This window comes from Pristis pectinata, chromosome 11 (genome assembly GCF_009764475.1).
Source record: "Pristis pectinata isolate sPriPec2 chromosome 11, sPriPec2.1.pri, whole genome shotgun sequence".
NCBI classification, from domain to species: Eukaryota; Metazoa; Chordata; class Chondrichthyes; order Rhinopristiformes; family Pristidae; genus Pristis; species Pristis pectinata.
Window position 1 is genome coordinate 11781717 of NC_067415.1, and position 72089 is coordinate 11853805.

At 42.6% G+C, this 72089-nt stretch overlaps 1 protein-coding gene across 1 annotated transcript; it reads left to right on the plus strand.

Moving 5' to 3' along the window:
- The first annotated feature begins 2577 nt into the window (after positions 1-2577).
- Positions 2578-41746, plus strand: LOC127575645 (cytokine receptor common subunit gamma-like). Its single transcript, XM_052025521.1, has 10 exons — positions 2578-2726; positions 8172-8289; positions 10477-10640; positions 12833-12968; positions 15099-15280; positions 20504-20649; positions 24840-24999; positions 27838-27940; positions 38933-39017; positions 41433-41746. Exons 1-10 carry the CDS (start codon positions 2582-2584, stop codon positions 41709-41711), a joined length of 1518 nt encoding a protein of 505 aa, XP_051881481.1. The 5' UTR covers positions 2578-2581; the 3' UTR covers positions 41712-41746.
- Positions 41747-72089: the final 30343 nt, after the last annotated feature.

The following is a 72089-nucleotide window of genomic DNA, read 5'->3' on the forward strand; positions in this document are numbered from 1 at the left end:
ACATCAACATCTGCCATAGAGTTATTGATTTACCTTGCACGGAAACAGGCCCTTTGGCTCAACTAGTTCATGCTGACCAAGGTGTCTTCCTGAGTTAATCCCATTTGCCTGCATTTGGCCCGTATCTCTCTGAACCTTTCCTATCCATGTGCATTCAACAATCTGCTGGAGGAATTCAACAGGTCAAGCAGCATCTGTGGGAGGAAAGGAATTGTCAACATTTTGGGCTGAAGCCCTGCATCAGGTCCTGATTCAGGATTTCAACCCGAGACATCAACAATTCCCTTCCCCCCACAGATGCTACTCGACCCGCTGAGTCCCTCCAGCAGATCATTTGTTGCTCCAGATTCCATCAGCCACAGTTTCTTGTGTTTCCTATCCGTGTATCTGCCTTTTAAAAGTTGTGATTGTTCTTTTAAACGTTCAAATACCCATTTTTAAAAAAATAATTGCCTTTCTATCCCTCTGGAAAAGACCATAGTGATGGTTACTCTTCATCAGCATGACTACATCTATTGATTTGTAAGTCTGTTCACTTAAAACCCTTATTCCTCAATTCTTGTCTTCCTTGGCTTCTCCGTCAACATGCACTGCCTCACACTGAATTTGGAAATTCATTTGCCAAATAGACTGAAACTTTGCATGTTTATTAAAGTCTTCTTGTATTTACACATAGTCCTTGTTTGTATTGAGGACCGCATACTGGCACAGCAGTTGATGCTGTTGCCTCACAGCTCCAGATGCTTGTGTTCGATCATGACCTCAGGTGCTGCCTTAGTGGAGTTTATACATCCTCCCTGTGATGGCATGGATAGGTAGGACATACAGGCATGCTGAGACCAGACCTGCTGACGTGACACCACTGTCAGTAGAATTTAATAATTCAGACAACTTGCTTTGCTGTTTGTATCAGAACTGACCAGCTCTGCTGTGAGGTTATCCATCTGTAGTACTATCTCAGTTTTTTCACTCTCCATGAACACACAATCACCAGCTGATCTGCCAAGCATTTTTGCTGTTCCCCTTTGGTTTCAGATCTCAATAACACCATTTCACTGCTTTAACGTGGCCATTCATTTCCAGTGATTGGATATCAGGTTGTTCACTAGGGGAGGGCTAAACACTAAACAAGAATGCTTATTGTGAAAAGCTGATATTTGCTTGGCTTAATAAAGCTGGATTGAATACCACTAAGGAATTCAAAAGGAACTCTTTATCCAAATAGTGGTGAGAATGTGCAGCTCACTGTAGCAGGGAGTGTGTCATAAAGAAGCATAGAGTAGTACAGCACAGAAATACTTGTACTCAAATCCTCTTACAATAACAGGGAACAGAGGGTTTGCCTTTATCACTGCTTGCTGTACCTGCTTGTTAACTTGCAATGATTCGTGTACAATGACACACAGGTCATTTTTAACATCAACATCTTTCAATTACCCGCCTTTAAAAATATATTTTGCTTTTCTCTTCCTCTAGGAACAACAACAGTGATTGTTTACTTTGGCCCACAACGTCCATACTGATCATAGTACTTATCTGTACAAGTCTCATTTACCCACATTTCATCTTTGTATCTAGTGTAGATCCACTGTCTTGGATAGTGTAGATGTAGATAGTGTAGATGGTCAATCATATGAGGAAGATGGGAACAACGGGCTATGTAAAGAGATTTTGATGAGAAGAACAGAAGGAATTTTGAGAGAAGCATAATTCCTAGCATGGATTACATGAATAGTGTGTTTTAATGCTGAATATCCCAAGTATTCCAATGCAAATCCTTTCCATTGTTGATTTTCAGAATGTGAGTTTAGATGGCAATGCTACTAGTCAATGAATATCTCTTAAGCATCCTTGAAAAGACAGTCAAGAGCCACTCTCTTGAAGTGTTGCAGTCTTTGTGGTGAAGGTATTCCAAGATTGTTGTTGAGTTTTGGAGTTTTAAGGATCTGGAGAGTCAGCTTTGATGAATCAGAATGGTGTGACCTGGACAGGGACTTGCAGGTCATGCTGTTCCCTTGTGTACAGGAAATATTTTCTTAAGGCAAAGAAAAAGAGCAAATGATTCATGTTTTATTGCACTGCTTGATTGTGTCTTTTCATGAAAGATTTTACTTTTGAGAATATGGAACTACATTGTAGTTGCAACTTGAACTTTTACTGAACAAGTGCAATTTCTCTTCAACTTCCCCTTCCCCATTACACATGAAACACTATTTCCTCTATTCTGTTTAATGCTAAAGTAATCCCAACCTTATCACTATTATTTTACTAATTTTAATCCAAATATAAAGTGTTAGATTTGTTAGATCATAGTTCAAACTGCAATTTATGATGGGGTTCTAATAAATGTATGTTCATGAAAAGCTTATAAATGAGTCAAACTAGTTGCATGTTCTCAAATGTGTTATGGGCTTTCTACGACAGAAACCACAGCCAAAGCATTAAAACAGGTGCCCAGATGATTAAGGTGACTAGTTCTTACAACAGGAAGTGAGTTCAGGAAACATGACTTGCACCAGTTTATAAATTAAAGGCACACTGACATTCAATGAATTCGGTTCCAAGCCACAAAAAAAAATCAATGAGTCAAACAAATAATTACAGAAGGAGTGTGTCGTGCTCGGCTCGTAAATCATTTCAATTTCCAGAAATGGACTTAATACTTGCTATCGGTGTGGCCATGGTTGTCAGTCTGCAGGAGGTTGACGGTCATTCTGCAAGGGAAGGTGAGTACAGAAAGAATTTTAAGACAAGGATCAAGGTAAAACAATTGGTTACAGCCCAACTGGTATTCAGAGTTGGGGTTCTTACGTGATATTGGTTTGACATAATTTGATGTCCGTTGATGAGAAAATCCTTTGCGAAAGATTAACAAGCTAGTAGTCCTGATGATCGGTTAATTAAATATTCTTTAGGGAGAATATTTGGATATTAGTAGTTGGACCTTCTGTTTAACATCACATCTAATAGTGCAGCACTCTCTCAATACTTCACTGAAGAAATCCATTCTGACTCAATTGGCAGCAATCGTATCTCTACAGCAGATGTTTTGGGGTTCAAGTCCCGTCTGTAGCATGAAAGCATGAAAAGATAAACTAGAATTTCGAGTACTGACCAAGCTCTGCAGTGTTGGAGGTGCTGTCTTTTGGATGAGATGTTATAAAAATTCTTGTGCCAATTTTTTGAAGTTATCCCTGGTGGCATGGCCTCTGTTTATCAATCAAACTTATTATAGCAGGCTGTTTGGTCATTTTCACACCGCTGCTTGTGGAAGCTTGCTGTGCATGAATTCACTAAGACGTAACGATGACTATATTAAGGTACTTTGAGACAACATGAGATGCATTGGTAAGCTCATCTTTTCCTTACTCTGTAACATAAGCTGATGATGTAATATTGGGTGCAAATTCAATCAAGAATTGTATTATGTGGTCAATTGTTCTTGATATACATATTGTTGAATGGGATGATTCTGGTTTGGCTATCTGGGAGTAGGTACTCAGGAAAATGCCCTCTCTAAGTTCTATTGTTTAACAAATCGTTTTGTTACTGTAACTTACTAACTGCCCTGCATTATCTTATAGGGTGATACTGGCACACTGAATGATTCAATGTGTTTTGATTTTTTTCTTTCTGGTTTCAGGATGTTTAAGATGAGATCAACATTTTTATAATTGGTCTACAGAGAAAAGGGAATAATGAATCACTTTCTAGTTAAGCTGATAACTATCTGCAGAAATTATTAATATGTTGTCAGAATTTTCCTTTGTTAACTCATAGCTGTCTCATTTTGCATTAGGTAAGTTTTGTTAATTGGGTGGTGTGTTTCAGATGTCATGAGATTATATCATTGAAGCACTTTTGAAATGTAGCTACTGACATCGGAAATACTTGCAAATTATAAGCTCTTACAACCAGCTCTAAATAAATGGATGGTTCTCATACATTTTTAAGGAGTGGGAAAAGAAAGGGAAAGGAAGGAAAGAGAAGGGAGGGATTCTAATTAGAGTAGTTGTGGGCCAGGAATTCCCACAAGTTAGTGTGGATGTTACACTTTTTCAAGGGAATTTTAAGAATGTCCTTGCAGTGTTAACAGCAACAGGGCTCAGAGTACGGTGCTTGATCAGAGAGTCTTGTGCCAGCCATACAGAATATCAGTCAACCCATCAGAGGCAGTTGTGGTGATCAGAGCCTCATTGCTGGAGATGGTGACCTGGGATTGGTTTACCTAACCTGCACGACAGATTTGGAAGAATTTGTGGAAACAACATCGGTGAAATCTCTCCAGTACATTGAAATGCCTACTTCAGGGCTCTCCATGACTAAGCCCTGCAGGACAGTGACAACACCTGCATGTCAGACCATAAACTTAGTGTTGGGTCTGATGTCTTAATTTTCAAACACTCTCTTCCTCAGTCATCCCAGGGCTACACCAAGGCTCTGAAGGTGAAGGTGAATTTTGTGACCAATATCTGGCTGGCAGGTGGCTCCTGAGATATGGAAAGTGATTCATAGTTTGTAGGGTCTTGCCACAAATCTTGTTGGGGCTATTGTTGGACAATAGAATGGTAGAGGATCTTTGTCTTCTGGATTGTTTAGCATTCTTGCACTCTTTACTTAAAGAGTCATCAGTGGCTTAGACTCAGCCTTCACGTGTGCAAAAATGCAAGCATTTTCTATGTGCTGTAGCTTGAAGAATAAAGTTGGAGTTATTCTGTTTCTGGAGCAGAAACACTGAAGGTTAAACAGTTTACTGCCGGTCGGTAGATTAACACCATCCCATTAGGAAGCTTGTTGGGGATGAGTTGCAGTATTGCAGTTTGGAGGATAGAGAAGAGAGTTTATGCAATGATGTAGCCTTGCTTGATCTCAGTCTGCAGAGGTGGACCCATCGATTAGGATCACAGCTGGTAGGTCATCAGATGTGGAACGGTAATCAATTTCTGAGGACAACTAAATTCAAGAAGGATTCTCCATAATCCTCAGTTAATGGAATTAAAAGCTATCTTGCTTCCAGAATGGCCAGGTACAGTGTTGTGCTGTTCCCTAGTTTCTGTTTCCTCCTGGAATTCTCTTGCCATGACAGAGCTTGGAATGGGATATTAGCCTGGGAGTCATTGACCATGGGGATAATTACAGCCTGCCCATTCATTCTGGGGATGTTGGCCTGGGAGATGTTGCTCTACATTGGCATTGTGTACAGTGGCATAGTGATCAAGTTACTGGACTATTGGTTGAGAGACACGAGTTCAAATGTCAGCATGGCAACTGATAAATTAAAACTCATTTTGTTAAATAACTCTGGAACATGGCATAATGGTGATCACAAATGAATTATAAATTGCTAAAAATACCCAAAGGTTCACCACAGAAAAGGATATCTACCATCCTTATCTAGTCTGGTTTTTACGTGATTCCAGACCATCACAAAGGTACTATTTGGTATACATAAGCATCAACTTAATTAACACTCACTGTTCCATAGTTTTTACCCTGTGCCTGTCTACGTATGAAGTTGTTTCATTCTGTGATGTCATCTGATTATAAGGGGAGAGTTGATAACAAAATTGCAAAATCTCTTAAAGGAACCTCTCTCAACAAAAATAACCATGTAGACCCATAGAAATGAAATTCACTTTGCTCTCTGAAATGGCCCAGGAGTCCAATTTGTCAAGAAGGAAGCAATGGTTGTTGAGGCCATGCAGTGATACCCACATTCTATGAATGAATAAATTAAAACTAAATGTTTTGTTGTGGAAGAGAGGGCTGGCAACACCATATTTACACAGTGTTCAGAGACAGAAAATTAAGGTAGAGGTACAGGTACTGAATGGATGTGATTGTAGGGGTTCCACAACAGGAATAAATGTACATAGCAAACAGTAATGGTCCCAGTACTGATCCCTGCAGTACATCACTGGTCACAGGTTTTCAATCACAAAAACAACCCTCCAACATCTCCCTCTGCCTCCTGTTACCCAGTCAATTTTGGATCCAATATGCTGAACTTGCCTTGAATCCCATGGGCTCTTACTTTTGGACCATTTAGGATCTTGTCAAGGGCTTCACTGAAGTCAATGCAGACTCATCAACTCCATTACCCTCACCTGCACACTTAGATACTCACTGAAACATTCTATCAAAGCAGTCAGACAGAAGTTTCCTGTAACAGAGCCAAGCTTGATAATCCCTGCCTCTACAATTCCCCCCTCAGAATGCTTTCCATACCATACCTATTGGACTCAGCAGGCCAATTATCCCTGCCACCCTCTTGAGTGCAGCTACCACATTTTCTGTGGGATGTTATTGATGTGTGAACATGTCTGGCGGTAAGCATTGGTGCACTTCTGATTTAGAGACATTGCTTTAGTGCCTGAAAATAAACCACTTGTGCTGCACCCCTCAGAGTTTTCTGAGTTCATCTGTAAGAGAAGGGTCAGAAACTTATTTCCGCAGCCATAAGATGATGTATTTAGACATAATACAATTCCCTTCTTAAGTATGTTCTTGGAGAATATAATCATATAAATTCAAGAAAATTATCCAGCTTCCTCTCATGAGGAGAGATTCTCAATTTAAAAAAAGTCAATTAGCAATGAGCGGAGTCCACATTAAAGATATTATACATGGTCTCTGCAATGAAGAAGTTGGAAGGGGCAGATTTTCATGTTGTATTCTATGCCCCTGAAGATAAGAAGGAACCTGCAGATTTTCCCCATCCTTTGTATAAAGAAGTACTAAGGAGTATTTTTCTTGCACTATTTATTTACTTTTGTCATTTATAGTAATTCTATGTCTTTGCACTGTACTGCTGCTGTAAGGCAAATTTCACATCATCTAAGTCAGAGATAATAAATCTGATTCAGATTCGGATTCTGATTCTGAAGTCTCTGATATCTCACTAGGATATAATCGCAACCAGATGCACCCCCTTTCATTCTCTCTGAGACTGCCACATCCAAGAGTGAGCTGCATGCAAGACAAGCTTTCAGGAATGTTTATTTAATCTGCTCCCAGTTATCACGATATAAAAGCTTTGAAAGTATGTGCATTGTATTTACAGAGAGTGTCTTTAGTTCTTGGGAAGTGTGTGAGAAGATCTGACTGATGACTTTATCAAACCACACTCCTTGTAGTCCCAGATAGACTTAATATGTGTCTTCAGGAGTCAGGTCAAATGTAACTTCACAGTGTGCCTACAGCTTAACCCTTTACATCAAGATTGTGGCATTGACCCACCAAATGCAACTTAAATTTGGTACCTAGTGGAAATACAACATAGGAAGTCTTGAGTTTAGAGAAACTAAGGACTGCAGATGCTGGAATCTAGATCAAGGCCTGAAGAAGGGTCCTGACTCGAAATGTTGACTGTCTGCTTTTCTCCATGGTTGCTGCCTGGCCTGCTGATTTCCTCCAGCATCTTGTTGTTTTTTTCAAGTCTTAAGTTTATATGGTGCCATTCACGTTCCTTTCAGGGATCTAAAGAAGTTCAAGCACTCTGAAGCCAATGAGGTACTCTTGATTGTAGTCAATATTGAAACATGGCAGCCAATTTTCTGCAGTAAGCTCCCACAAACAGCAATGTGTTAGTGACTGGATAACCTATTTATTTTGGTGATGTTCATTGAGGGATAAATGTTGGGTAGAATGCCAGCAATCTCTCCCTTACACTTCTTCAAAATAACATCATGTTATCCTGTAAGTAATGATAAACCTGTTGCAAATTTCTCAGAAATAAATATCATGGTACATGTGGGAGTGCCTACAACCTTCACTGCTTTTGTAACACTATCAAGTGATACCTTCCGATACCCAGCTTAACTGCAAATCTACCAAACTTTGTATGAAACTCAGGTTGTGTGAAATATCTGTAACAGGTGGTTTCACACTTCTTGATGTAGTGTGGGCCACAGTCAAATTACTTCCTTAAATCGTGAGTCATGTTGTTGATAACTTAAAGGCACTCAAACAGCGTCATTTGAGTTCATCGAATACCTGGTCAGTATACTGAGTTGCAAAACTTTGTTTTAGAAAAATCTTTTTAAAAATTGCTGTTCTTTAAAGAATTGTAAGAATGGTGCTGTTACTTTATGAGTTTTATTTCTGTTGAATTACGTTTACATCACTTACATGTAAGGTTTAACACTCCCTTGTGTCTTTAATATTGGCAGGGAAAAGTGAGGCTTCCAGTCAAATAGAATGTATCTATCACAACATGGAGCACGTAAACTGTAAATGGAAGCCAAATGAAGAGGCAGCTCATGGTGTTAATGACCAGTTTTTTTATTGGTATGTTGTCATCTTGAATTTGTGCACAAAATTCTTATATTGTCAGAGATACAGCACAAAAAAAGGTCCTTCAGCCCACCAATTTCATGCTGATTCACCACCCATCTTTACACTAATCCTTTCCTAACCCATTTTATTCTCCCCACATACTCATCAACTCCCCTCTCCCTAGATTCTAACATGCATCCACACATTAGGGGTAACTTACTGTGGTTAATTAACCCGTCACCCAGCACATTTTTGGGAGGTGGGATGAAGCAGGAGCACCTGGAAGAAACCCATGCGGTTAAAGGGAGAACTCCGCACAGACAACAGCAGAGGTGAGGATTTGAACCTGATCACTGGAGCTGTGAGGTTACTGCTCTACGAGCTGTACCACTGTCCTCATTGTTTGCTTTTCTTAACCTCCCTGAAATCTCATGTTGGGTATATAGGCAACTCTTCTCTAAAGTTCAATCTCTTTTTGATATGGAAGTTGTCTTTATTGGCAATGATTCTATTATGGTCTTTTTTTTTCTTTAACTTTTATTCACCTCTACTTACAAGGTGCTCAAGTGAAACATTTCCATTTTCAGGTGGCTCAAGGTGAAGGACAGAAGATTAAAGAAGACCGAGAAAAAGTTCTAGGCAGAGTGATCTGTAAATCACTCCCATTAAGATGCTGGCAACAGAGTCAATCAGAGCTTTCAAAAAGGATGTAAAACACTATGGTGCTGGAGGAACTCAGCAGGCCAGGCAGCATCCACGGAGAAAAGCAGGAGGTCAATGTTTCAAGTCAGGACCCTTCTTCAGGACAATTCTTCAAGATGTCAACGTTTCGGGTCAGGTCCGTTCTTAAGAAGGGTCCTGACCCGAAACGTTGACTGCCTGCTTTTCTCCACGGATGCTGCTTGGCCTGTTGAGTTCCTCCAGCATCATTGTGTTTTTCATCTTGATTCCAGCATCTGCGGTCCTTTGTTTCTCTTTCAAAAAGGAATCGGATAGGCACTATTACCAGCATATTGGGAAAGAGTAGGGAGAATGGGACTGATAGGAAACAGCATAGACTTTAGAGAAGCCAGCATAGAACTTTAGAGAAGGATTCAGATGGGCTGAATGACCTCCTTTTGTCGTGTATTTCTTTTACGACTCCATGAACTCAGACCTAGCCCATCCACTCCTTTTTCTTCTCTCCAGCCATTCAAATTGAGAGTCATCGTATTCTTTACTGAAGAACCTGGGGTTTGTTGTCCTGCAAGCAATGAAGGTTAAAGGAACACTTCGTAAAAGTGTTGAAAGTTATGACAGGGTTTGATGGAGCAGAGAGGGAGAAATTAGAGGAGTGACTCAGGAGCCTCCTGACATTTGCCATTTGAACCCTCAGTGGAAGTGGTCACACTGCTGACTTCGGACAGAATTGCCATGCCCTTTCTAAACATAGCAAATTATGGAGCAGGAACAGGACTGAAATCTTGACAGGAAATCCAGAAACAGTTGGATCCACAAGTTTTCTTGTTGACAACGTGCCTGCAAATTGCATTACATGAACACTGCAAAAACTTCAAACCATATTGCACAGGAGGATGCCATTGAGAAGTTTGTAAACACTCTGAAATTAGTTCCCCTGCCCTTTCCTAAATGGCCTACAAATTATCCGTCTTAAAGTGCTGGCTTAATCGAGAAACAAGTATCAATGGACTCTGCTGCCACCATCCTTTTAGATATTCACAATATAACAACTCATTGGATTAAAAAAAAAATCACCTTATCTTTCCAATGACAATTTTACCAACTATTTTAATCCTGCGTGTTTTATTTATGTCCCTCCTTCCAATGGGAAAAGTCTTTCCCTTTCTACTTGCCTCATAATCTTGAACACTTGTGTCAAATCTCTCCTTACCTATCCCAGAACAAGCCTGGGTTCGCCAACCAAGTAGCTTGAAACTTCTCCCATCTGCCACAGGACCATTGACGTTAACTCTGTTTCTCTCTCTACAGATGCTGCCTGACCTCCAAGTGTTTCCAATATTCTCTGTTTTGATTTTATGTTTGAAACTCTTTCCCGACACCTTTCCAGTCAAACTCCTTAGCACCTTGATAGAACAATGCTGAACATTTCTGATTCTTTCCACTGCATGAATGCAATAAAAAAATATGTACAAAGTAGTAGGCTAATACAATTCTCTGCATAAATAAATGTTCTCACAGGTTTACGAAGGAAATGCATGTGAGTTGGTGCAGCCCAATTGAAGGGAAGCAAAGATGTGAATTGATAAAAAGAAAGAACATATCTAACTGGTTGTGCTTATACATAGACACTTCAGACAATCAGACAGTGATGCCAATGAACTGCCTCCAACTGCAGGAACATGGTATGAAGAACACACCTATATTGTTTGTTGGATGACTTTGATATTAATGGCTCACGAATATCCAGTTTTTGCTCTTTGCACATCATAAGTGTTATTGATGTTTGGGAAGAACCAATAGATTGATCCCAAATTTAGCTACCAAATTAAGCTTAAAAGAAAGAGGAAATGCCCCCTTTAGTGAACCCTAACACTGAAGGTGATTTGATGCAGCTTATAAAATGATTAAAGGACTAACGCTTTTGTGCAAACTGCTCCTTTTGAACAACAAGGTCAGGCAGGGCCAGGGTCAAACTCTTATGTCACATTAGGCAGGGTGTCAGGGAGTAATTCTTTTCCAAGGGAACTATGGAACAGGTTGACAGCTCCAGCTGATTTATTTTTGGCTCTTGGTCGCCTGCTGGCCTGCTACTGGTTGAGGCAGAGGATGCCTGGTAGGAATGATCAATGTGGCAACAGTAGTTAGGGTTGGAGCTGTCTCCTGGAGTAGCTTGGGTCACTCCAAGGTAGGAAAAGAGAATGTCCGGGGTGGGACTTCTCCCAGACGCTTTCATATGATTAGGGTGTGTGTTGCAATCCAATTGTGTGGGACAGGATCAATGTGTCTTTTCCTGACCATCATGCTATTTCACTGGTGTTTCAGAGGTTAGGTTACTACCCTGGACAGGTGAGGCTTCAGTCATACACCTTGGTACTCAACAGATAAGAAAAGTGTTTGATAATTAGCAGGGCACTCAGGGATAATTGTTATATTATTCCCAAAGAGCCTGTGGCCAAAATGAAGAGGCTATGAAGAGAGGAGCTATTCAGAGACCCAGAGAATAAACAAGGCATTGATGCTTCCATTAACATGCTAAGAGATGTTCACGTTAATTAGTTGCCCATTGTTAGATGATGGCAAACAACTTCTGACAATTTTTCAAGTATATAGTGGTGTCTTTTGCTCCGCTTCAGAGATTCGCACCCATTGAAGTCACTGGACACAAATGTCAAACGTGATGCACAACACACAACTACTTATGCATTTGTTAAAGGGGAAAATAACATAATCCAAACTTAGCCTTATCATTTGCATTCTTGGAAAATTGGTTTATTATTGTCACATGTACCAAGGTACAGTGTAAAACTTTGTTTTGCAAGCCATCCATACAGATCAATTCATCACATAGGTAGTACAAGACTACAGTGCCAAGATTGAAAAGGACAGCAGAAGACAAAGTAGAGTCAAAGAGTCATTCAACACAGAAACAGTATCTTTGGTCTGCCACATTCATGCTGACATTTTTCCCCATCAATACTAAAAATTGATTGAGAGAGTTTTGATGACATGGCTTAAAGCTCAGTTTTAGTAGATTGTGGGCCGATGAGCTGACACAAAGGTCTTTGGAAAGAAGGAGTTATAAAAGGAACCAATGCAATGCACTGAGGAGGAAAAGCATTGAGAACTCAATTCAGGAAAAAGTCCTGCATGCCACTGAGACTATACTGGTTGTTTTGAAGCGAATGGGAAAGATAGTCAGAAGTAAATTTTTGAGTTACTTTGAAGAAGTAATGCTTTCAGAAGCTTCAAAACCGGGCCTTAAATTTATGAAAGGAAATGGGAAACAAGGTAAGATTGAATTGACAGCAGCGAAAGACAATAGAAACAGGTCATTAAGCCCAAATGGTCCATGCTGTTATTAAAACAAATCTAAATGCTGGAGAAACTCAATGGGTCAGGCAGCATCTGTGGAAGGAAATGGACAGTCAATGTTTCATTGGATGAACAGTCTTGATCTGAAATGTCGACTGTCCATTTCCCTTCACAGCTGCTGCCTGACCTGTTGAGTTCCTCCAGCACTTTGCTTTTTACTCCAGATTTCTGCCTCTGCAGTCCCTTGTATCTCCACACTGGTATTTATGCTCTAAAGAAACTTTACCCATCTATCTTCTTCTAACCCCATTAGCCAATCCCATTCCTTTATTTTCTTATTTCCTTACTTAGCTTCCTTTTAAAGATATTGATTTTATTCTGCTTAACCTTTCAGTCACTCCTGGAGTAGAGAGGTCATGCCTTTATCCTCTAATAGATTTATTGATTGTCCACCAAAGGCAGTTAAAGCACTTTTGGAATTCCTGCTTTATGTTGTATATTTCATTGTATGTCTGTGATACCTGCCTAATGCAATGTTCTTTTATCTCACACTGCTCTACAGGACCGCATAGACTGGTGCTTAATAAAACAGGTCCTTCTGATTTGGACTGCCTATATTCTGATGATAACTACCTAAACTGTTCATGGGAGCAAGACAAAGACAAAAGACAAAATATAAATTATTACGTTTATTATATGTAAGTCTTCTTTGGAGTCCATGTGCAAAAGGTCAGCAAAAGAGTAGGTAGTGTGAATAGTGTGAGACGTTTATGACAACAATAAGGAATGGGGCTATGAAAAGATGATAGAGAAGTGAGGAGCTGGTTGGCTCATTTCAGTGGTGTTGTACTGCGATAATTCAGCCTGGGCTAGGAGCACAAAATATGTGTTTTGTGTGTGGGAGTCAGCAGAAAGAAATACAAGAAAAAAAATACAATGTTACCAGCTGCTACAATAATCATGCATTAAGCATCGCTATTCCAAGGGTAAATTCCTATGAATAACAATGAAATAGGCATGGAATGAATTAAATTTGGCAGTGTTTGTATTCACGGTCAAATACGGCCAGACTTAATTGGTTCTATGCCTGTTATTGTTATTCAAAGAAATTCATTATTATTCAAAGATCATGTGATCATGGACCGAAAATGCCTGAGGTTAATATTTCTATAGACTACTGGCTGGGCATAGGAGTGGCCATTTATTAAAGAATTCCATGAGTCCCTCTGATTGCCTGTCCCTTGCATTTACATTGAAACTTGGAGCATTTGCTTATAGAATAGGGAGGGTCATTTTGTATGAGGTTGCAATCCCAATCTGGAACCCCAATAGACAGGAGCACATGTTACATAAAATGACTCGAATGTATTACAGCTTCACTTCTGAGCCTTAATCCCATTTAATGACCTTCCACACCAGGAATGGGATCTTGCAGATTCACTCTTCATCCTTTTTAGAAAGCATTTGATGAAGAATATGAGACAGAGGTTAATGAGATAACAGCGCATAGTGTGCTGTGCTTACTTACTTTATTATATAGGCTGTGGCTCAGTGGAATCACTCTTGCCTCTGAGGTACATTGTTAAAGGCACAAGTCTAGACAACTTAACTCATAATCTTAACACGTAACTATATAGGAAACATGGCACCATCAGAAGAACCAAAACCTCAGCAATTCCCATGGGTATGTGGAATGATCTCATTGATGTATTTCAGAGAAGAGTAGGGAAGTCCCTTCTATTGCGTTAGCATATATTTACCATTCAGCTAGTTATCAGTATCCGATTCATTAATATTTGTTGGATCTTGCTGTGAATTTATTGGCCTGGGACTATCTTATCTACAACTATTTCAGGAACATTCCATTAGCTGTTTTGAAACGTCCAGAGGTAGCTAAATATGTCATTCAAATGTTAAAGCTTTCTTTCCAATTTAATAATTAATTTGAAAACTCCAAAATATTGGTTGAGAAATTACCATCCCCAGCATGCAGTCTAATATGGTCTCAGTAATTGCCTGCATGTTATTGAGACATAAGAGACTGCAGAACTGGAATCTGGAGCAAACAACAATCTGCTGGAGGAACTAAGCGGGTCAGGCAGCATCTGCGGAGGGAAATGGACAGTCAACATTTCAGGTTGAGACCCTTCATCTGGACGGAAAGAGTTGAGGGAAGATAGGCAGTATAAAGAGGTGAGGGGAAGGGGCAGAGCAAGAGCTGCCAAGCGATAGGTGGATCCAGGCGAGGAGGGGTGATGGGCAGATAGAGGAGGGGAGAGCGGGAATAGCGACAGAGGCTGGGAGGTGATGGGTGGAGGCGATAAAGGGCTGCAGATGATGGAATCTGATAGGAGAGGAAGGTGGAGCGTGGAACCAAATAAGGGAGTTGGGGTGGGCAGATGGGAACAGTTGGGGGAGGGGACCAGTGGGAGGAGTGCATGGGTGGTGGGCAGGTGGATTGAGGAGGGAAAATAAACAGGTTGATTGGGGGTGGGAGGGGGTGTGGCGTGATGTGTGTGTAGGAGGAAGTAGGTAGATCACATTGAATTCTCCAATTTCAGATAACCTGCTCCCCTACCTCCCCTCTACTCTTTCAGTCCAGATGAAGGGTCTCGACCTGAAATGTCGACTGTTCACACCTTTCCACAAATGCTGCCTGACCCACTGAGTTCCGACAGCAGTTTGCTTTTTGCCTGCATTTTACAAATCAGGTTAAAAAGGTAAAGCCAACTGTTGTGAGGTGTGATTGGAAGGGCAATGGTGGCCCCTGGGAATGCATAACTTTACATCCAGCTTACATGAAAGATGCAATTCTCACCTTCCTCCAGGTTCTCAAGAAGGGTGTCCGTGAAGCAATGCCAACAATATTTACGGGATGGAAGTCGCAATGTTGGCTGCCACTTGACTGTCAAATCAGCCACTGCCGATTATAAGTGGCTCTATGTCTATGTTATGGATAACAACCACGTAACAAGAGTAAGACCTCAGAAATTTCTGCTTGGAGATCACGGTATGCTAATGTGTATCAGGATTTTTTATCGAAGTCGGTTTATTGTCATGTCCATAAGTACAAGTATGCACAGCTGCAATGAAAAACTCACTTGCAGCAGCATCACAGGCACATAGCGTCAAATAAGCAGCTTTCACAAGAAAAACAAAAATTAAACATAAATTATACACAATTTTTACAAGAAAGATCACAATTAGAACAAAAAAAAGTCCATTTCAGTGCAAAGTGATCAAAGTGGTCGTACTGTTGCAAAACTGTAGTGATTGGGATTTTGCCAGTTTGTTCAAGAACCAATTGGTTGAATGGAAGTAGCTATTCTTGAACCTGGTGGTCTGGGACTTCAGGCTTCTGTATGTCTGCTCTTCCTATTACATTACCTCCATTGTGGACAGTACAACTTTATACTTGCCATGTTTTTCTCTCCTGGTTAATTTACTCAGGAGATTGCATTGCTGTGAAGAGGGATGGAGGGATTAGGTAATCTAGTCACAATACTACAGCCTTCCTGATTGTGGTACGGTCCCGAGGAACATAACTGAATAGAGCATATTTCCAACATCATTCATAAATTTCATTCCTGACCCCGAACTTGGTTTGCACCAATCTTCATTTCTTTGCATTTGACAAAATCTAGATACAGGCAACTGCATAAAATATCATGATTATTGGGTTGTACTAAAAGTACTTTGGTGTCAACATGTTCTATTCTGAAACATGGGCAAAGTGAATGTGGTTTTGTCAAGGGGAAATCATGTTTGATCAATTTATTGGAGTTATTTGAAGAAGTAATTTATGCAGTTAATAAAAGGGAACCAGTGAATGTACCATGTTTAGATATCCAGAAGGATTTTGATAAGGAATTTTCTGTTTTTATTTCAGATTTCCTGAATGAGCAGTTTTTTTTTATTTTTAATTGTGTTTGATAAAGTGCTGCCTCAAAGGTTATTGCAGAAAGTAAAAACTCATGATACGTGGGGTAATACATCAGCAAGGATAAAAGATTGAGTGGCTAACAGGAAACTGATAAGAGGCATAATTGGGTCTTTTACTGGAGCAATGCAAATACATGGTGTGACAGGAGCTGGCACCTCAACATGTTACAATATATATAACTGATTTGGATGAACAAAGTGAAGGAATAGTTGCTAAATTTGCTGAAGACACAACAAAAGGCAGGAGAGTAAGTTGTGAAGAGGCTACAAGGACACAGAGGGATATGGATAGGTTAAGTGAGTGGGCAAAGATCTGGCAAATTGAGTACAACATGGGAAAATGTAAAATGGTAGGAAAACTAAATTAGATGCATATTATCTAAATGGTGAGAAATCAGAGTTTTGAGATGCAGAAGTGATATGGATGTTCAAGTGCAAAAGGTTAGTATGCAGGTACAGCGAATAATTAGGAAATCTAACAGGATATTTTTGTTTATTGTAAGGGGAGCTGAATTTAACAGAAAAGTAGGGAGATACACCTGGGGTAATGTATTTGCCCTCCAGTTTGAGAAAGGATGTTTATGTGTTGGAAGCAGTTCACAGAAGTCTTACTAGACTTATGCTGTATTGATCTTATGAGGAACTGTTAAAAAGGCTAGTTTGTATATGCAGGAGTCTCAGAAAGTGACAAGTGATGATTGAAATATACATGATTCTGAGGGGTCTTGACAGGGTGTAGAAGTTCCTTCTAGTTCCCAGAGAATCTCAAGCTAGGGATCTTACTTTAAAAATAAGGAGTTTTCCTTTTAAACAGAGAAGAGGCAAAATGTGTTCTCTCAGATGATTGTGTGCCTTGGAAACTTGCTTCCTCAAAAGATGGTGGAAATTGAGGCAGATAGATTCTTGATAAATAAGGGAATGAAAAATTACCATGGGTAGACTAGAATTTGGAGTTGAGAAGATAATTAAATCGGCAATTATTAATTGACAGTGCAGGCTTGAGGGGTCAAGTGTCCATATTTTGCAACCAATTCATATTCTGCCAAATTCGATGAATTTTGCAGGTAGAGTGGAGTACATTTTCTTTAACATGGAAGGGAAGGCGAGATCACAACTTTCTATTAATTGTCTCCAGATATTATTGTCAGCCATTTCTCTTCCCACTACAACACAGCTAAGATGGGTGGGAGTCAAACAGCAGTGATACAACTGAACTAATCATCCAATGTCCTAGAATATTGATCTGGTGATGTGGGTTCAGATCCCACCATGGCGTTAGTGGGAAGCTAAATTCTTTTAATTTGATAAATCTGGAATTACGATCATGCACCAGTTGTAAAGGGCTCACTAATATGCTTAGGGTTGTATGTGTGTCTCCAGACTTATAATAATGTGGTAGTCTCTCAATTGCTCTCTGAAATGGCTATTTGAGCATAGAGTCATGCAGCATGGAAACAGGCCCTTTGGCTCTCTGAAATGGCAATTTGAGCATAGAGTCATGCAGCATGGAAACAGGCCCTTTGGCTCTGCTGGTCCATGCTGACCAAGATTCCCATCTAAGCTAGTCCCATTTGCCTGCGTTGGCCCATATCCCTCTAAACCTTTCTTATCCATGTAACTGTCCATGTACCCTTTAAATGTTGTCAATGTACCTGCCTCAACCACTTCCTCAGGCAGCTCATTTCATATACTGACCACCCTCTGGGTGAAAAAGTTGCCCCTCAGGTTCCTATTAAATCTCTCCACTCTGACCTTAAACCTGCTAGTTCTTGATTTCCCAACAGTGGGAAAAAAGACATTTGTGTCTTCAGATGGGGTGTGCATTTACCCTATTTATGCCATGCCCCTTATAATTTTATATACCTCTACAGGATCATCCCTCATTCTCCTACACTCCAATGAAAAAAAATCCCAACTTGCTCTCCATAACTCAGTCCTTTGAGACCTGGCAACATCCTCATAAATCTCCTCTGCACTCATTCCAGCTTAATGGCATCTTTCCTATAACAGGGCGACCGAAACTGAACACAATATTCCAAATGTGGCCTCACCAACACCTTATACAACTGCAACATAACATCCCAACTTCTTTACTCACTGCCCTGACTGACAAAGGTCAGCGTGCCAGAAGCCTTCTTCACCACCCTTGTGATGTCACTTCCAGGAAATCATGTATTTGTACTGCTAGGTCCCTCTGTTCTACAACAATCCTCAGGGACCTACCAATCACTGTGAAAGTCCTACATTCATTTGTCTTCCCAAAATGCAACATCTCACACTCATGACCCATGAAAAAAAATTCAGGGGGTTAGTGAAGAAAGAAAATCAAAGCCGTGACCTTTGGCTTCATTAGGCCACTATTTCACAGCCTGATCTCCTTTTCCTAACACCCAGTTAATTACATTTTGGTTCTTCATTTGTAAATTAGGTTCAGTCAGTCCCTTCCTTCCAATGTAACATTAGCTCAATTACCTTTCTTAATCTGATGACATTAAATTGTTAATCAGTAAATGGGAATGTGATTAGCCTTTTGTGAACTTCCATTCTTATAAAGAACGGTTGGGTGACAAATGTTTGATTGTTGCGTTCCTTGTTCTGTGTAGCCTGACACCATCCAGGACAAAGCATTCTGTGCTCATTCACAGCCCAATCACCACTTCAATCATCCATTCCTTCCACCACCAATGCAATAGAGCTGCAGTGTGTCCCATCTACTTCTCACACAACTCCTCCCAAACTCATACTATGGTGTTAGATTATTATTACACAGTAGTGTAGCAGTTAGCGTAATGCTATTACAGCGCCAGAGACCCGGGTTCAATTCCGGCCACTGTCTGTGAGGAGTTTGTACGTTTTCCCTGTGTCTACATGGGTTTCCTCTGGGTGTTCCGGTTTCCTCCCACATTCCAAAGACGTATGGGTTAGGAAGTCGTGGGCATGATATGTTGGTGCCGGAAATGTGGCGACACTTGCGGGCTGCTCCCCCCCAGGCCACTCTACACAAAAGATGCATTTCACTGTGTGTTTTGACGTACATGTGTCTAATAAAGATATCTTATCGAGAAACAGCGAAAAGGTTTTGGTTTGCATGCCATCCAGACAGATCATGCTATACATAATTACATTGAGGTAGCAGAAAGAAAATAGAGTGCAGAATATAATGTTACAGCCATGGAGAAAGTGCCATATGAGTAGACAAATAAAGTGCAAAGGCCATGATGAGGTAGAGTGGGAGATCAAGAGTTCACTTTTTACCGTTTGAGAGGTCCATTCAAGAGTCTGATAACAGTGGGATAGAAGCTGTCCTTGAGTCTGGTGGTTTGTGCTCTCAGGCTATTGTACCTTTTGCCTAAAGGGAGAGGGGAGAAGAGAGAATGACTGGGGTGGCAGGGATCCTTGATCATGTTGGCTGCTTTTCTGAGGCAGCGGGAAATGTAGACAGTGTCAATGGAGGGGAGGTTGGTTTGTGCAATGGACTGGGATGCGTTCACAACTCTTCAATTTCTTGTGGACTTGGGCAGAGCAGTTGCCATAGCAAGCTAAGATGCTTTCTATGGTGCATCTATGAAAATCTGCAGACACAATAGGCAAACACAAGGAGTACCACCAACTCCCAATTCCCTTCCTAGTCTCACGGCTTTGCAAAGGTACATCACTGCACCTCAATCATTTATTGGGTCAAAGTCCTTCAATGCCATTTCACCCACATGGACTGCAGCAGTTCACTGCCACATTCTTGGGAGCAATGAGCTACTGTGGCATTAAATGCTATCCTTCTTAATGTTGTGCCAGAATGAATGAAATGTTCAACAGCCTGCTGGCTAAGTAAGGCAGAAAACTAAATACAAGCCATCCCTAGGTTATGAATGCACAACCTATGGCCCCCTCTACATAAGAATGAGCTCCCATTATATTATTAAATTCAAAAGTCTAACGGACGTACTCATGTTCGTTCCTATGAATGGCAAAACTAGTTTCCTCTCTCTCTCCACTTTTAGTACTTGTTCTTTCTTATCAGTCTTATGTGTTTTTAATGCCATTCATTACAATATCATAGAGGTATGGCTACCATATCGAGTGATTTTAGTGTATTTTCTGACATGGACAAAATTGATTTAATGACATTGATAAAAACAGAACCTGCTCATTCCCCAGGAATGGTTTGTATGGATGATAAGTCTATGACAAGTCAGCTCCCTGTCCTTCACAGGGGGCACTCTATCTTCTACAATAGAAGCCAGGGCTACATTTTGCGAATATTCTAATTTTGTACTGTGTCTTATTATCTCAGTGAAAATGAATCCACCACAAATCCTGACAGCCAAACTGACTGGGAAGGAAGAGATTTTGTTGGAATGGGACAAACTGAAGAATAGAAATTCATATTTTCTTCAGTATGAGATGAAATACAAAAGCAACTTGGACTCAGACTGGCAGGTATGTATATCGTGAGTTCTGGTGCTGGAGCCTGTCACAACCTTACTTTCAGCGTTATGTGGCTTATGTCCCTTGTATCCATTCATCCCTTATATCCTTTCCTCAGTTTCTATGTCTCTACAAATCTCTCCCCCATTGAGCTCTCTCTTTCACCCAGTCTGTGCTATTGTCTCCACATGTGGTTTCATGTCATCTTTGTCTGATAACACAACCTAGGAGGACCGTGGGATATTTTATTAACCATGTTACAGTCACTATATAAATGCAACCTGATAAATGGACAGAAAATAGACAGCTGGAGGAACTCATTGGGTTAAGTAGCATCTGTGGAAAACAATGGCAAATGTTGACATGTCAGAATCACAGTTATTGAAATAAACTTTAGGAGTGAGAATGATGGGGGAAATAAAGTGGTACAAAAGCTTTTGAATAAGTGCAGGTAGATTTATAAAAAGTGAACGTTGTAAGATACTTTCAAATCTATTACATTTTAATTCAAACTGAACAAGGTTTATTCTAAATGAAGGGAATTTAATATGATTCATAAAATCCATCACTGAACAGGGAAGAGGGCTTAATTTCCCCTGGTTAATGTATTTGCATAAAACTCCTTTGTATACTATTTTAAGATTTAAAATAAAATGAATCCCTATCCCAATGTGTTTAAGAAATGGCTGGCCCTTAACACCCTTACTAATTCTGCCTCAGCTCTGCCTGTAATTCTTCCTATAGGCACTAGATGATTGCATAAAGAATACAAAAGACCACGAGGATAAAGTCCAAAAGATTCAATTAGTTTGGAAAGAGTAAAAAAAAGTCTGTTGAAATTCAGCCCTTGAGAAGGGCTAAGTTCACCACAGACAAAAAGAGTTGAATGCCCTCTTACTGTACTAAAACCTTTGGGTTTCAAAATCTACCAAATCTCTTCGCCTGCTGTGTTCGTCTCAAGGCACAACAGGGTTAATTTTGTTTTTAAGTGATGGCATATAAGACGGGTAATTTCGATGCAGTCTATCTCTTCTGATTTCCATTTCCAAATGGCAGTGAAATTTGGAAGAGATATTTAATTGGTGGCGAACTAATGTTGCTCATTTGAAAGTACCACCAACCCTGCAGGGAGCAGAAACAAAGGTTGCTGCCTGGGCTTAGTGACTACACATTATACAATAGAATATTTTCTGATTCATTCTGTGAAGCACCAGGGGAGATCCAAGAGTGTCCGGGAACTAAAGGCCATTATGAGACTGCAATCTAATCATGAGTTTTGGCAGCCAATCATAAGCACCTCTGCTATCCTTCAGCATTTATGCTAGAACATTGTTTGAAACTCCTGATGATTCTACAGCTTCATTCCCCTCCACTCATACTCCATAATGTTAGATTTCTCTTCAGAGAATTCTGGAATGAGTGTTGGTGAGAAGTAAATATCAGCTGACTTGCACATTCGTAGCCCAAGATCATAAGTTTTTGGATGGAAAAATCACAGGCAAGATGCAAGCAATTTTGCAGTACTTCTTCCTGGGAGCTTTCAAGAAGATTTACGTGAATATTGCCAGGAATCGAAGGCCTGAGTTACGGGGAGAGGTTGGGCAGGCCAGGACCTTATTCCTTGGAAAGTAGGAGACTGAGGGGTGACATTATAAAAGTTTTTAAAATCATGAGGGGCACAGATAGGGTGAATGGTCACAGTCTTTATTTCTCAGGGAAATGAACAAAAAACTAAAGGGCATAGGTTTAAGGTGAGAGCAGAAAGATTTAAACTGGACTGGAGGGGCAACTTTTTCACTCAGTGGGTGTCACGTATATGGAATGAGCTGCCAGAAAAAGTAGTTGAGGCAGGTGCAATAACAATGCTTAAAAGACATTTGGACAGGTACATGGATAGGAAAGGCTTAGAAGGATATGGGTCAAATGCAGGCAAATGAGACTAGCTTAGATGGGCACCTTGGTTGTCATGGATGAGTTGGGCCAAAGGGACTGTTTCCTTGCTGTATTACCCTATGACTCTAAGTGCTTCAATGGGATTTGTAGCCCTTCCTTCCTATTCTGCACTGAGATCATTATGGTGGCAGTAAAGGATAAGATAAGACAAGATATCTTTATTAGTCACATGTACATCGAAACACACAGTGAAATGCACCTTTTGTGTAGAGTGTTCTGGGGGCAGCCCGCAAGTGTCGCCACGCTTCTGGTGCCAACATAGGATGCCCACAACTTCCTAACCCGTATGTCTTTGGAATGTGGGAGGAAACCGGAGCACCCGGAGGAAACCCACTCAGTCATGGGGAGAACGTACAAACTCCTTACAGACGGCGGCGGGAAATGAACCCAGGTCGCTGGTGCTGTAATAGCGGTACGCTAACTGCTACACTACCATGCCTACCTGGAGAAATAATTGGACTCTTCTGGGGCTAGGGTAGTCCACAGGTGACAAGGGTAAGAGTAACTGAGCTACCGACTCATAAACCTACTTATACCTGGTAGCCTGTGCAGCTGATGCAAAGGCGTGGTCTACAATGTCCTCTTCAGCGTTGAAGTTTGGTTATAAATATTTTCTGTCAGAAAGTTGTTCATAGGAGTGAGCTACAGTGTCCTCTTCGGTCACACCCAATCACTCACTTACCCCCATACTCTTGAGCTTTGGTTAAATACTATCTCTCAAAAGATTGTTCATAGATAGTGCCCATGTTAGAGAGCAGATGGTGACTGGTACCTGTAAAATACCGACACTCAGTGTCTGGAGGACAAGTGATGAAGCAAACATTATAAATGCAGTACAATCTTGGCACCATTCTGCTGTTTTGCATCCATTGCTGTATTCAAAGTTAAAGTCAAATTTATTGTCATACGCACAAGTACTGTACACGTGTGCGCAGATGCAATGAAATACTCGCTTGCAGCAGCATCACAGGCAGGTATCGTCATATAAGGAGCATTCACAAGAAAAAAACAAAGAGTAAACATAAATTCAACACAAATTTTACAAGAAAGAACAGAATTAGAACAAAAGAAGACAAAAGTTCATTGTAGTGCAAAGTGGTCAAAGTGGTCATAGTGTTGTTCTACTGAGGTGGTGATTAGGATTGTGCAGGTTTGCTCAAGAAGCGAATGGTTGAAGGGAAGTAGCTGTTCTTGAACCTGGTGGTGAGGGACTTCAGGCTGCGAGAAGATGGCATGGCCCAGATGGTGGGGATCTTTGATGATGGACGTTACCTTCTTGAGGCATTGCCTCATGTAGATACTTTCAATGGTGGGGAGGCGATATGCCCGTGATGTATTGGGCTGAATCCATTACTCTCTGCAGCTTTTTACTTTCTTACATAAATACCCTGTATTTATTGCTATATTTATTATTTCTATGTCTACTGTTTACTCTGTTAGCTTCATACAAGCTAGGAATTTCATTGCACTGTGGTGTAAATGACAATAAACTGACCTAATCTCAACTTCCCTAATGTTGATTGACACCTCCTTAGTGTAAAGGGGATAGATGGGGCAGAGTTTGTTCGGTGTGTACAGGAAGGATTCCTGACACAGTATATGGACAGGCTGATTAGAGGAGAGGCCATACTGGACCTGGTACTAGGCAATGACCCTGATCAGGTTTCAGATCTCTCGGTGGGAGACCATTTTGGAGAGACTAACCATAACTCCTTGACCTTTGCCGTAGCCTTGGAGAGGGATAGGAGCAGATGATATGGGAAAGTTGAGTGAGCTAGGACTTTTCTCTTTGGAACGAAGGAGAATGAGAGGTGATTTCATAGAGGTGTACAAGATGATAAGAGGCATAGATCAAGTGGATGGTCAGAGACTTTTTCCCAGGGCAAAAATGGCTAACACAAGGGGGCATAATTTTAAGGTGATTGGAGGAAGGCATAAGGGGGATGTCAGAGGTAAGCTTTTTTAAACAGATTGTGGGTGTGTGGAACGCACTGCTGGCAGAGGTTGTGGGGGCAGGTACATTAGGGACATTTAAGAAACTCCTAGATAGACACATGAATGATAGAAAAATGGAGGGCTATATGGGAGGGAAGGGTTAGATCAATCTTAGAGCAGGATAAAATATCGGCACGACATCGTGGGCCAAAGGGCCTGTACTGTGCTGTAATGTTCTATGTTCTATGTAATCTAAAGTTGCTTGTTTTTAATGTGATAATTCAGTCACTCTCCAACATTGTTCTTCTTTACAGACAGAATTAATTCATGATCTATCATTTCGTTTGCCAAATGTTGATCCTGCAAAATGCTATTTCTTTCATCTAAGATCCATGATTTATGAAAATTATGCCACTGGAGGCCATTGGAGTGACTGGGGACCCATACTTATTTGGAAAGAAAAGACTGTAGTAGGTGCTGAATTTTTTGATCTTGATCTAGAAATCAGTTCTATTTTACAGGCAGTAAATTGTCTTCTGAACTCCTATCAATGCATGTCAGAACTGTAACAAAACACAAAGTGCTGGAGGAACTCAGCAGGTCAGGCAGCATTTGTGGAGGGAAATGGACAGTCGATGTTTCTGGTCGAGACCCTTCACCTGGGCTGGATGAAGGGTTTCGACCCAAAACGTTGAACATCCATTTCCTTCCGCAGATGCTGCCTGACCTGCAGAATTCCTCCAGAAGATTGTTTTTTTGCTCCAGATTCCAGCACCTGCAGTCTCTTGTGGTCTAGGTCAGACCTGTGCACTTACTTAAACCAGAAATTCACCATCGCAAGCCACTGTATTCAAATTTGCAGTCGGCACAAAAATTGGAAGCGTAACGAACTGTGAGGAGTGCGATAGTCATTGCTTCAGGGAGAAAGGTACAGGCTGGTGCAATGGGAGGAGAAATGAAATGAATGCAAGCAAAATGAGAAGAGTTTTGGTAGAACACATGATGAAAAGCAATGTAAACAAGAGAACACAATTCTAAAAAGTTGCAGGAGGTAATATCATCATATATTATTGAAAGTTGTAGGGCACATTAAAACACAATTAAGAAAGCACGGGCTTTATAAAAGAGTTAAAGAGGAAGACACAAGAGACTGCACATAGATAAGAAGAATTTTTTTAAAGGTGTGTATTTGAATATTTAAAAGAACAATTATAATGTTTAAAAGACAGTCACATTGATAGGAAACACAAGAGACTGCAGATGCTGCAATCTGGAGCAACAAACAATCTGCTGGAGGAACTCAGCTGGTCAAGCAGCATCTGTTGGGGTAAATTGTCGAGTACAAAATGGGTGAAGTTATGATGAAATCACTGGTTTGGCTGCAACATGAGTATTGAATCCAATTTTGGGTACAATGCTCCAGGAAAGATGTGAAGGCCTTGGAGAAGGTGAGGAATGGATTTACTAGATTGATTACAAGGACAGAAGCATTTGAAATACCAAAATAAAGTGAGAACCTGTGGTTGTTCTCCTAAGAAGAGAGAAGATTGAGAAGGGATCTGATGGAAATATTTTAAATAATGAACTGTAGGCAGAGAGAAACACTTCCCATAGGTGAACGGGTCATAAACCAGAAGACAGAGAATAGAACATAGGACAGTACAGCACAGGAACAGGCCCTTCGGCCCACGATGTTGTGCCAAACTAATTAAACTTGTAATTAAGTGCCTAACTAAATGAATCCCTTCTGCCTACACAATGTCCATATTCTGTCCATTCTCTGCACATTCATGTGCCTATCCCAGAGTCTCTTATCGTATCTGCCTCCACCACCACCCCTGGCAGCGCATTCCAGGCACCCACCACCCTCTGTGTAAAATGACTGCCTCGTACATCTCCTTTGAACTTTCCCCCTCTCACCTCAAATGGACTGCCTCTGAAATCAAGGTCATTGGCACACAAATAGAAGAGCATGAGGAAGAACATTTAGTGCAGCTGGTAGGGCTGCTGCTTTACAACTGGGTTCAATCCTGGTCTTTGGTGCTGTACTCCTTGCCTCTGCATGGGTTTCCTCTGGGAGCTCAGGTTTCCTCCTGCATCCCAAAGACATGCAGGCTCGTAGGTTAATGGGCCACTGTAAATTACTCCTTCTGTGGATTGATAGAAATACAGGGAGAATTGATTACAAGGAAACTTAGTAGAGGAATGGGAATGCTCTGAGCACCAGCACAGACTGGATGGTCTTCTTCTGAACTGTTAGGAAATAAGGAAATTGTATTTTTTGAGTGGTTCAGATCTGGAATGCGCTACCAGGTGTGAGAGATGAGGCAAGTGGTGAGGTTCAAAGGGGATACATTTTTGAAATAAATATACTTACAGAGCTCTGGGGGAAGACTGGGGTTTTGAACTGGCTGGATCACTTTTACAGGCGATCCCTGCATTACAGCCGTTCAGGTTACGGAAATTTGTCCTCACAGAATTCACAAGTGACTGCTCAAAAGTTTAAGATAAGGAATAAAATGCATTCTCTTTGCTTGAAAAACAAAGTAAATAAATCAACAGAAAATTTATTTTTGTTTCATTTTATGTCTCTTGACAGTTGCGTGTGTGATTAGCTTTCACATTAAGATAAGATTTCTTTATGAGTCACATGTACATGGAAATACATAGTGAAATGCGTCTTTTTGCATAGAGTGTTCTGGGGGCAGCCCGCAAGTGTCGCCACGCTTCCGGCGCCAACATAGCATGCCCACAACTTCCTAACCTGCATGTCTTTGGAACGTGGGAGGAAACCGGAGCACCCGGAGGAAACCCACGCAGACACGGGGAGAACGTACAAACTCCATACAGACAGTGGCCAGAATTGAACCCGGGTCACTGGCACTGTAATAGCATTATGCTAACCGCTACACTACTGTGCCTGCCCCAAAAATGTTCAGCTGAAGAATAGCAGAGGATGGTTTCGATGTGGAAAGTTGTGATACAGCCTGTTTTATGGGAGTGCAACCCACCCACTCCACCCCATAACACAGGGGTCACCTATATAGAGTCAGCAGAGACTCAATTGACTGAATGCCCTCCTTCTGTGGTGTAACTTATCCCTGAATTTGTGTGTGTCTTCCACCATAATGGCAAAGAACAAGGTATTGGCATGGAGTCCTCATCTGCATTGGGAATTAGACCCCTTCACGAGGGGTGAGAACCCTGACAGTAGATTGAAGGACACACTTTCGGAAAGGCATGCCTGAAATTTTAGGAAGCGATTTTGGTGGATGATGTTATTTAATGTGATTCTTCATCTTCTTCCCCCAGACTCATGCCCCTCACCTAGGATAAAGGCACTTTTTCTGGTTTTACTGCCAGTAGCAATTCTTGTTTTGGTCATATTTGTGTGCGTGCTTTATAGAGTGAAGAGGTAAGTGGTGGATTTCTCAGCAGGGAGCTTAAACCTGGAAGGGTATAGTATGTTGGGTTTTTGATCGAGAAAGTGTGAAGATAATGTCAACAATAGTGCCACACCCAAAGTGTGTCATCAACCACAGTAATCTGAATAATATCGGCCACTGCTCACTCACAGTGGAGCCAGCTTTTATTGATGCTGAAGGCTTAGAAACAAAGGACCAATCACATTAAACTGCAGCTGCTTCCAGACTGATGCTTGCCCCTCTCCCCCTAACAGCTCACTCCGCTCTCCCTGAGGGCTGAGCCTCATTCACTTATTGAAACATAATGCTGCAAACCAAAATTGCCCACTTGTCCAGATCTGGCGCTCCTCTTTATAGGTGACATGGGGGTATAAAAAAACATCTCCTAGGCAACACAAGGGCCCAAAAGGATGAAATCAGAGGAAGCAGAAGAGGGTTCATCGGCCATCACCTACCCAGGCTTTGCTGGGAACCACTCCTTACCTACACCTCGGAGGACTAATGTGTACACAAGTTACCCTTCCAGAAGATGGTCCTCACTCACATCCATGGTCTCATAGAGTCATGCGGCACAGAAACAGGCCCACCCTGTCCATGCCAACTGTTGTCCCCATCCACATAGGTCCTAATTACCCATATTAAGTCTTCTATGCCTTGGCATTTCAATGCATGACTAGATACTTCCTAAAATATTGTGAGAGTGTCTGCCTCCACCACCCCCTTAGGTAACACATTCCAGACTCTGTGTGGAAAAAATTCCCCCTCAGATCCCCCCGAAACCTCCTACTTCTCACAAACCTATGGGCTCTTGTCTTTGGTACCCCCACCATGGAAAGAATGGCTGGGTACCTCATAGAAACATCTTGAATGTTGAAAGAACTGGACAGAGTAGATGTGGCTAAGTTGTTTCCCTTGGTGGGTGAGTCCAGGACTAGAGGGCACAGTCTTAGAATTAGAGGGTACCCTCTGTTTAGAACAGAAATAAGGAGAAATTTCTTTAGCCAGAGGGTCGTTGATTTATGGAATTCTTTGCCACATGCAGCTGTGGAGGCCCATTCATTGGGGGCATTCAAGTAGGAGATTGGTAGGTATCTAATTAGTCAATGTATCAAGGGATATGGGGAAAAGGCCAGAAATTGGGGCTAGATAGGAATAGTTTAGATTAGCTCATGGAGCAGACTCGATGGGCCAAATGGCCTACCTCTGCTCCTTTGTCTTGTGATCTTGTGAAAAAAGATTCTTACTATCTACTTTATCTAAAACATTACATCAAGCTAGTTTCACAGTTGAAGTTAGACCACCCTATTTCTCACTTTATTGTGGGCTGGTTCTGGATAGTAAAGAGGTTATTGACACTCTCTACTCTCCAGTACCAGCCCACAGGATCATGGATACTTGCCCCACGCCAGACTTCCCCAACATACAGGACTTCATAACCATATGTCTTGATAATGACCTTCCTGGCATTTCTTGCTAGGAACTTCCCACTGTAACTCTAGGGGCCCTCATGTCTCTCATCCTGTGGGTGATGTGATCTCAAAGTGCCTCTCTGTAAACCTGGGAGTATGCCCCCTGCTCTCAGGAATGACTTATACTGCCATGTGCAGGTAAACAGAAAAGATGGAAACGGAAAAATATAACTGGAGTTAGCAATTGCATTCCTTGGGTCTGCTCTACCATTCAATGTTATCATAGCTGCTCCTGGTAACTGGTAATTGGTTTATTATTGTCACATGCACCAAGATACAGTGAAATGCTTTTGTTTGCATGACATCCAAACAGATCATTCCATACGTAAGTACATTGAGGTAGTACAAGAGGGAAAAAAATACAGAATATAATGTTACAGTTACAGATAAACTGCAGTGCAGGTAGACAATAAGGTGCAAGGACCATGACAAGGTAGATTGAGAGATCAAGAGTTCATCTTTATCATATAAGAGGTCCATTTAAGAGTCTGCTAATAGCAGGGTAGAAACTGTCTTTGAGCCTGGTGGTGCGTGTTCTCAAGCTTTTGTGTCTTCTGCTCAGCGGGGAGAGGGAGAAGAGAGCATGCCTGGAGTGGGGAGGGGGTTTTGATTATGTTGGCTGCTTTGCCGAGGCAGCGGGAAGTGTAAACTTAATGGAGGGGAAGCTGGATTTCATGATAGACTGGGCTACATTCACAACTCTCTGCAATTTCTTGCAGTCTTGGGTAGAGCAGTTGCCATACCAAGCAATGATGCATCAGATAGGATGCTTTCTATGGTGAGGGTCTTTGGGGACATGCTGAATTTCCTTAGCCTTCCGAGGAAGTAGAGGCCATGTGTTTTCTTGACGATAGCATCCATATGACTAACCTCTATCTCAATATGATATTCCTGCTCCGTCCTAATACCTCATGATACTTGATGTCCCTTTCTCAGATATATTCAGCAACGTGACCTCCACATCCTTATGTGGTGGAGAATTCCTCAAGTTCACCACACTCTTGAGAAAAAGTTTCTCTCCCTAACAGTCCTAAGTGTCTTAACCCATATCCCAAGACTGGGACTTCTGGACTTAGCTCCATCCACCCCTAACCCAACCTGAACCAGAAGAAAAAGCATCCCTGCATCCAGCTTTTTGACCCCTACTAGAAATTCGTACATTTCAATGTGATCTCCCCGCATAAACAATCGCGCACCCAAAGCTGTAAGAGTGCCGGTGGTGTTGTAACTTGTGCCTTTAAGAGGTGGTCATTGGTAATCGTAGCTATGTGTCGCACTTCTGGCAGTTGTGAGAAATTTAACACCCGCTGTTCCAAAGCAGCATGGAATTACCACAAGAAGCCTGACAACACAGTTTTTTTTAATTGGTGCAATTGAATCTCACAATACTTTTAGAGCATTGTAAACCAGCATGAAGGAGACATGAAACAGTGCCACACCCAAACACTGGGATAGACCAAATTCCGGGCTGACCTTTTATTTTAAACTCCCTTACATTTTGAAATATTCATGGGATAAAATTACAGATCTGTTGTTTATTGTCAAGTTTATTGTAAGTTTATTGTCATAGGCATACATACCCACGGTATAAATGCTATGAAAATGTGACTTTTGCAGCAGCAGCACAGGACGTTACAAACATGACACACATCAGTTAGCATAAGCTTATCATTGGTTTATTATTATTGTCACATGTACTGAGGTACAGTGAAAAACTTTGTTTTGCATGACGTCCATATCTGCACATGGTATGTCGAGCTGCAGCTCCTAAGGGACCGTGTTAGGGAACTGGAGATGCAGCTCGATGACCTTCATATGGTCAGGGAGAGTGAGGAGGTGCTAAAAAGGAGTTATAGACAGGTGGTCACACCAGGGCCATGGGAGAAAGACAAGTGGGTCACAGTCAGGAGGGGGAAGGGGAAGAGTCAGGTACTAGAGAGTACCCCTGTGGCTGTACCCCTTGACAATAAGTACTCCTGCTTGAATACTGTTGGGGGAGACACCCTACCTGGGGGAAGCAACAGTGGCAGTGCCTCTGGCACTGAGTCTGGCCCTGTGGCTCAGTAGGGTAGGGAAAGGGAAAGGAAGACAGTAGTGATAGGGGACTCTGTAGTTAGGGGGTCAGACAGGCAATTCTGTGGAGGCAGGAAAGAAACTCAGATGGTAGTTTGCCTCCCAGGTGCCAGGGTCTGAGATGTTTCAGATCGCGTCCAAGATATCCTGAAGGGGGAGGGAGAACAGCCAAAGGTCGTGGTACATATTGGTACCAATGACATAGGTGGGAAAAGGGATGAGGTCTAGAAAAAAGACTACAGGGAGTTAGGAAGGAAATTGAGAAGCAGGACCACAAAGGTAGTAATTTCAGGATTACTGCCGGTGCCACGTGACAGTGAGTATAGGAATAGAATGAGGTGGAGGATAAATGCATGGCTGAGGGATTGGAGCAGGGGGCAGGGTTTCAGATTTCTGGATCATTGGGGCCTCTTTTGGGGCAGGGATGACTTGTACAAAAAGGACGGGTTGCACTTGAATCCCAGGGTGACCAATATCCTGGCGGGGAGGTTTGCTAAGGTTACTGGGGAGAGTTTAAACTAGAATTGTTGAGGGTTTGGAACTGAAGAGACTGGGCAAGAGGTGGTTGGGTCTCAAATAGAGAAAGCTTGTAGAAAGTGCGAGAGGGAGGATAGGCAGGTGATAGAGAAGGGACGTGCTCAGACCGACGGCTTGAGATGTGTCTACTTTAACGCAAGGAGTATTGTAAACAAGGTGGATGAGCTTAGAGCTTGGATCAGTACTTGGAGCTCTGATGTGGTGGCCATTACAGAGACTTGGACGGCTCAGGGACAGGAATGGTTACTTCAAGTGCCAGGTTTTAGATGTTTCAGAAAGGACAGGGAGGGAGACAAAAGAGATGAGGGTGTGGCACTATTGATCAGATATAGTGTCATGGCTGCAGTAAAGGTGGACATCATGGAGGGATTATCTACAGAGTCTCTGTGGGTGGAGGTTAGGAACAGGAAGGGGTCAATAACTTTACTGGGAATTTTTTATAGGCCGCCCAATAGTAACAGGGATATCGAGGAGCGGATAGGGAAACAGATCCTGGAAAGGTATGAAAATAACAGAGTTGTTGTGATGGGAGATTTTAATTTCCCAAATATCGATTGGCATCTCCCTAGAGCAAGGGGTTCAGATAGGGTGGAGTTTGTTAGGTGTGTTCAGGAAGGTTTCTTGACACAATATGTAGATAAGCCTACAAGAGGAGAGACGGTACTTGATTTGGTATTGGGAAATGAACCTGGTCAGGTGTCAGATCTCTCAGTGGGAGAGCATTTTGGAGATAGTGATCATAATTCTACAATAGCATTGGAGAGAGATAGGAACAGACAGATTAGAAAAGAATTTAATTGGAGTAAGGGGAATTATGAGGCTCTTAGGCAGGAAATTGAAAGCTTAAGTTGTGAACAGATGTTCTCAGGGAAAAGTACTGAAGAAATGTGGCAAAGGGGCCATGAGAAGGCCTTGGTGGACAGGATTAAGGAAAACCCCAAGGCATTCCACAAGTATGTGAAGAGCAAGAGGATAAGACACAAAAGAATAGGACCTATCAGGTGTAACAGTGGGAAAGTGTGTACGGATCCGGAAGAAATAGCAGAGGTACTTAATGAATACTTTACTTCTGTATTCACTATGGAAAAAGATCTTGGTGATTGTAGTGATGACTTGCAGCAGACTGAAAAGCTTGAGCACGTAGATATTAAGAAAGAGGATGTGCTAGAGCTTTTGGAAAGCATCAAGTTGGATAAGTCGCCGGGACCGGATGAGGTGTACCCCAGGCTACTGTGGGAGGTGAGGAAGGAGATTGCTGAGCCTCTGGCGATGATCTTTGCATCATCAATGGGGAAGGGAAAGGTTCTGGAGGATTGGAATGTTGTGGATGTTGTTCCCTTATTCAAGAAAGGGAGTAGAGATAGCCCAGGAAATTATGGACCAGAGATTCTTACTTCAGTGGTTGGTAAGTTGATGGAGAAGATCTTGAGAGGCAGGATTTATGAACATTTGGAGAGGTGTAATATGATTAGGAATCGTCAGCATGGCTTTGTCAAGGGCAGGTCCTGCCTTACAAGCCTGATTGAATTTTTTGAGGATGTGACTAAACAAATTGATGAAGGAAGAACAGATGTAGTGCATATGGATTTCAGCAAGGCATTTTATAATGTACCCCATGCAAGGCTTATGGAGAAGGTGAGGAGACATGGGATCCAAGGGGACATTGCTTTGTGGATCCAGAACTGGCTGGCCCACAGAAGGCAAAGAGTGGTTGTTGAAGGGTTGTATTCTGAGTGGAGGTCGGTGACCAGTGGTGTACCTCAGGGATCTGTACTGGGACATTTACTCTTTGTGATTTTTATAAACGACCTGGATGAGGAAGTGGAGGGATGGGTTAGTAAGTTTCCTGATGACACAAAGGTTGGAGGTGTTGTGGATAGTGTGGAGGGCTATCAGAGGTTACAGAGGGACATAGCTAGGATGCAAAACTGGGCTGAAAAGTGGCAGATAGAGTTCAACCCATATAATTGTGAAGTGGTTCATTTTGGTAGGTCAAATATGATGGCAGAATATAGTATTAATGGTAAGACTTTTGGCAGTATGGAGGATCAGAGGGATCTTGGGGTCCGAGTCCATAGGATGCTCAAAACAGCTGCACAGGTTGACTCTGTGGTTAAGAAGGCATAAGGTGTATTGTCCTTCATCAATCGTGGAATTGAATTTAGGAGTCGGGAAGTATTGTTGCAGCTATATAGGACCCTGGTCAGACCCCACTTGGAGTACTGTGTTCCGTTCTGGTCACCTCACTAGAGGAAGGATGTGGAAGCCATAGAAAGGGTGCAGAGGAGATTTACAAGGATGTTGCCTGAATTGGGGAGCATGCCTTATGAAAACAGGTTGAGTGAACTTGGACTTTTCTCCTTGGAGTGACGGATGATGAAGGGTGACCTGATAGAGGTGTATAAAATGATGAGAGGCATTGATTGTGTGGATAGTCAGAGGCTTTTTCCCAGGGTTGAGATGATTGCCACAAGAAGACATAGGTTTAAGGTGCTGGGGAATAGGTATAAAGGAGATGTCAGGTGTAAGTTTTTTACTCAGAGAGTGGTAAGTGTGTGGAATGGGCTGCCGGCAATGGTGGTGGAGGCGGATATGATAGGGTCTTTTAAGAGACTTTTGGATAGGTATTGGTATTGGTATTGGCTTATTATTGTTACTTGTACCAAGGCACAGTGTAAAACTTGTCTTGCATACCAATCATACAGGTCAATTCATTACACAGTGCAGTTACATTGAGTTAGTACAGAGTGCATTGATGTAGTACAGGTAAAAACAATAACAGTACAGAGTAAAGTGTCACAGCTGCAGAGAAAGCGCAGTGCAATAAGGTGCAAGGTCGCAACAAGGTAGATCGCGAGGTCTTAGTCCATCTCATCGTATAAGGGAACCTTTCAATAGTCTTATCACAGTGGGGTAGAAGCTGTCCTTAAGTCTGGTGGTACGTGCCCTCAGGCTCCTGTATCTTCTACCCGATGGAAGAGGAGAGAAGAGAGAATGTCCCAGGTGGGTGGGAGCTTAGAAAAATAGAGGGCTGTGGGTAAGCCTAGTAATTTCCGACATGTTCGGCACAGCTTTGTGGGCCGAAGGGCCTGAATTGTGCTGTAGGTTTTCTATTTTTCTAGATCATTTCATTACAACAGTGCATTGAGGTAGTACAAGGGAAAACAACATCAGAATGCAGAATAAAATGTCACAGTTACAGAGAAAGTGCAATGCAGGGAGATAATAAGGTGCAAGGCCATAATGAGGTAGATTGTGTGGTCAAGAGTCCATTTTACCATACTAGGGAACCATTCAATAGTCTTAAATTAAGATAAATTATACAGGGGAGGCTGGACAAACTTGGTCTCTTCTCTCTGGAGCTGCAGAGGCTGGGGGGTGATCTGTCAGATGTGTATAAAATTATGAGGGGCATAGATAGGGTGAACAAGCAATATCTTTTTCCCATTATTGAGAGATCCAACACCAGAGGGCATGCATTTAAGGTGAGAGGGAAGAGGTTCAGAACAGACATGAGGGGTATGTTTTTTACTGAGAGAGTGGTGGATGCTTGGAATGCGTTGCCTGATAGGGTGGTGGAGGCTAATTCATTGGGGGCTTTTAAGAGGGGCTTGGATGAGCACATGAATGACGGGAAAATGAAGGGATATGGGCATTCTGTAGGTAGGAGGGAATAGATATGTCAGTACAACACTGTGGGCCAAAGGGCCTGTTCTGTGCTATACTGTTCTATGTTCTATGTATGTTCATAACTTACACAACAAAATAAGCACAATGACACTCGTGCAAGTTGAATGACACTCCAATCCAAATCCACGACAATCCAAATACATAAGATTTCAGGACGGTAGAGATCTACTTTTTTGGTCATTTATAAAAGATTGCCAACGAAGTCAATGCTTCATTTGTTATCCATCCCTAATTGTGACTGAACTGTGAAGGCAGTTAAGAGTTAAGCTCATTTGTAGGTCTAGCATCACACTTAGGCCAGAGCCAGGAAGGATGGTAGATTTCTAAGGACGTTAATGAGTTAAATGGATTTTAGCAACAATCCAGCACTCACAATTACTGATTTTAGTCTTTTTATTTGCAGATTTGTTTAATAATTTGAATTAAAATCCCCTAAGAGGCTGCTGAATCAATTTGAAACACAGGAGACTGCAGATACTAGAATCCATAGCAAAAAAAAAACAATTTGCTGGAGGAACTCAGCAGGTCAAGCAGCATCCGAAATGTTAACTGTCCCTCAGCCATGCTTGGATGCTGCTTGAGCAGCTGAGATCCTCCAGCAGTTTGCCTTTTGCTGTTGAATCAATTGCCCTGGTTGCTGGATGCTAATCCAGTAATTTAACCTCTGTGCCACCATCCCACACCGTCAAAACTTACTCAGATTTCATGCAAACTAATGTAGAATTTTCAGACATTTTGCAGTGGGACTCATTCTTAAATACATGCTTCTTGCATCATTTTCATCAAAGAAGGTTGTAAGTTGTGCAGCCTATGTGGATGCTTCTTCTTAGGCAGTCCCTCAGGATTGAGGATGGCTTACTTCCTCGCCAGTACTGGGAGCTCTGCAGTGACAGATGAGGCCAATGTGGGAAGCAGAGACTCTTCCATAGGTGAGGCAGGAGCTGCCTGAGAGGTGGGCAGTCTGTGAGGTCTGCCACATGGAATTACTCACCAATGCTGAGAGATCCAGATTAAACCACACAAACACGCACATGCACACACACACACACACACACACACACACACACACACACGCACACGCGCACACGCACACGCACACACACACACACATATTCATGGAAATCCCAAAGTTGTCAGTTTCAGTGATGAAATGGCGGTGAGCATTAGTGGTTATCACCACAAAATCTGGGCAATTAATTTATTCTTCACTTTGTGAATTCTGGATTGTTAGGCTGATGAGGCATACATCTGACACGTAAGCCCAATAAACCCAATAAACCTTGAATGCTTAACTGTGGCTTTAACCAGAAACCGGTGCTTCCTGTTTTGTTGACATTGAAGTGCAGAGAAATCTCATGTGTCACTCTGTTTTTAAGACAAGTGCACTCAAATGTTTAAATAACAGCTGCATTATGTTATCTTTCATAATGCAATATATGGTAAAAGGCTCTCACGCAATCTTTATCACCTGCTGAATGGCCAGATTTCTGTCTGATACTCAACAGCGTTGTGCAATGAACATGAATCTGTGGGTATCGCTTGGAATAGACAGGGTTGTCAAACTCTCAGATAAAATCCTCTCTTTGACTAATTTTACTGGTGAAATTTCAAAGAAAACGAGGACAGTATATGGTGGTATGACAGTAAACACAGATGATGTTTCAGTGATATCAGAAAGCATGATGTGTGGGGCTAATTGAACAGCTCTTTCAAAGAGACAACACAGTCACGAAGCATCTAAGCCCTTTGCACGGAAGAACTTCTTTCTGTCCACATTGCAAACCCCTACCCTAACACAATGCACCCTCACTCTAAGAGACTGTTGTAATGCAGGAAACATGGGAGCCAATTTGTATACAGCAAGCTCACACAAACGTCACAAAGGTAAAGACTAATTAGACTGTTTGACTTTGTTTAAAACATAGATACTGTATAGGTCACAGGCTAAATCTTCCCTGTTCTTTGAAATAATGAAACAAAATCTTTTATGTCAGTTTGAGAGAGCAAACAGAGCCTTAGTGTTACATTTCATCTAAGCACTGGCATCTCTGAGATTGCAATATCCCTTCATATCTGAATTGAAGTGGCAGCCAAGAGTATGTTCCCAAACCCCCTAAGTATGACTTGAATTTACAAACTTCTGGCTCAGAACTGAAGTTTAATTAATCATTAATTTTCTAACATCCCTTTTTCTTCCTTGATCAAGGATTAAGTACTTGGCACACTCCATTCATTTTGCACAAATCATGTTCGTGACATTTGGTAAATTTTACATAGTACTTTCACTGTTCCTCTTCCGGTCTCCATCATTGTCCAAGTTTCCAACCAGCTGACCTGTTAAACTTTCTCGCTTTAATCCTATGCTCTGTGTTTTCCTCCTTTTCCCTTTTCTTTAGCCTGGTACTTAGAGTCATGGAGTCAAACAGCTTGGAAACAGGCCCTTCGGTACACTGATTTCACACTGACCATCAACTGTCCATCTATACCAATCCTCAACCCACGCAGAGACAGGGAGAATGTAGGAACTCCACACAGTCAGCACCAGAGCTCAGTATTGAATCCGTGTCTCTGGGACAGTGAGGCAGCAGCTTAACTCACTGCCCCACTGTGCCACCCATGTTTCAACATCGTTTTCAATACAAAAACTTGGGGCATATTTTAAAATTATACCTTATTTGAAAATTTAATTCAGAAATTCCACCGCATTTTTATAGTGATAATATAGACAAAGCCTTTTTCTACCTTTGATCTGAAAGCCAGCTCCTCCAACGTTATAGCCCTTCGATGGGACTGCACTGTATCATGACAGAGGTGATGCTTGAGAGTGGGGCTTGTACTGATACCGTGTCTTTCCAGCCATCAAATTCCAACTGATACCAATCCCATTTTCCAGCGCTTGGCCCACAGCCTTTCCAAGCCAGGGTGTTTCAAAGAGCTCATCTAAAGACGTTTTAAATGTTGAGAGAGTCTCTGCATCCACCAACCCCTTAGGCAATGTGTTCCAGATTTGAACCACCCTCTTGGTAAAAAAAATCTTTCTCAAATCTGCTCTTAAGCTTTGAACCCCCAAGGCAAAGGCCATTGAGCCACTGTAGTATGAATACGCAAGAATGAACACAATTAGTTACTTCTCTCTTCAGTTAAATGTTTCCTTTTTGTGTATACTGGTACCATCTGCCTCTGAATGTAGACTGAACATATTTATCTCTTTAGGGTAAGGATCCTGGTTTTACCAGGAATACCAGATCCAAAACATGTATTCATTGACCTCTTTGATGACCACAATGGAAACTTCCAGGTAATATGTGAACCATAACAATTGTTTTAAGTTGTACTTTTACACTCGAGCCTTTTTCCCTGCTTACTGGACCCAGGCTGAAGTGTGGTATTATAGAAGCTCCCCGTCAGTTTGATAGGGATCCTTGCTGATGTGAAATTTTGTGGTTGGTAAAGTAAGTAACGGTGCAGTAAAGATCACTGTGTAGTACAGCAAAGATCTTTGATAGTAATCTATTGAGCAAGTGTTGGCTAATCAATTTTTATTCTTTCTAGAGATATAAAGCATCCATACAGTGTCTTATAGCAGATTAAATGGCCCTCCAGCCCAAAAAGTCTACACTGGAGAATGTAAACCATATGAATCCCCTCCCGTTCCACTTACTGTATTTCTTTGCCTTTCGGCATTTCTTTTTATTCCCTACACCCTCACATATTCATCTGGTTTATTTCTGAAAGCAATTAAGGTTTTAGTCTCAAAAGCATCTTGTGGGAGAGAGTTCTATTCTTGGTAAAGAAAATTCCCCATATCCCACATTGGATTTACTAGTTACTATCCTGTATCATGGAGACATGGATGAAGATTTCATTGACCAATGAACTGAGATTGATTCCAAGGTAGATACTATTCCATTAGAGATGTAAAGTGGGAATTTTTGATGAAGCAGATTATGGAGTTGGAACCTCAAAAATATGCTGAGGATGCATCTGATTCAGCGTTACAGAGTGTCTAGGAAGAAATGCAACTGCATCTAAAGTGTGTAGAGAACTCAGTCTCCCAATTTTTAGCTGGCAAAAGTATTGAATTCATTTAAGGTATGGTTGGACAAGCATGTGAGGGAGAAGGGAATATAAAGTTATTTTAAATCAGGAAGGATGGGAAGATGTTGGAGTAGAAACTAAACACCCATTGGGACAAATGGTCTGTTTCTATGTTGGACATCCCATGTGATTCCATGTAATCATTCTGTCAATTATTTTACCTCATGCCCCTGTACTACAGTGGGTTTGCAATGGATTCAGCGTCTGAGTTTTGACCACTCCAGCTCTGCTTCTCAAAACGTTATAAACAATTAAATCTTCCTTCAGCCTCCTTTGTCCTGAAGAAAACAGCCACAGTTTATCCAAACCCTCCTGATTAATTTCCTCCACAATTAACTTTTTTCCTCATGTTTAAAGCTCTCTATTCCTTATAAATCCACTTTTTACCCTGTCAAATGTTGCAATCTAGTATCCAGGGAAGTTCTCAGTGTTTCATAGAACATAGAACAGTATAGCACAGTACGGGCCCTTCGGCCCACGATGTTGTGCCGACCCATATAAACACCTACTCCATTATCAATCTCACCCTTCCCTCCTACGTAGCCCATAACCCTCCACTTTCCTTACATCCGTGTGCCTATCTAAATCTTTTAAATGTCCCTGTTGTATCAGCCTCTACCACCACCCCCGACAGTGTGTTCCAGGCACCCACCACTCTCTGTGTAAAGAACCTACCTCTGACATCTCCCCTGAACGTTCCTCATCTGACTTTAAATGGATGCCGTCTGGTATTGGCCATTGCCACCCTGGTTTCAGCTCTGGTTTAACCTGATTCTTTCCTTGTACAGTGTGTTCACTCACACAAACACCTAATTGACTGGACTTGCAAACCCTGGCTAATTTTACCCCATTACCATCTAGAACTCTTATTCCAATAGTAGTGTATCATAACATACTAGTTTTATTTGGTATTAGTGCAATATTATTCTTTTAATTCAAAATTTGCAATGCATGCAGCCTAACTATGATGTGAAACCACTTGAATAATGGTATAGCAATGGATTCAGGCCTCAAGTCAGTAGCTAACTGCAAGTGGCATAAGAAAGGTTGCAGGTGATCTCTAGAAGTTACATACTTTCACACTGTAATAATGAGGAGTCAATGTCAACAATGAAGTGGGCTCTAACAGAGCTACAAGATTGTTTTAATCCCTTCTTCACACATGTGTATGATTATAACATGCAACCAGGAACAAGCATCAGTTAGGAAGGCCAAGTTCATTCAGAATGGCTCCCCCAACAGCGACTCACTCATATGGACTACAGTGAACTCAGGAAGGATTGGACAACTATTTTAGAGTGGTAAAGAACTTAATCTGATTCTTTCCTAGTACAGGGTATTCACTTGCAAAACACCCCATTGATCATACTTTTCAAGCCGTGGCTAATTTTACCCCATTACCATCTGGGAACTTTAATTCCAAAAGCAGTGTGGCATAAAATATTGGTTAAGTATAGACAAACTGACCTATCCTATGCTTATCAAGTGATATTTTGAATGGGATGAAGTAGTGAATATAATTCATGACCATGGCTAGTTCCTGGTCTTAATATACCTAACCTACTGCGAGTATGCCTTAATAAATAACATGTCAAAAAATCCTTGTTTACAAAAGGAATGGATTGGTGTTTCTAAAGATCTACATATGGACTGTCAATCAAATTGTTCTCCAGTTGAATGCCAAATTGAAGAGGATTCAATGGGAGTGAATATAGAATGTGAGGATTCTCCAGTGGTTATGACCGGAAGCACTGAGCCAGCCCAAGAAAATATTAATGGAAGCAGTGAAAACTCCGGAGGGGATACACCAACTTCCCAGTTGCTGGTTCAAAAGCCTGCCACCATTGACATGTCCAAGTTTGTTATGGATGGAAGCGCGTATATTAGACTATGAAATGAAATCTAATGAATATGTCTTTTAACATAAGATACACGATGGATGTCAATAAGAAACAGAAGGAAACTGTAAGATCAATATTGATGGCTTTATTTGTAAAACTAATGGTTTAGAATACACTTGCAGATTAGCTGCCTCATCTTTCAAGAGAGTAGCCTGCTATTCATTGTACGTCAATAATGTCTCCTGTTTCAAACACTGTTTAAATCTTGTGTCAGTAACTGAGAGATATTGGTTGCAAAGTCCCTTGGGTTGTTTCTGCTTTGATGAGATTACATCATCAGAAATAATCTTGCTTACAACTGGTTGGACAGAAACCAACACTGAGGAATTTCCTAGTTTATTAGCCGGACTGGACCACAGCAATAACTTGTATTCATACAGCATCTTGAAAGCACTTTCAAAAAAATTACCAAGTTAATTTTAGAGGATTAAATATTATTTCACTGATACTCAACTTTAGGACTGATAACTTAAAGTTTGGTCAAAGAGATGGATTAATTCATTCAAAGAGATAGTTTTAAAAGATAATCTTCAAGAAAAAGAAACATTCCCTTCACTGATATGTCACCTATCACAACTTTAAGACATCCCAAACTCTACGTTTTAAAGTGCCGCCACTAAAATAGGGAACACAGTAGTCAAGTCACCACAAACCATGGCAAACTGCAATGTAATAATAAGCAGATGATTTATTTTAGTGATGTTGAGGGATAAATATTGCTTGAGATGTCTGCTTGTCTTTGAACACCATAGGATCTTTAATGCCCTTCTGAGACTGTAAATGAAGCCTCAGTTTAATAACTTAGTCCAAAACATAAATCTACCAACAGGGCAACACTATACTTTATGCTTAGAGTCATAGAGTCATACAGCATGGAAAAAGGCCCTTCATCCCAACTCATCCATGCCATGCTTCTGTCGTGGGACTTGAACTCACAACCTCCTGATACAAAGTTGGCAAGCTTTACCTACTGAGCCACTGCAAAGATGAATGTAGAGAGGCTGAAAGTGTGACAGGCCAAGGACGGAATGATGAAAATCAAGAATACATAAGAGACCAAAATCAGGATCTTACAGGTTTGGAGAGCCAGGAAGGGTTACAGGCCACAGAGGAAACTGAAAGTAAGGTTAAGATTAAGGGCAGCACGGTAATGCTACTACAGCACCAGCGATTGTGGTTCAATTCCCGCCACTGTCTGTAAGGAGTTCTCCCCGTGAACGCATGAGTTTCCTCTGGGTGCTCCGGTTTCCTCCCACATTCCAAAGATGTAAGGGTTAGTAGGTTAACATGGGTGTAGTTGGGCAGCACGGGCTCTTTGGGCCAGAAGGGCCTGTTACCGTGCTGTATAAATAAAGTTTCAGTCTGTTTAAAGAAAAGTCTTTTGAATTGAAATCGAGTTGATACAGAAGGGAGAATCCTTATATGCTGATCCACATGTCAGTTATTATATTGAATATGCAGTGGTAAACATAAGCTCAATCACTTGACATATGACTCTTGATTAATTATAATAAAATATTACTCTGCTGAGATGCTAGTATGAACTGTGCCAATTCAAATACTTCAAAGAACTACATGTGAATGTTGATTCATGTGGTTTAATTTCACAACATCTCACTGAGATTTGCAAAACAACTGCATCTTACTCAGAACATAAAAATGCTGAATTAGATATTACAGAATATGCCTGAGACTTTTGCTGAATAAATAATAATCTGTGCCAAACCGTTCCTCTCCTTTGATGAACGTATCTGACAACATTCTCGGTGGGCAGCACTAAAGATGTTATATCCTCCATCTACACTCCACATAAAATGAAGAAGTTTGCCTTCAACAGATCAAACAATGCACAACACAGCTGATGAGGTATTTTTGAAAATCTAGGCCTCGATGTAATGAGAGAAGAACAGCAGTAAAATCGTTGCCATAAATAATAATCGTTACTGATGGGACAGAATCAACACTGAGAAATTCCCTGGGTTATTGTCCACATCACAGCAACAATAGCTTGTATCTATGCAGTGCCTTCAACATAGCAAAACACCCCAAGGTGGTTTTGCAGGGACAAGCATTATTTGACTGAACCTCAAGAGGAAACCTTAGGGGTGACGAGCAAAACTTTGATCAAAGAGGAAGCTTTTAGATAAGGGGTTTCCAGTAAGTTCCCACAGTTTTAATGTATTTTAGAAGTTGGTTTAGCAATAAGATTCACCAGCAACTAGGTGAAGAAATTTATTCTCATCTGTCTCCTTATTTTGTGATTGTGAACCTTGGTTCCTGCATCGACCCTTTCAGGCTCTGTAAGAGTTTTGTAAGTTTCAGTGAGGTTACCTCTCATTCTTCTAAACTCAAGGGAGTACTTTCTGATCTGCTTAATCTCTCCTCATACAATAAACCTGTCATTCCAGGGAACATCTGTGGAGGGAAATGGACTGTCAGCATATCAGGTTTAGACTCTCATCTGGATCTGGATCTCGACACAAAACGTTGACTGTCCATTTCCTTCCACAGATGCTGCCTGACCCGTTGAGTTCCTCCAGCATCTTGTTTGTTGCTGCAGATTCCAGCATCTCTTGCATCTCCATCCCAGGGATTAACCTGGTTAGCCATTGCTGTGCTTCCTCTGTTGTAAGTGTTTTCCTCCTTAAGTAGATCCTCATCACAGGCTAAAACAGGAAAGGGGATAAAGGGGAGAATCATGGTTTTGCGAAATGAGAAGGAAAATCTGGATGTAAAACAGCTTGAGGTCTAAGGTAAACAACTGGAAGGTGATAAGAGGCAACCAAAATGGAGACTGTTACTGTTGCCTGTAGTAACAGTTCTATCAAGTACATTGCTGTTATTATTAATTAGCTTCATTAGATATTTGTGCTATGGCTTATGTACTCATACAGGTGGCATAAAGAAAATGGTGATACAAAGTAACTGGAACAATGTGTTCCCAGTTATGGAGGCAATTATGTTAATGTGGCAATTATAGACAGGATACCAGACCAAACATATATGAAGAGGCAGTTAACTGGAGTGCCTGAGGTAGACACTCCAGAACTATTGATGCAGTTTGTGGTGAAGAGTGGAAGAAACTAGGAGTCTGCTTTTGGATCAGCTTAGGTTGGATCACATCGGGTCTGGCTGTCTCAGCTCGGGTATTAACATGGATAGAAAACTGGTTGGCGGATAGGAAACAAAGGGTAGGGGTGAATGGATGTTTCTCAGAATGGCAGGCCGTGACTAGTGGGGTGCCACAGGGCTCGGTGCTGGGTCTGCAGCTGTTTACGATCTATGTTGATGATTTAGATGAAGGCATTGTGAATAACATTAGCAAGTTTGCTGATGACACAAAGTTGGGTGGCAGTGCGACATGTGTAGAGGAAGTTAGGAGAATTCAAGGTGATTTGGATAGGTTGGATAAGTGGGAAGATACTTGGCAGATGAAGTTTAATGTGGATAAGTGTGAGGTTATCCACTTTGGGAGCAGGAACAGGAAGGCGGATTATTATCTGAATGGTGTGGGGTTAGGTAAGGGGGAAATACAAAGGGATCTAGGAGTCCTTGTTCATCAGTCACTGAAAGTGAATGAGCAAGTGCAGCAGGCAGTGATGAAGGCTAATGGAATGTTGGCCTGTATTACAAGGGGAATTGAGTACAAAAGCAAAGAGATTCTTTTGCATTTGTACAGGGCCCTGGTGAGACCACTCCTGAAGTATTGTGTACAGTTTTGGTCTGCAGGGTTAAGGAAGGATATCCTGGCTATAGAGGGTGTGCAGCATAGGTTTACGAGGTTAATTCAGGGGATGTCGGGACTGTCTTATGCTGAGAGGGTGGAGAGACTGGGATTGTACATGCTGGAATTGAGAAGATTGAGAGGGGATCTGCTTGAAACATACAGGATTATTAAGGGATTGGACAAGATAGAGACAGGAAATATGTTCCAGATGTTGGGGAGGTCCAGGACCAGGGGGCATGATTTAAGAATAAGGGCTAGGCCATTTAGGACAGAGGTGAGGAAAAACTTCTTCTCCCAGAGGGTTGTGAATTTGTGGAATGCACTGCCTCAGAGGGCAGTGGAGGCCAATTCTCTGGGCACTTTCAAGAAGGAGCTAGATAGGTTTCTTATAGATAGGGGAATCAAGGGATATGGGGACAAGGCAGGAACAGGATATTGATTGTTGAGGATCAGCCATGATCTCAAAATGACGGTGCAGACTCGAAGGGCCGAATGGTCTACTTCTGCTCCTATTGTCTATTGTCTATTGTCTATAATACTTTATCCGGGTTAGGATGATGTGGTCATTGAATGTGCTCCCTGGGATTTGTCAATAACAATGCATGTATAGCAGGGCAAGTCTTTCTGTCAGCAAATACCTTCAGGTCAGGTGAGGCTGGGTCAGCCAGGTGTGGAAAGGATTATGAGTCTTCAGGCTCAGGTAGGGTTTGGATTGGCAGTGCTCAGATTAGATTGGATTTGAGTTGTGTGGCCCTGTTGCTCAGATGATCAAGCAGTTCATACCAGCATGTGGGGAAAACAGGCAACATTCTGGCTTGGATCCCTAAGTGGCAAGTAACATTTGCCCCCCACAGGTTCTGAATGATGACCATCGAAAGCAAGTCATAGTCATACAGCAAGGAAGCAGGCCAACTAAGTGAGCACCAACCATCAAGCAATCTTTTCCAAATCCAACCACCTTAACACGGCCTTAGAAGAAAGACAGAAAATCTTGTTGAAACTTACAAAATTCTTACAGTTCCCCCTGGTTAAGGAGTCTGGAGCTAGGTCTGAAAGTCTCAGACAAAGGACAGGGATTTAGAACTGAGATGAGGGGAAATTTCTTCAGGCAAAGGGGTTTGAATCTTTGCAAGTAACTACCTCAGAGGACTGTGGAGCCTTGGACCTATTCATTCAAAACAAAGATTGATAAGTTTCTGGATATTCTGGACATGGGCATAGTGCAGGTGGTGTTAAATTAGAACATCACCTTCAACTGTGGCCAGGTTTCGATCAAAATGGCCTCTTTACTTTTACTTCGAATGTCCTTACATCAGGATGTCACCATAATAACTGTATTTGGATCAAAAAGGTAACTTACTGTCAGCCTCTCAAGGACATTTGGGGATGGGCAATGATGCTGGCTTTGCCAATAATGTCCTCATGATATATATATGAATGAAAAAAAACTTTGTTTTCTAATTCTCCCTCCTCTAATCCTGAAAATATTGTCATGTGCAGGAACTGGGATCTATCAGCTTCAGTTTTTGCCGATGGCTTTTTCCAAGTTGTTCATTCCTCATTTATTAGATGACATGGTGAGTATCTGTGGCTCAAACCCTACCAAACATCTGTGCAAGCACTCTTTTTAATGTGGCTCTGTCTGCACATCTGGGTGAATGGCAAATTACATGCCTTATAGGAGTCAGGAGACTCATTTCCTGCTTAATAAGTTGTAATCCTGTGGTTACCTCAGCTGAACTCAGTGTGGGCGGCTTAAGCTAATAGTGAAGGTAGGTATCAGGTTTCCCTTGTGTATCTTCACATTTGGAAATTTTGCAGTTTGCAAGACTAATTCGTTCCATAGAGGCCTTGAAACACAGCCCCAGAAAACTTATTGCACCAGTATTGTGGAATATGTCCTTGCACAGGCAGACTTGTAACAGTAATACTGTGGTGATTCAGCAGTTAAGTACCTGAGTGTGGCGACTCACCGTCTAGTCAGGCGAACCGGCTCGGCAGTCGGGTCGCGCGGCGTCGGAGCGACGAGGCCCAAGATGGCGGCGGGCCTCGTCTTTCCGAGCGACGGGGAGAACCCGCGCGCGGGAAAGTCCTGATGACGTAGGACTTACGTCATTGCCGGTTTTTTTGGGCGGGAGTTTCTCTCCCTTAAAGGGCCCGCACAAGGCGGGAAAATAAACCAGTTCTGTTTGGCAATCCTCCGAGTAGAGTCTTGTTTTATTCCGCGGTAGCAACCGCTACACGGGTGACCAGCTGTGCTTCTACCATCAGAGGTGGGGTGCGGAGGCCCGTCGATGCCGCCCACCCTGCAAGTCAGGGAAACGCCAGGGCCAGCCGCCGCTGATGGCTACGGCAGCTGGCCGCCGACAGAGCCTCCTCTTCGTTCAGGACAAGAAATCTGGACGGCATTTCCTCGTTGATACTGGAGCGGAGGTCAGTATTTTGCCCCCGACAGGCCGCGACACTCGTGACAGGCCACCAGGTCCTCTACTCAATGCCGCCAACGGTACAACGATACGGTCTTTTGGCACCCGTACGCTTCAATTACACTTTGGCGGCAGCCGTTTTACCTGGACCTTTACCCTTGCCACCGTCGCCCGACCACTCCTAGGCGCCGATTTCCTTCGGGCCCACAACCTGTTAGTCGACCTGCGAAGGAAGCGGTTAGTCCACTCTAGCACTCTCCGGACCTATCCCCTGGGAGAAATCAGCCCACCAGCCCCGCGCCTGGACTCCATTACCCTTTCTGGCGACGATTTCGCCAAGCTCCTAGCCGAATTCCCATCGATTTCCTCGGCCACAAAATCACCAGCGACGGGGCAACACCCCTACCCGCCAAGGTGGATGCTATCCGCCATTTTGCCCGCCCCGACACAGTCAAAGGCCTACAGGAATTCCTTGGGATGGTCAACTTTTACCATCGTTTCATCCCTGCAGCAGCCCGTATCATGCGCCCTCTGTTCTCGCTGCTGGCTGGTAAGGGCAAGGACATCACCTGGACTGACGAGGCTGCGGCTGCTTTCGTTAAGGCCAAAGACGCCCTGGCAGACGCCACGATGCTGGTACACCCTAGGACTGACGTCCCGACTGCCCTCACGGTAGACGCGTCCAACACCGCGGTGGGTGGGGTACTGGAACAGCTACTCGAAGGCCGCTGGCAACCCTTGGCGTTTTTCAGCAAACACCTTAGACCGCCCGAACTGAAGTACAGCGCTTTTGATCAGGAACTTCTAGCGCTGTATCTGGCGGTCTGGCATTTCCGATACTTTCTAGAAGACAGGCCTTTCACCGCTTTCACCGATCATAAGCCTCTGTCCTTTGCCTTCTCCAAAGTCTCCGATCCCTGGTCAGCTCGTCAGCAGAGACATTTATCCTACATTTCCGAGTTCACAACTGACATCCAACATGTCTCCGGAAAGGATAATGTCGTTGCTGATGCACTTTCCAGACCAACCATCCACAACCTATCCTTGGGTGTCGACTACACGGCCCTGGCTGACGCACAGCAAGCCGACGACGAACTGCCCAGCTACAGAACCGCAGTCTCGGGTCTGCAGCTCCGAGATTTCTTGGTTGGTCCAGGTCAGCGGACCCTACTTTGCGACGTTGCGACTGGTCAGCCCCGCCCTATTGTCCCTGCAGCCTGGCGGAGACGCGTTTTTGACTCGGTACATGGGTTGGCACACCCATCCATCAGATCTACTGTCCGACTGGTCGCCAGCAAGTTTGTCTGGCATGGCCTGCGCAAACAGGTCAGTGAGTGGGCCAGGACTTGTCTGCACTGCCAGACGTCAAAAATCCAGCAACACACCAAGGTCCCACCACAGCAGTTCGAGCCTACCCGTAGGAGGTTCGACCACATACACGTCGACCTCGTGGGCCCTCTGCCGGTTTCAAGAGGAGCCCGGTACCTCCTTACCATCGTGGACCGGTTCACGAGGTGGCCTGAGGCAACCCCCCTGACTGACATCACAACTGATTCCTGCGCCCGAGCGCTGCTCACAACTTGGGTCTCACGTTTTGGCGTTCCGGCCCACATCACTTCAGACAGAGGCACCCAATTCACTTCCAGTCTCTGGGCTGCATTAGCGAACCTGCTAGGGACGCAGCTGCACACCACCACGGCCTACCATCCTCAATCAAACGGGTTGGTGGAACGTTTTCACCGCCATCTAAAATCGGCCTTGATGGCCCGCCTGAAGGGTCCTAACTGGGTTGACAAGCTGCCTTGGGTCCTGCTCGGCATACGCACTGCCCCCAAAGACGACCTCCGCACTTCGTCAGCTGAGCTTGTATACGGGGCGCCACTAGTTGTCCCCGGGGATTTCATACCTGCCCTTCAGGACCAAGGGGAACAACCCCCAGCAGTTCTACAAAGACTGCGCGAGAAGCTCGGTGCCTTGGCCCCGATTCCCACCTCATGGCACGGTCAAGCCCCATCCTGCCAGCCCAAGGAACTACGGGACTGTAAGTTTGTTTTCGTTCGCAGGGGCACACCTCGGGCGCCATTGCAACGACCATATGAGGGACCGTTCCGAGTCATACGGAATAACGGATCCACTTTTATTTTGGACATTGGAGGCAGGGAACAGGTTTTCACGGCGGACCGCCTCAAACCGGCCCATTTGGATCTGCAACAGCCTGTCGAGGTTGCCACGCCACGACGCAGAGGCCGCCCCCCTAAGCGGCAGCTGGCACAGCCCACGGACCTTGGGGACTGTCTCGCCGGTTCTGGGGGGGGTTGTGTGGCGACTCACCGTCTAGTCGGGCGAACCGGCTCGGCAGTCGGGTCGCGCGGCGTCGGAGCGACGAGGCCCAAGATGGCGGCGGGCCTCGTCTTTCCGAGCGACGGGGAGAACCCGCGCGCGGGAAAGTCCTGATGACGTAGGACTTGCGTCATTGCCGGTTTTTTTGGGCGGGAGTTTCTCTCCCTTAAAGGGCCCGCACAAGGCGGGAAAATAAACCAGTTCTGTTTGGCAATCCTCCGAGTAGAGTCTTGTTTTATTCCGCGGTAGCAACCGCTACATGAGTTAATGGTCCAAAGTTCTGAGTTCAAATCCAACCATGGCAGCTCTAGAATTTAAATTCAGTAAATAAGTTAGAACTTGGAACCAAAACACCACTAAGACAACTGTGAAACAACTGGAGTATTGCTCATTAACCCATTCTGACTCACTAATGCTCTTCAGGAGAGGAAATTTGCTGTCTTTGTGGTATGGCTGATATGTAACTTCACAGTTCAAAGCCCTCTGGTCAAGAAAGCCAATGACTTCAGGGGCAATTAGGGATGGGCAATAAATGCTGGCCTTGCCAGTGAGGGCAAGCACTGAAAAAAATAAATGAGAAAAAAGATCTATGCTTAGTACTTCCACATTTTAAGACTTCTTTCTTGAAGGCACCTCTTACTTTAGGATGATTTTCTTCTGCATTGACAGCTACAGCAGAATCATAAAATTGTTTCTGGATTTCATCCTATTGAGCCAATTCCAGCTCTTAGCCCAATCCCTGCAGTACAATTCTCCTTCTGTTCTCCATAGTTTTACAAATGCTCTAATTCAAATACCGATCCAATTGGGATTTGATACCATTCTAATAGTTTAAATTGATAAATTAGTTTACTATTGTCACATGCACTGAGGCACAGTGAAAAACCTTGATATTGGTATATTATTATCACTTGTACCGAGGTACAGTGAAAAACTCATCTTGCACACCGTTTGTACAGATCAATTCATTACACAGTGCATTGAGGTAGTACAAGGTAGAACAATATCAGAATACATGATAAAGTGTCACAGCTACAGAGGAAGTACAATGCAGGTAGATAATAAGGTGCAAAGTCATAACAAGGTAGATTGTGAGGTCAAGAGTGCATCTCATCATATAAGCCTTATAACAATGGGAGAGAAGCTGTCCTTGAGCCTGGTGACATGTGCCCTCAGACTCCTGTATCTTCTGCTTGATAGGAGAGGGGAGAAGAGAGAATGACCCGGGTGGATGTGGTCACCCAGGTGATAATGCTGGCTGCTTTACCAAGGCAGTGAGAGGTATAGACAGAGTCCATGGAGGGAAGGCTCATTTCCGTGATGGACTGGGCTGTGTCCACAACTTTCTACAGTTTCTTGCAGTCCTGGGCAGAGCAGTTGCCGTACCAAGCTGTGATGCATCCAGATAGGATGCTTTCTATGGTGCATCAATAAAAGTTTGTAAGTGTCAAAGGTGACATGCCACATTTCTTTAGCCTCCTGAGGAAGTAGAGGTGCTGGTGAGCTTTCTTGGCCATGGCATCTACGTGGTTGGACCAGGACAGGCTATCGGTGATGTTCACTCCTAGGAACTTGAAGCTCTCAACCCTCTCGACCTCAGCACCATTGATGTGGACAGGTGCATGTACACCAACCCCTTTCCTGAAGTCAATGACTAGCTCTTTTGTTTTGTTGACATTGAGGGAAAGGTTGTTGTCATGACACCATGTCACTGAGCTCTCTATCTCCTTTCTGTACTTCAACTTTAAAATACGGCCTACTACAGTGGTATTATCTGCAAACTTATAGATGGATTTAGAGCAGAATCTGGCCATGTAGTCATGAGTATATAGGGAGTAGTTTAGAGGCCAGAGGACACAGCCTTGTGGGGCACCAGTGTTGAGAATAATCATGCTGGAGATGTTGCTGCCTATCCTCACAGATTGCGATCTGTTGGTCAGAAAGTCAAGGATCCAGTTGCAGAGGAGGTGTTGAATCCCAGGTCTCGGAGTTTGGTGATGAGTTTGTTTGGAATTATAGTACTGAAGGCACAGCTGTAGTCAATAAACAATTTGCATACCATCCATACAGATAATTTCATCACATCAGTACATCAAGATAGTACAAGTGAAAAGCAATAACATGGTGCAGAATATCGTGTTACAGTTACAGAAAAAGTGTAGTGTGGGTAAACAGTAAGGTGCAAGGCCATAATGAGGTAGACTGATAGGTCAAGGGTCGATCTTATTGTGCAAGGTATCTGTTCAATATTCTTATAACAGCGGGATAGAAGCTGACCTTGAACCTGTTGGTACGTACTTTCAGGCTTTTGTATCTTCTGCCTGATGGGAGGGGGAGAAGAGAGAATGACCAGGGTGGGTGGGGTCTTTGATTATGTTGGCTGCTTTACCGAGGCAGTGAAAGTGTAGATAGATTCCATGGAGGGGAGGCTGGTTTCCATGATGTGCTGGGCTGTATCCACAACTCTCTGCAGTTTCTTGCAGTCCCAACCAGAGCAGTTGCCATACCAAGCCGTGATGCATCCAGATAGGATGTTTTCTATGGTGCATTGATAAAAGTTGGTGAGTGTCAAAGGTGACATGCCAAATTTCTTTAGCCTCCTGAGGAAGTAGAGGCGCTGGTGAGCTTTCTTGGCCGTGGCGTCTACGTGGTTGGACCAAAACAGGCTATTAGTGACGTTCACTACTAGGAACTTGAAGTTCTCAACCCTCTCAACCTCTGCATGATTGATTTAGACAGGTGCAATGTACACCACCCCCTTTCCTGTAGTCAATGACCAGCTCTTTAATGCCAAGCTGTGATGCATTTGGATAGGTTTGTATCAAGAATGCTGAGGTGAAGATGGTTGAGAGCTTCAGGTTCTTTGGTATAAATATCACCGGCAATTTGTCGTGGTCCAGCCATGTGGGCCCTATGGCCAAGAAAGCACACCAGTTCTTCTACTTCCTCAGAAGACAATGAAAATTCAGCATGTCCCTGTTGACCCTCACAAATTTTTCCAGATGTACCATAGAATGCATTCTATCCAGATGCATCACAGCTTGGTGTGGCAACTGCTCTGCCCAAGACCACAAGAAATTGCAGGGAGTTGTGAACGCAGCCCAGTCCATCATGCAAACCAGCCTCCCCTCCATTGACTCCATCTGACATTTCCCACTGCCTCGGAAAAGCAGCCAACATAATCAAGGACCCCTCCCACCCTGGTCATTCTCTTTTCTCCCCCCAACTAATTACCAATTAATGTTAATAATACTTCCTTTCTGTCCTAATTCTAATTCCAACATGCAGCTGTAAACCCATTGTAGGCTCAGCCAAAGTCACAGGCAGTCAAGTTTCAGCTTCAGACATTTGCAACGGAGCTTGTGCTGAAACCAAAGATAATGGCTTTGATCTTCTGAATACTTCAGTTGAAGAAATTTCTGTTCATCTACTACTCTGTGTTCATCATGCAGTTTTAATAATTTAGAGGCAATAGATGCTGGGGGTGTGAGATAACAGGTTGTTGCAATGACTCACTTGAAGTATTTCAGTAACTGTAAAAGGCTTTAAGATGTCCAGAAATTGTGAAAACTACCATATGAATACATTTGCTTTGTTCATTTGTTCATTGGAAAAATAATGGGTTTTCATTCCTGGTCTATCATCAGATAAAAACAGTCAGTTGCAAACTTTTACTTCATTTCCCCTTTATCTAAACCACATCGGGCTTACCTGAAACTCCATAGTTACACATTTCCTGCATTATTGATAAAAAAGGATGCATTGATAAAGACTTGTTGCAATTTATCAGGCACTTATCCAGTCAAAATGCCGTCAATCTGTTATCTATGTGAGAAAAGGGTAATGGAAAGATACATTGAAAACAACAAGTTTCCAAGCTATTAAGTCCTCGCGGTTTGTTGTGCACATTCTGCTAAGAATCCAAATTCTAATTCCAAGTATACCTGCAAATGTTACATCATGTGTTTAATTCTCTCCTAAATACTTTCATTGACTTGCTTTTTTTTTCAGTTCTGTGGACATTTCTTGCAAGCTGTCATTTACTATCCATCCCTAATTAGCCCTGAAATGAGGAGATAGTTAAGAATCAACTATATTGGTGGGTCTGGACTCGCATTTGAACCAGATTGGGTAAGGGTGGCAGATTTCCTTCCCTCAAGGATATTAGTGAACCAGATGGGGTTTTAAAGCAATCCGGTAGCTTCATGGTTATCATTACTGAGACTGGCTTTTTTTAAAAATGAAAACTCCAGATTTATTTAATTAGGTGAATTCAAGCTCCCAGCTACATGGTGAGATTTGAATGCATGTTTCTGGATCACTGACTGTGTCATGGAAGCTGCTCGTCTAATAACTTTACAATGTTATCATACTCTTCAACACTCCAAGTGTGTTCAATTGACCAGCTATTTGTATGAAATCTCTTTTGTGTTTTTAGTATTAATCCCAAATTTATCCTTACTTATCTGTATACAAATGCAAATAATTGTCACTGTAAACAACCTCCCACTATTTAGTTCTTGTTAACATCTGCAAACATCTATTACTTGCTTCCTAACCATCTTTGCTTAATGATTACAGATCTCGTTCAGCATCATATTTTCCATTTTCCTAGCTAGCCAGAATTACTTGTCTTAATTTCCCCAGGAAAGTCAGCTGGTACATCACTGTAACCTGCCCAAGGCCTTATAATGAAGGTGCTTCCCACAGTATGGTTATGTAGGGCTACAGAGTTTTCCTCCAGTTACAGTGAAAGAGTGGTGATGTATATGTGAGGCCTTTGACAACGTCCCGCATGGCAGGCTGATCTAGAAGGTTAGGCCGCATGGGATTCAAGGGGAGCTAGCGAGGTGGATTCAGAATTGGCTCAAAGATAGGAAGCAGAGGGTGATAGTTGAAGGTCAATTCTCTGACTGGAGGTTTGTGACTAGTGGTGTGCCCCAGGGGTCAGTTTTGGGACCTCCGTCATTCATTATGTATGTAAATGATTTGGATCTAATGTACATGGCATGATTAGCAAGTTTGCTGATGATACTAAATTAGGGGGTATTGTTGATAGTAAAGCAGGTTACAATGAATTACAAAGAGATCTTGATCAGTTGAGGAGATGGGCTGAGGAATGGCAAATGGTTTTCAACTTAGATTAGTGTGAGGTGATGCATTTTGGGCATTCAAACCAGGGTAGGATTTATACAGTGAATGGCAGGGCACTGACAAGTGCTGTGGAACAGAGGGACTTGGGAGTACAAGTACACAGTTCACTGAAGGCGGCCGTGCAAGTAGCCTGGGTGGTGAAGAAGGTGTTTAGCATGCTGGCCTTCATCAGTCAGGGCATCGAGTTTAGGAGTAGGACCATTATGTTGCAGTTATATCAGTAGTTGGTGAGGCCACACTTGGAGTAATGTATACAAGTTTTGGTCACCCTGTTATAGGAAAGACTTTGTCAAGCTGGAGAGGGTGCAGAAGAGATTTACGAGGATGCTGCCTGAACTAGAGGGCCTGAGTTATAGGGAGAGGTTGGCCACACTGGATCTTTATTCCTTGGAGCATAGGAGAATGAGGGGTGATCTCATAAAATTTTATAAAATCATGATGGGTACAGATAAGGTAGACAGTCATCATCTTTTCCCCAGAGTCCAAAACTAGACGGCACAGATACAAGATAAGAGGGGCGATATTTAAAAGAGACCCGAGAGGTAATACCTTTACACAGAGGATAGTGAGTACCTGGAATGACCTGCCAGAGGAAGTGGTCAATTTTTAAGAGGCATTTGGATAGGTACATGGAGGGAAGGGGCTTAGAGAGTTATAGACTGAACATGGGCAACTGGGACTAGCAGGGAGAATGCTGTGGTCGGCATGGATCCTTTGGGCCAAAGGGCCTGTTTCTGTGCTGTATTACTCTATCACTCTAAGATTGGTTTGGAACTTCTCAATGATGGCTTTTCCATTGGTAATTGGTTTATCATTGTCACATACACCGAGATACAGTGAAAAGTTTTTGTTTTCATGCCACCCAGACAGATCATTCTATACATACTGTAAGTACATTGAGGTAGTACAAAAGGAAAAAAAAAATACAGAATATAGTGTTACAGGTACAGAAAATGTATAGTGCAGGTAGACAAATAAAATACAAAGTCCATGATGAGGTAGACTGAGTGATCAAGAGTTCATCTTTATTGTACAAAAGGTCCATTCAGTCATCTTATAACAGTGGGATAGAAGGTGTCCTTGAGCCTGGTGGTACATGTTCTCAAGCTTTTGCACCTTCTGCCCCATGGGAGACTTACTGCCATTGGCCTGCTGGGCTGAGGAGGTTAAGTGGTTGTGCCTTGTTAGCAAGTTTCTCAAGTGAATCCTGATGCAAGTCTTTCTGTAATGGGGTGACAAAAGCTGCCTTCTTTGCTTGCTATTGTCCAACCAATGTTTTGTACAGTTTTGCGGGCACTCCTTTATTTAAGAAAAACTTCAATTGGGCATTCTGCTTTCAATCCTGCGCTTAAATGTCTCTTTAATTGTCGTAATCCGTCGAGTCATGGAGCATGGAAGCAGGGTCCAAAGCCACCATTAAGCATCAATTTACAGCAATCCAAGAGACTGGAAATGCTGGAATCTGGAGCAACAAACAAAAAGCTGGATGAACTCAATGGGTCAGACAGCATCTATGGAGGGAAATGGACAGTTGATGTTTTGGGTCGAGTTCCTTCATCTGGACTGGGCATTAATCCGGTATTAATTCAGTTTTATTCTCCCCACATTCCTATCAACTTTACCCAAATGCTACCACTCACCTACTCTCTAGGGTTAACTTACAGTGGCAGTTAACCACTCAGCCCACATTCCTTTGGATGTGGGAAGAAACTGGAGCAGCTGGAAGAAAAATACGTGTCACAGGGAGAACCTGCAAACTCCACAGTGGCAGCACCAGAGGTTAGAATTGAACCTGGGCCACTGGAGCTGAGAGGCAATAACTCTACTAGCTGCACCACTGTGCTGCCCCTTATTGTATCCAGAAGACGATCACAGCAACTTGCTTTTATTGTCTTGAACGTTGCAAATCTAGGTTAGTGCAGATAACCTTCTACACTATAAAGGAATCAGAAGTTATGGGAACCAGGCATGAAAGTGGCGTTCAGATCCAGATATGATCAACCATGATCTTATTGAATAGCACAGCCAGCTCAGGGGAGGGCATGGCTTACTCCTGTTCCAATTTCTTATCTTCTAAAATACGCTTGCTTTTCCTTTGTAAATTTGACCATTTAGAAGATATTTCATTGCCTACTTAACTTCTCAAAATGTAATGTTTTCCAATGCACAAGTTGTGGTTATTTTTCAAATAAGAAGGAAGTCAATATTGATTAAATATTTAAACTGATATCTTAATGTCTGTGTTGCTATCTTTTCCAAACAATGGACATGAATAAAAGGGTCACATTAAAGTGGGATGGAAATTTGTCCTGGTTGGCATGTGCTAAATACACAATATTATAGTATAAGCATGTTGAAATTCAAGGACAGAATTCAGTTCCATTGAAGTCAATTTAACCAGGTTTTGGAAATGGACCTCGATGTGCATAGTCTGCTACACTTAGTGCATGTGATTACTTTCTATCACAATAAAATAAGGTATCTTTATTAGTCACATGTACATTGAAACACACAGTGAAATGCATCTTTTGCGTAGAGTGTTCTGTGGGCAGCCCACAAGCGTCACCACACTTCCATGCCCACAACTTCCTAACCCTTACGTCTTTGGAATGTGGGAGGAAACCGGAGCACCCGGAGGAAGCCCACGCAGACACGGGGGGAATGTACAAAGTCCTTACAGACAGCAGCCAGAATTGAACCCAGGTCACTGGCGCTGTAAAGCGTTACACTAACCGTTACACTACTGTGTCTGCCTAATAGTTACTCCTGAGAAGAATTTCCTGTAATGCCTCTGCTGAGAAGGTGGTGCACCACAGGTGGACATGGGCAGAGAGTTTCTTAGGTAGTTAGACTCACTGTGGAGGGAACCAGGGTGGATTTTTGTCAATACCTGGTCCCAGATGCAGAGGCAGAAATACAAATTAGCCTGAACTGGGAACCCAAATACCCTCATGAACTTTTGCGCCACTGTGGTCTAAATAATTTGGAGCAATTGCCAGAACTTACATAGGTAACTCGGTCCTGCCACACTGAATGTCAACCAATCTACTATTGGTACATACATGCGGACAAGTTGGCAAGAGCAGAGACCAACAGCGAATCCAGTTGTTCCTGGCTCCCTGACATAGAATAAGTTTTTAATTGGAATTGTTGCATGCCAGCTATTAAACAGACACATCTTGAGCGCAGCTCAATTTCCTGGTGATGTCTTAAAACAGATATCAGGCTCATCATTGTGAGACACAAAAGGCTCAAGAACTGTTTTCAATGGCTGCCTCCCACCCTTAGGCCAAGGAGCACTGGGGTCAGAAATTGCCCCCATTGTACTGATTGTCGTTGTCGGATCTGGAGATGATGCTGTCCAGAAGGCTCTTCGGAAGTCAAGAATGAGACGTAAATCTTGTCGTTACAGCTGTTTTGTTAGATGTTCATCAAAGTACAGGTCGGCTTTAAACAGTAAGTAACATCGGAGAACAGCAAGCAAGTAACGCAACAGTAAGTAACAAAGAAAACTCTCCTCATGCCCTTCCTTTATATTGAAAACTATTCAAGCTGGATAGATTAGGGAGTCTTCTCTGATAGGGACAACAAGGACAGTTTTGATTTATGCTGCCATAACATCTCAGGCTTACAAAGAAACTACAGAAGTACAGAACCAACTATACTACAAGTTACAAAAAGTCTACTGAAAATTTACAGACAAACAGGTGATTATACAAACATATAAGCAAGCCTAAAGAGAGTTAAACTACAAGAAAGATAACAATTTGAATGGCAGTTTAGACCCTAATCCAACATAAATATAACAAGCACTTGGAAACAGATTGTAGTTTTTGGTTCACCACCTAGTCTGGTGTGTGAGGGAAAAGAAAGCATTCAGTCAGAGTTATTATCACTGACTTATATGATGTGAAATTTGTTGTTTTGTGGCAGCAGTATAGTACAAAGACATAAAAATTATTATAAATAGTGCAAAAAAAAGAACTAATGAGATAGTGTTCGTGGACCATTCAGAAATCTGATGGCAGAAGGGAAGGAGCTGTTTCTGAATTATTGATTCAGGCTCCTGCACATCTCTCAAATGTTAACCTTGACTTTCATGGCCACAGCAGACAATGTCAGCAAATGGATACATAAAACCACATCAGAGGTTATTTTCTTTATATTCTTTGCTGGCTGAGGGGGAATGTACTTTTTCTGGTTTTCAATATTCATGTACTTTGGTACTCAAAGTTAAAAGCAGGACTTTGGGTAGAATCTAACCCAAGCTGCTTTACTGAAGTTCTACATCTTCCTTTCCTCATATACCAGAACACCAGAGGTAATTCTATGAGCAGGTTTCTGTTTTGTTACCACATCCTAGGTTCTCGAACATGGAACAGTACAGCACAGGAATGGGTCCTTCAGCCTACAATATCTGTGCCAGCCACAATGCCAATTTAACCCACACATCTGCCTGCACATGATCTATGTTCCTCTATTCCCTCTTGTCGTGTGTCTAAATGCATCTTAAACATTGCTATCGTATCTGCTTCTACCATTCCCCCTGGCAGCAAGCTCCAGGCAACTACCACTTTTTATGTGAAAAATCTTGCCTTCTTTACCCCTCTCACCTTTACATCCTCCAGGCAGCAACACCTCCAGCACAATTATTCTCAACACTGGTGCCCCACAAGGCTGCATCCTCAGCCCTCTACTCTCTACATAATCATGACTGTGTGGTCAGATTCTACGCTAGTACCATCCACAAGTTTGCAGATAATACTACCGTAGTGAGTCATATCCCAAATGACAGTGAATCAGAGTACAGGAAGGAGATAGAGGGCTCAGTGACATGGTTTCATGACAACCACCTTTCCCTCAATGTCAGCAAAAAAAAAAAGAGCTGGTCATTGACTTCAGGAAGTGGGGCAGTGCACATGCACTTGTCTACATCAGGAGTACTGAGTTCAAGAGGGTTGAGAGCTTCAAGTTCCCAAAGTGAATATCACCAATAGCCTGTCCTGGTCCAACTACATAGACACCACAGCCAAGAAAGCTCACCAGTGCCTCTACTTCCTCAGGAGGCTAAAGAAATTTGGCACGTCCCCCTTGACACTCACTCACTTTTGCCAATACACCATAGGAAGTATCCTATCTGGATGTGTCAGCTTGGTATGGCAACTGCTCTGCCCAGGACCTCAAGAAACTGCAGAGAGTTGTGGACATAGCTCAGCACATCACAGAAACCAGCCACCCCTCCATGGACTGTCCGTACTGCTCACTGTCTCAGTAAAGTAGTCAGCATAATCAAAGACCCCATCCACTCTTCTCCCTTCAGGCAGATGATACAAAAGCCTGAAAACACATACCACCAGGCTCAAAAATAGCTTCTATCCCACTGCCATAAGACTATTCCCTTGTATAAGATGGATGCTTAACCTCATAATCTACCTCATTATGATCTCACACCTTATTGTCTACCTGCACTGCACTTTCTCTGTAGCTGTGACACTTTACTCTGCTTTCTATATTTTACCTCATACCACCTCAATGCACTGTGTGATGAATTGATCTGTATGAATAGTATGTAAGACATGTCACTCATTGTACCTCAGTACAAGTGACAATAATAAACCAACTCCAATTAGGAATTGACATTTCCACCCTGTCAAGAAGACTGAGTCTAGAGATTAATAAGGCAAGATGCTCAAATCCCTTTCCTTCTGCAGTATCACTATGAAGCAAATATATTGATTGCCTTTTCTTTGATCCAAAATAGATGGCATCTTAGTTCCCCACCTTGAACTATGTCTACAAGAGAGTTGCAAGTTGCCCAATCTCTTATATTCTATTGCTAATAACCCCCATCTTACTGTGCTTCCAACACAGTATACTCATCCCCCAGTCCTTCCTTTGCATCATCAATATATACTGAATTCGTTGGTCACCTGTAAATGGGTCACCCAATGAGATAAAAGCTTTGTTAATTTCTAATCAACTGCCTATCTTATTACTTAACTAGGGTTTAATAGGGGCTTAGGGATGGAAGTGAGCTTCAATTCCAGGATGTGATTGTCCTGTGTGGGTGCAGAGGCAATTCACCAGAATATTGTTGGGGATGGTGTGCATCGGTAATGAGGAGAGACTGGATAGGCTGGGTTTGTTTTCCTTGGAGCTGAGGGAGAAACCTGAGAGAGGTATATGCAATTATGAGAGGCATTTACAGGGTAGATAGTAAGAAGCTTTTCCCCATGGCAGAGTTATCTGAGACCAGAGGGCTTAGGTTTAAGGTGAGGAGTATGAGGTTTAGAGGGAGTCTGAGGCAGAATTCTTTCACCCAGAGGGTGGTTGCAATCTGGAACAGACTGCCTGAGAAGGTAGTGGAGGCAGGTACTCTCATAACATTTAAGAAGCATCTGAACAAGCACTTGAATTGTCATAGAAGGCTATGGGCCAGGTGAAGGGAATGGGATTAGTATAGATATGTATTTGATAGTCATCATAAACATAAGGGTTATAGGGCCTGTTTCTGTGCTGTATGATCAGAGACTGCTACTGGACATTGGGGGAGGAAGGAACTGGGGTCAGCTGCAATGTCCTTCATTCCAAACAACCTACTCGTGTTCACTATCCAGGCCCATGCACGATTTAGTGTACTGGAAAATGGGAGGCCATTGGGGAATTATGGCCCAAGGAGCACTTAGAAAAGGAATAAAATGGAAGAAATAGTTCATTATTTGACAGGAGCAATTTGTTGGTTCCATAAATACAGTCTAAAGAAGTCATCCTGAACTCAGTGCACCTACAGCCAACACCAGAGCTGAATGGGCCTGACTGAATCCTGAGATGGAGACACAAGAGTCTGCAGATACTGGAATCTGGAGCAACACACAAAACGCCGGAGAAACTTAGGGGGCAGGCAGCATCTGTGAAGGGAAAAGAACAGTCGACATTTTGGGCTGAGACCCAAAATGGAGACCCGAGAGACGGCAGCTGCTGGAATCTGGAGAAACACACAATGTGCTGGACAAAATAAAGACACAAAACGACAATTGTCCATTTCCCTCCATAGACATTGACCTGTTGAGTTCCTCCAGCATTTTGTGTGTGAATCCTGAGATAGCAGGACTGATGTATGGGGAGAGATTGGATCAGTTAGACCTATGTCCAATGGAGTTGAGAAGGTTGTGAAGCAATCTCACAAAATTCTTACAGTACTGGGCAGATTAAATACAGGGAGATGTTCCCAATGGCTGGACAATTCAGAACCTAGGGTTGCAGCTTCAAGATACTGGGAGTGTCATTTAGAACTGAGATGAGGAGAAATATCTTCACCCAGAGGATGGTGAATCTGTGGTGTTCTCTGCTGCAGAAGATAATGGAGGCTAAGTCAATAAATGAATCCAAGAAAGAGGTAGATATATTTCTTCATGCCAAAGGATAAGGGGAGAAGATGGGAACAAGGGGATTGAAGAGGATGATCAGCCATAATTGTGTTGCATGGTGGAGCTGGCCCCTGAAGGGCTGAATGGCCAACTCCTGCTATTTTCTAGGTTTCCTTGAAAAAAGCACTTGGCCACACCTGCAGGGTGAAAGTCAGATTCCCCAGTAGTTGGCCGACCTGGGATTCCAATGTTGCTCTTTCCCAAGTGTCCAGTATGATTGAGAATGGATAAGATAAGATATTTATTTATTAGTCACATGTACATCAAAACACACAGTGAAATGCATCTTTTGTGTAAAGTGTTTCTGGGGGGCAGCCCGCAAGTGTCGCCACGCTTCTGGTGCCAACATAGCATGCCCACAACTTCCTAACCCATACATCTTTGGAATGTGGGAGGAAACCGGAGCACCCGGAAAAACCCACGCCGTCACGGGGAGAACGTACAAACTCCTTACAGACAGCGGCGGGAATTGAATCCGGGTCACTGGCGCTGTAAGACCGTTATGCTAACTGCTACACTACCGTGCCTGCCAGAATTGTACAATCGTAGAATTGTTGCGGCAGGTCACTTATTCCATCAGTACTGTGTTTGTTGCTCGTGGTGCATTGCCATCAGTTCCATTACCTGCCCTTTCCCCACAGCCATGCAGTTTATCTTCCAGCTATTTTGCTGGTTAAAAACTTTTCAGCAGGTGAAATGTTATAAAAATCCCTTTGAAAATCAAACTGGAAATAAATGTTTCCTGAAATGAGTTTTTTGCTGGTTTGAGCAAATGAGGTCTTTAGAACAGATGGCAATTTTTTTCTGATTAAAAACGTACCATTTTATTTTTGTACATCGTAAGAAATGAAACATCTTTAATAGATTAGTCATGGCATGTGCTATTTGATTTACTCCTCAGTCAGCTGTTTCTATAATTGCTTTATTGTTACAGGGAAATGAGAGCACAAAAAGTGAAATGGAGAGTTATTGCAACGGAAACCTCTATTACTTTCTCCTTTCTCAGCAGAGTTTGCTAATTATATGTTAGTAAATGTTTGTGGAACTTTACTATTGATGTAATGTTCATATTAGAGACTCCATAAGATTTTGTTCCATTTTCTATGAGAAAAATATTCCATTTCTCTATCTGGATTAGGTTGTCTGTCTAAATATTTTGGTTAGTTCAGCAACTTTTCCTCCATTGTGGGTTGTATAGTGGTGAACATCTGATTTCCTCTCCTGAATATTGTGGAGTGAAAATTGACTCTTTGTTGTATGTGCTAAATGCATGATGTAGTACATACATCTGTCAAAGTCCACTTCTAAAATTGGTTCTATTAACTTCCGTGGGATGGAATGTGTTTTCTTTATGGGTGTCAGCATAGAAAGAGGCCATTTAGCCCATCGTGTCCAAGGTGGCCAAAAATGATCTTTACACCAATCTCACTTCTCAGTTCTTTGTCCGTAGCCCTGCAGGGTATGGCTCTTTAAGAGTTTACCCTGGTGCTTTTTAAATGTAGTGAGAGTTTCTGTCTTCATTGACCATCAGGCAATGTCCCAGATCCCCTACCAATTGGTGAAATAATTCTCTCTTTCATAGACCCATAGAGTCATACAGCATGGAAAAAGGCCCTACGGCCCAACACATCCATGCTGACCAATGTGCCCACCTAAGCTAGTCCCATTTGCCCGCATTTGGTCCATATCCCTCTAAGTCTTTCCCATCCATGTACTTATCCAAATGTCTTCAATGTTGTCATTGTACCTGCCCCAATTACTTATTCTGGCAGCTTGTTCCATAAACGCACCACCTTCTGTGTGAAGAAGTTGCCCCTCAGGTCCCTTTTAAATCTTTCCCTTCTCACTTTAAACTTGTGCCCTCTAGTTTTTGGTTCCCTTTCCCTGGGAAAACTATTGTGTGCATTCACACTATCTGTTCCCCTTGACTATTTCCACTTGTTGGATGATAAAACTTTTCCTCAATTCTCCTCTACTCCTGCCACAACTTAACTTCAACCCCTAACCCTCGCGATGGACTTCACTGAAAAGGACTCTGGATCCTCCCTGCTTACTGTGAGTCAATAATAAAAGGACCATCAATATTATTCCTTTTACTTATGAAGAGAGGTTCTGAGAGATTGAGTTTGATAAATGTTAGGTTTCAGGGGAGGGAGAGGTATCGTTTGTAAGTTATTTGTGGTGGGCACGATGACAAGAGGATATGGAAACAATTTTAATCTAATTCATCCAAATGAAATCTCATTGGAAATGGCAAAAGGCTGGACTTACATTTTTCCCACCTGTTATAGAGTTGGCTTAAAAGAAAGTGGAATAAGGAAACTGTTAATCCAAGCTTCCAACTAATTCCAGTTTCCTGACTGATGAGTTTGATGAGCAGGTCCTTGCTGGAGAACCCAACAAAGACTAGACATCATGGAGTTGTTATTTTCTTTCTGGGAAGTGCTGACCACTTGCACCGATTACGTAAGGTCTAGGAAACTCAGCAAGCTGCAGAAAGAAGATGAGATCTCCACTCACAGAGTTAGGACGGCTTCTACCCCACTGTGATAAGACTATTGAACAGTTCCCTTATACAATGAGATGGACTATGACCTCACAATCTACCTTGTTGTGACCTTGCACCTTATTGCACTGCACTTTCTCTGTAGCTGTGACACTTTACTCTGTACTGTTATTGTTTTTAACTGTACTACATCAATGTAATGGCACTGTGTAATGAATTGACCTGTACGATCGGTATGCAAGACAAGTTTTTCACTGTACCTCAGTACAAGTAACAATAATAAACCAATACCAATGCCAATAGCTGTGATTGTGATGTCAATAGCAGAGGAGGACTCCTGAAGCTGGAAGAATCAAGGAGTCATTTTGTAGAGTTGCATCTCTTGTAGATTTGTTTCCCTTCTGCCAGCCTTCAACCGGTCAACCAGGAAGGGAGAGAAGGGAGACAGGAAGGGAGTCATATATTGATGGGGCAAGCTGGAAGAAAAGCTCATGTGAACCACAAACACTGGCATAGACAAGTCAGACTGAACCAGAAGTACAATGTCAAATCATATGTGAAAGCTTGGTGCGATATTAAAGAATCCGCGCAATGTTTAATTTCCACTTCTTTCAAAGGAAAGGAATATCACACTGGGGGCGACTTACAGCTAACTAGCCGCACGTCTTTGGGATGTGGGAGGAAACCGGAGCATTTGGTTACATGGAAAATATGCATTCGGACAACACGGGAGTCAGGATTGAACCTGAGTCACTGGAGCTGTGAGGCAACTGTTCTACTGGCTATGCCACTGTGTCATCCAGTCAGGGTGATATAAGAAAGCACTTCTTCAATCAAATGTAATCTATTAATGTCTGGTAGAGAGACAATGAAATCGAAGGAGGATGTTCAACTGTCCACAACCTGTTCTTGCCGTTCAATGAGATCGTAGCTAATCTGTGGCCTAGCTCTATGTACTCACTTATGCCCCATATCAATTCTGGAGTAACAACTGGACCTGGTCAATACTGGTGCTTGTGGAAAATATTTTCATATGTCTACCACACTTTGCATTTGAAGGTTTTCCTGACTTCATCTTTTGAAAAGCCCAGCTATGATTTTTAGGCTACTTTCCCTGATGGTAGGCTCATTAGCCAACAGAAGTAGTTTATCTTACCTGTAAGTTCCCCTTGGAAGAGGGGAATTGAAGAACTTCAATTAAATCATCCCTTAATTTACTGAGACACAAGAGATTCTGCAGATGCTGGAATCTGAAGCAACACATACAAAATGCTGGAGGAACTCAGCAGATCAGGCAGCATCTATAGAGGGAAATAAACAGTTGACGTTTCGGGTCGAGACCCTTCATCAGGACTGGAAAGGAAGAGGGCAGAAGCCAGAATGAAGACTAATTTGCTTAAGTTCCTTAATTTACTGAATTCTAATTTGGCATTTGTGCCTGTAACTTATTCCTTGATATCAAATTATCATTTGTTAAAACAAAAACAGAAAACATTAGAAACAATCTGTCGGTCAGGTAGCATCTGTGGAAAGAGAAAGAGAATTAATGTTTCAGATCAAACTGAGTACTTTCCCAGTTCTGACCAATGGTCTCAGAACCAAAACATTAACTCTTTCCACAGACACACCCTGGCCTGCTGAGTGTTGCCAGCATTTTCTATTCTTGTCTCAGATTTCCAGCATCTATATCTTTTTACATAGAACATAGTACAGCACAGGAACAGGCCCTTCGGCCCACCATGTCTGTGCTGAACACATTGCTAAATTAAACTAAATCTCTTCTGCCTGCACATGATCCATATCCCTCCATTTCCTGAATATTTATGTGTCTATCTAACAGCCTCAAGTGCCACTATGATACCTGCTTCCATCACTACCTCTGGCAGCCTGTCCCAGGCACCCACCACTCTCTGTGTAAAAGAAACTTGCTCAGCACATTTCCCTTAAAGTTTCCTCCTCTCACTGTAAAAATGCATGTCCTTTAGAATTTGACCATTTCTACCTTGGGAAAAGGATTCTGACTGTCTCCCTATCTATGCCTTTTGATTTTTAATTGTTTTATTAAAGCCTGACTGCACTTACTCAGACCCCAATTTATCCTTGCCGGAATGTTTTGCCCAGATGTATTCATAGTAGGCAATGACATTAAGGGATACAAACCAAGGCTGGTGGATGGAAAGCCCAACACATCACGGAAACCAGCCTCGCCTGTCTATACTTCTAGCTGCCTCGGTGAAACAGCCAGCATAATCAAAGACCCCACCCACCCGGGACATTCTCTCTTCTCCCCTCTCCCATCAGGCAGAAGATACAGGAACCTGAGGACATGTACCACCAGGCTCAAGGACAGCTTCTATCCCACTGTGATAAGACTATTGAATGGTTCCCTTACATGCTAAGATGGACTCTTGACCTCACAATCTACCTTGTTATTGACCTTGCACCTTATTGTCTACCTGCACTGTTCTTCCTCCTTAGCTGTGACACTTTACTCTGTATTCGATTATTATTTTACCCTGTACTACCTTAATGCACTGTGTAATGAATTGATCTGTACGAGTGGATTCAACAAGACAAGTTTTTCACTGTACCTCGGTACAAGTGACAATAATAAACCAATTCCAATAATAAACCTATACCAAAGATATGGATGAGCTACAATCCAATTGAATAAACGAACTGAATGGTCTCATTCTGCCACATCTCCCTGTTCTCCAGCACCAACTTTACCAATGGGTATCCTGCAATCTCCACAAAATCTTCCAAGTACACTGGAAGGATTAACAAATCCACATTAGTGTCCTCTTCCAAGCCAACATTCTCAACATTGAGGCCGTTATTACACTCAGTCAGCTACCTGAGGCAGGTCCTGCCATTTGCATGCCTGACACCAGATTCCTGAAACAGACTCTAGACTCCAAATTCTGTCACCAGAGATTACCAGGTCAACACAGGGAAAGGATCAAGGCTCGATGCCTCCACAAGCAATGCAACAATCCTCACTGATCACTGGTTCATGACTGCTCATAGTGGAGGAGGAGCTAGCAGGATGGTATTGAGAACCTCAAGGAACCACACAGAGGCACAATGCAAATGGCAGAAGGAGAAAACACCACGTCACAAAATGCCCCTCCACTGCCCCATTGTACTCCATCCGTAGAAGAGTCTGTGGTTCCCAAATCAGCCTCATTAGCCACCTCAGAACTCATGATAGCGTCGCCAGCGACCCGGGTTGAATTCCTGCTGCTGCCTGTAAGGAGTTTGTATGTTCTCCCTGTGTCTGTGTGGGTTTCCTCTGGGTGCTCCGGTTTCCTCCCACATTCCAAAGATGTACAGGTTAGGAGCTGTGGGCATGCTACAGTATACTGGCGCTGGAAGAGTGACGACACTTGCGGGCTGTCCCCAGCACATTCTTAGCAACACAAAAAGACGTATTTCACTGTGTGTTTCGATGTTTATGTAACTAATAAGTAAATAGCTTATCTTAAAATTGGAGCAGAAGCAAGTCCTCCTCAGTGATAGAGTCATACAGCGTGGAAACAGGCCCTTCAGCCCAACTGGTCTGTGCGCATCCAAGCTAGTCCCATTTGCCAACATTTGGCCCATAACCTTCTAAACCTTTCCTATCTGTGTACCTGTCCAACTGTCTTTTAAAACTTGAGTTTGTACCTGCTTCAATCGCTTCCTCTGGCACCTCATTCCACATAGATACCATCCTCTCTGTAAAATCAGTTGCCCTTCGAGTTCCTATTAAGTCTTCTCCCTCTCACCTTAAACCTCTGCCCTCTAGTTCTTGACTCCCCTACCCTGGTAAAAAAGGCTGATTGCATTTACTCTTTCTGTGCCCCTCATGATTTTATACATGAGGGACTGCCTAAGAAAAAGAAGAAGGCACAGATCTGGAACTCACTGCATGAATGAGTGTTGAAGGCAGAGCCCCCTCACATTTAGAGGAGTATTCCTTTGGGTGCTTGAAGACCTGCAGATTACAGATCTTTTGCTGGAAGGAGTGGGTAGGTTGAATAGCTGTTTTCCAACTAGCCCAGGCGTAATGGGCTGCATGGCCTCTATCTGCGTCATCAGTTTTCTATGATTCTATAATTTGCCATCTCCAACAACCTGTACTAAGCCCTCACTAGCTACTGTTAAATCACTCCCACAATACAACCCCTACCATGAATGGATACCATGGAGGTGAATGTTCACAGTCTTTTTCCCAGAGTAGGGGAATCTAAAACTAGAGGGCATAGGTTTAAGATGAGAGAGGAAAGATTTAAAAGGGACCTGAATAGCAACTTTTTCACATCGTAAGTGGTGGGTGTGTGGAACAAGCTGCCAGAGGAAGTGGTAGGGGTGGGTACAATTACAATGTTTAAAAGACATTTAAACAGATACACGCGTAGGACAGAGGAAAATGGGTGATACACAAGTGAATGGGACTAGCTCAGCTAGGCAACTTGATCGACATGTTAGGCTGAAAGGCCTGTTTCCATGTTTGACTCTATGGCTCTATGACAATACGAGAGCCATTCTTTGCTTGGGTCCCACACTCTACAGTAAATCAAAGGAAAGATCTTAGAGTCTTCCCAAACTTCCCACACTCTCAAGATATCCCAAATTGTTTAAAGGGAAATACAATATTTTTCATTGTGGTAGTGTAGGAGCTCGAACTTGCGCACAGCAAGCTCCCATAAATAGAAATAGAAGTTGCTGTAAACACTCAGCAGGTCAGGCAACATCTGTGGAAAGTGAAACAAAGTTAATGTTTCAGGTGTGGGACCCTTCATTAGAACAAAGAAAGGGAGAAAAATAAGATATTCAGAGAATGTGGCTGGAGGGATGGATAGGACAAAGGGAAGATCTGTGATAGAGCAAGACCAAGTCAAATGACTTAACAGGGCCCTTAGTGGTTGATTCTGCTTCCTTGTCCGCATGATGTGTTGTTAATAGTGGGGCTGTGAGGTGCCCTTCAGGTCAGACTGTACTACTAGAGAGAGAAAAAACTGAGCCAAAATAACAGATAGATGACTGGCAGGAATGACCAGTTCTGTCTCCATCTCCACACATGCTGCCTGACCTGCCGAGTGTTTCCAGCACTTTATTTCAATCTTTCAGCATCAACACTTTTTCTTTTGATTTTTAGGTTCCTGTAAATGTCAATGCCATAATGATATTTGGTATCTTCATGCAGGAAACATTGGCCAGCACATGAGGAACAACCTTTTCAGAACCGTCCCACACATTTCCATCCAACAGCACTGTAAAGTTCTCATCTAGAAGACCACACCTCCAACACCGGCGCTGTCACCTCAGTACTGTTCCAGAACACCTGCCCATATTTTTATGTTGAAGTCTCTGGAGTGGAACTTGAACCCAGAGCCTTCTTCCTCAGATACAGTGGGGGCCATCTCCGAGCTGTAGCTGATGGTTATAATTTCCTGAGGTTGTCCTGACCTCATAGAAGCCTGCACTGACAACAATCATCTGAACCTCAATTTATTCGGTGGGCTGCGTCAACTAGTTAGCTATCTAAAAAAGCAAATCCAAAACGCATCTCAGACAGTGATCTCAGAAGTGGATTTACAACCCGCAAATAAATAAATAAGCCGCCATTTGTTCATCCACACCTCACTATTGATGCTATAGTTAACTGGGGCAAAGTATGACTTTGTTGTAATAAAAGTAAAGTTAATTCATTAAATTGTTTTCCAACATCGAGTCATTATGGCACAGGAGAAGGCCACTGACTCCTTGATAATTAGCAACCAAGGGTTAATTCATTCAACTACAGTTTGTGAGGATCTTTTTGCGGGGATGAACATGGAATTACAAACGTAATCTGATGAAAGGTCATCAATGTGAAACGTTAACTTCCTTTCTCCAATGATGTTGGCTAACTTGCCTAGTTTCATTGTGTTCTGTTTTTATTTCAGATTTGCAACATCTACATCTTTTTGAGTTCCTATAATCTGAACAAGTTGCTTCAGGAGAGTTGGTTAAATCTCTGAATGGGAAACATAGCCACTGACCAGCACACTGGAGGTTTCACTAGCCCTGCTTCAGAATAGTGCCACAAATGTCCATCCAAGGATGGACGGTGTTTAAATTGTAGCCACAGATAAGAAAACTCTTTGTTGAGGAATTAAGAGGGAAATTCAAAGATTCAACTAGTTGTCTCGTGCATATCTGGAACCAACTGCTGAGGGGTTTCCAGAGTGATCAGGAGGTTTGCTAATCACAAGAAAGAATTCCTTTCCAAAATGTTGTATTCATTTTGCCCTACAATTCCCAAAAAACTCCCATCCTTAAATCTTTGAGTGGCATTGCCCTTTCCAATCTCCGCAGTCATATAGCCCTCAAAGGTTTCTATGTTCCTTTCAGCTCTGACTCTTTGCCAATCACCCACTTCTCCTGCCCAACCAATGACGGTGCTGCCTTCAGCTGGCCAGTCATGTTCTCTGGAATGTTGTCCCTCAACGTCCTCATCCTTGTCCTTTCCAAAATAGGAATACGGGGAAATAAGGGAAGGGGATGTGTGGAATCAATGGGAGCTATCATGGAGACAATGGATTGAATGGCCTCCTTCTGTGTCATTATCAGTATAAAATTAGTATTGGATAGTGTAGGTTAGTGTCAGGCTTTAAGGAGAATCTTATACCTCAAGGATTACCAAATCAAACAAGCATTTTGTCACTTTTTAATTTATTCATTCACAGGATGTTGCTGGCAATGTTGTGATGTATGGTCTATCCTTCATTGTCTCTGAATTGACGGGACAGTTAAGAGTTAAG

What these genes read in the sequence shown, in the direction of transcription:
- LOC127575645 (XM_052025521.1), top strand. Translation starts at nt 2,582, where the DNA reads ATGAGTCAAACAAATAATTACAGAAGGAGTGTGTCGTGCTCGGCTCGT. An exon ending in AATGACCAGTTTTTTTATTG is followed by an intron (nt 8,290 to 10,476) that starts GTATGTTGTCAT and finishes ATGTTCTCACAG; the next exon opens with GTTTACGAAGGAAATGCATG. An exon ending in CCTCCAACTGCAGGAACATG is followed by an intron (nt 10,641 to 12,832) that starts GTATGAAGAACA and finishes ACTGCTCTACAG; the next exon opens with GACCGCATAGACTGGTGCTT.